General features: G+C 48.8%; 1 long non-coding RNA gene and 1 pseudogene across 1 annotated transcript; one reads left to right on the top strand and one right to left on the bottom strand.

Annotated features, from left to right (window-relative positions):
* Window positions 1-8,756: 8,756 nt before the first annotated feature.
* LOC149872236 (uncharacterized) lies at window positions 8,757-47,950 on the top strand. The gene is made up of 3 exons (XR_016440599.1): window positions 8,757-8,803; window positions 12,648-12,815; window positions 47,896-47,950. It is a non-coding gene; the product is annotated as an uncharacterized LOC149872236 (long non-coding RNA).
* Window positions 20,289-42,550, bottom strand: LOC149872237 (uncharacterized; annotated as a pseudogene).
* Window positions 47,951-62,089: the final 14,139 nt, after the last annotated feature.

The following is a 62,089-nucleotide window of genomic DNA, read 5'->3' as shown; positions in this document are numbered from 1 at the left end:
AGACCAGACAGCTGACAGCTATACTGGATGACTTGCTCTTGCTTTGATAATGCTTAAGCATGTTGAGGATGCCAAATCCTTCATTTTAAGGCACTTTTGCAGGGGTTAGTCATGTTAGCCATTCTAAGAAACATCTGATGATTATGGCCAAATGAGGAAGGACAGGAAAGTGAGATGAGCTCTGGTGCCAGATAATCATTTTGATGTAGGTTCTTGAAGTAGAAAAGAACAGGAAAGACTGTTATGCTTGTTCGTGGAGTCAGGGAAGGCTCATAAATAGCTCAAAAGACATGCAGGCTTAAAAGCTGCCTCCAGCAGTAGGCTGAGACTAAGAAAAAGCAGCAGAAAAGTTGCACTGTTGGTGCCATCTAGTGGGGCTGGAAGCAAGCAGCAGAGAGGGCCTGGCAGGAGAGGATGCAGTTATTACACTCCAGCTTTATGGTGCTGAACAGATTTCAGAATTAGATGCAACAATAAGGAGGCAAAAATGGAAAAAGCAGATGATGTAATAGCCTAAAAGTCATCATGGTAGACCAAGGTTTCCAGACCATCTTCTGTTTCACAGTGTCAGCTTTCAGCAGCGTCAGGCCCTTGAAGCTGAGCTCTCAGATGTAACTGCAGTGCTGAGTAGGCATTGGACAAAGCTGTCAAAAAAGGAAAAATCTCTGTAACAGAGGCTGGTGCTTATCTGTGCATATCAATGCAAATATCCCTTTCTCCTGTGGTTGCCTTATCTTTTCCTTCCTGCTGTTTATCAGTTTCTTTGGTGGTTAGCTGCTGTCCTGGCTCCCGATTGTGAGCTCTGTAGGCAGGGCCTGTTGTGTTGCTTGCATCTATTATGGTGTGGCCCTAATCCCTGTCCTAGAGGTTTTGGGCACTGCAGCAGTAGAAAGTGTCAGTTGCACTAACCCTTGCTTGTCTGCCTGCAGCCGGGCAATACATTTTGCTTGCTTTCTGCCACTATTCAGGCAAGCTCATTTTTTGGCAGAAAGGGTCATGAACAGCCATACAAATATGGACTCCTGCCACTGGTGCACTGTTATGGGGACAAGCAGGAAGCAATCAAAACAGTAAACAGTACAAAGGTAAACATTATTATTACTTATTGTTTGTATCATGTTGCGATGATTATAACAGTCATTGACCAGGGCATTGAATGCTGGACAGAGAAAGAACAAGAAGGCAAGAGCTGACAGTCTAAGTCAGAAGTGTCAAACTCATTTGGCCCTGAGCTTCACATAGTGAGTGACTAGGCCAGACTCTGCTGTACACAGTAGCTGTCCCAGCAGCTCCAGGATCCATGTCACAAGTGTGTGCTGTGCCCCATGTGAACATGGTCAAACCCAGGGGCAGCACTAGGGGCCGGATACCAGGGCTCCCTATGTTTATCACCCCTGGTCTAAGTGTAAGACAAGATAAATTGTTTTCAGTGAAGCGTTCTTCCTGCTCTAGTCCTGGCTAGCAGCAAACAGGTGGTGGACAGAAACATATAGGCATGTCTACACATGCTTTTATGCTGACTTAAATTTACTGTGCAGTAAATTACTGCACAGTAAGTGGGAATAGGTCAGTGCCTACACGTACAGGCATTAAAGCGCATTAATGCTGTGTGGACTGACTTGGGACTAAAGTTAATCCCAAGTCAGTCCACACACACAGTGTTACTGCACAGTAAGGCGTCTACCTGTACATTCCTGTGCAGTAACTAATTGGGTATAAATTGATACCTGCATGATGCAGGTATCAAATTTATGCTCAAGTTGGTGTAGACATGCTCAAGTAATGCTGTAGACACATGCCCATACTATGCAGTAATTTTGGTTACTGCACAATAAATGCACATGTGTAGATGTGCCCACAGTCTTGTACTTTCAAAAACCTCTGTTGCAAGCTCCTGTCCCCCAGTCATGTACTTGACAATTAATGATGGAGTAGTTAATTTCTAAGGGTGTGCAAAGTGGTCTCTATTTGATTCAGATTTGGCCCGAATCAGGAACAGTGATTCAATTCGTTGATTCAGCACACTGTCCCTGATTTGATTCAGCCAAATCCAAATCTGAAGATTTGATGCTGATTCAGAGAATCAGCAATTCGGACGCAGACACACCTTTAAAAGTTTTTTCTATATACCTCAAGGTACCAGCACGGCTTGTGAATCCTGCGATGCTGGGGCAGATGGAGCACCCCACAGGAGTGCAGGGGGTCCTCCATGTGCTTGGTGGTGAACCAGGAAGTGGATCATAAGTACTGCAGGAAGTGTGCTGGGGGCCTCCCCCCTGTATCCCGTGGCTCAGTGATTGGCTCCAGTTGCCCCCCCCGACCCAGGAGGTTCCAGTCGGGAGGTGGGGCGTGCTGGGGGAGGCCCCCTGTGCACTCCCCGGTGGACCTGGAAGTGGACCGGATGTGCTTCTGGTCCACTTCTGAGCTTCACATAGTGAGTGACTAGGGGAGCCCCCTGTGCTTCTGTGGGACACTCCATCCGCCCCAGCATCGCAGCACTCACCAACCCCTGCTACCCAGAGGTATGTAGAAAAAGATTTAAAGCTGTGTCTATGTCCGAATCTCTGAATCTTTCTGAATCGATTTGGAGGGTTCCAATTCGATTTGGAGAGATTAAAGAGTCCTCTGATTCGATTTGATTCGGATTTGGCGATTTGACCACCAAACTGGGCCAAATCTCCGCTGAATCGAATCAGGGACTGAAGCTTCGCACAGCCCTATTAATTTCCCTATAAAACAAATCCAAGTTACTACTGCTGGGCAGGGCTGTAGAAATTTTACTAACAAGATCGTAAATAATAGCGTAGCAGTTAAACTTCTACAGCAGACTCAGCCTCCAAGGACAGGCTGATAAGACTCTGCAATGACCGAATCCTATTCACTTTGAAGTCTGAAGTAAGTTTCCTCCCTATTAATTACCATTTCAAAACAAACATGTAGCCAAAAACCAGTTTTGAAATAATTAAGAGTTTTCCCACACTGACCTGATATTCACAGTGGAAAATTCCCACCTGCGCGCGCATCTTGTCTGTAAACTATAAATCACCTCTAACAGTTTTATTCGGGGCCTCTAAGTTCGCTCAGGGTGCCCAGCATGCTAAATAAATTTTGAGACAGACAGCGACTCTGTGTCTTTGAGAGTAGTTCCGCAAGAGGTCACGAACTCCTCAACAGGGCTAAGCACTAGTTCTGTTAATTCATCTGGAAAACTGTCAGCTAAGTTTGCAGCTGCATGAGCCTCAGAGCCTTTCGCTCTCCAGGTTGCAGTTTTGTGGCTATAAGGCACTCAAACCACTAAGTGTGATCCTATCCACCCTGTACAGAGGCCAGAGCGCCGCTGAGATACTTGGAGTCCTCACAGGGAACTTCCATTTGGGTCTGGAGAGATGCCCTGGCATCTAGAGCCAATCTTCTGCTCAAAAGGGATCTCAAACAGTGACCTAGATCAGTGGAGCTCAGCCTTTTAAAGCAGCAGGCCAGGTGCTTGTAACCCAACTGCACTGTGGGCCACTACTCCATTCTGGCAAGGGAGGAAGGGAGAGAGGGAGGAAAGAGATAGCTGCAAATGTTAGAGAGAGGAAGAGCCAAGGAAGGGAGGGCAGAGGAGAAGATCATCAGCACTGCACAGGACAGGAAAGGACACATTGACCTGAGCAACTTGCTGCTGATCCCCCATGGTGCAGGCCAGATCCAGTGATTTCTGTGAGGCTGGATCCAGCCCACGGGCTGTAGGTTGAGCACCACTGACTGCGACAGCTCAGTCCCACCTTAGCTCTGTTGCAGTCCAGTTCTCTCTGGGAAGTGCACAAACTTCTTGATGCTGTAGAAAGGGAAAAGCCACACTGTGAGACCAATGCTTGGGAGGAAGGAGGTGCAGGACCCATCCTCTTTGTCTACTCTGCCTAATGGCTGGGACTGCCCATGGGGAAGGAACAGATCACAGGGCTTGAGGGTATCCCCAGACGTGGCTGGGAGGCCCAATAGCTATGCCCTAGGTGGAGGAACACTTACACAGAAAGAAAGGAGGTTGTGAGGACCTGGGCTCAGTGGACTGGGTTCACTCCTGACTGGCACAGATCTCTGTGACTGTGGACAAACCACTGTATTTTTGTGGGGTTTAATCTCTCATGCCTGAACTAAAAAAAGAGGAAAAGAATTATTCTGAGTCAACCCCAAACCATTTTTTTAAATAAAAAGGGGAAAAACCACCCAGATAAACCGCATTGTATTTCAGAGCAACTGAGTCATTTTGTTTGACCAGAGACAAAATGTTTCTTTAATTGTTGAGCTATTTAATCCTTTTTTCCTTTTTTGTTTAAAGAAGGAAAACAAAACTGAAAGTTTCATTTAAATTTCCAGTTTGGAATGAAAAATCAAAATATTTCATTTTGAACATGTCAAAAATGTTAAGTTTTTTACTACTTTTCCCCCCTTTTTAGTTAAAATTCTCTACTGGATTTGATCCAAATGCAGGAATAGTTTGCATGTTTTGAAATGTCCTTTTCCCTCAAACGTAGCATTCCCCAAAAGACTTTTATCAAGCTTGGGGCATAATAACTAGTTTGATGGGCTTTTCAATGCTGACTGGGACTTCTAGTGGGCTGGGATAGGTCTTCCAGTGCGTTTGGGGAGGATCTACTCTACAGATATTAATAAAAGGACTCTAGACTCAATCAAGGAATACAACATAATCTTAAGCCTTGTTGCTGTTCCCTGGCTGTGTTGCCCTCTAGATGGAGCAGTCTGCCTCACACCCATTCATCTGTGGCTGAGGTTTACAATGTTGCTGAGGACAGGAGGATGCAAAGTTTTTCAGAGGCATCTGCCATTCTTCAGCCGAGTATCCACGCCCTCTGTTTATTACTGCCCAGATGGCTTGTTGCAAAATAGATGTCAGTTTGTGCGCAATTAAAATAACTTGACTGGATTGATAACAGCTGTTGGGAAAGCCCCTGAATTCCTGAACTTGCATTTTAGTGTCAGCATATCAATGCCCAGCAGGCTAATGACATTGTAGAATGGCTTGTTGACTCATTTATAGTTTTGTAGTTTTATTGTTTCTAGGGTCGGAACGGACCTGAGTAGATCATCTAGTCCGACCCCCTGCCATGGCAGGAAAGAGTACTGGGGTCAAACAACCTCAGCAAGGTGTCTATCTAGCCGCCTCTTAAAGGCCCCCAGGGTAGGAGCCAGCACCACCTGGCTTGGAAGTTGGTTCCAGATCCTAGCCGCCCTGACAGTGAAGTGGCGCCTCCTGATGTCTAGTCTGAATCTACCCTCTGCCAGCTTGTGGCCGTTATTCCTGGTCACTCCTGGTAGTGCTTGGGGGAACAGGGACTCCCCCAGTGCCTGCTGGTCCCCCCTGACTAGTTTGTAACAGGCCACCAGATTCCCCTCAGTCTTCTCTTGTGGAGGCTGAACAGGTTCAGGTCCCGTAGCCTCTCCTCGTAGGGCCTGCCCTGCTGTCCCCTGATCATGCGAGTGGCCTCCTCTGGACCTTCTCCATGTTGTCCGCATCCCTCCTGTCCTGAAGTGCGGTGCCCAGAACTGGATGCAGCACTCCAGTTGCAGCCTGACCAGTGCTGCATAGAGGGGGAGGATCACCTCCCTGGACCTGCTTGAGATGCATCTGTGGATGCATGACAAGATGCGGTTGGCCTTCCTGACTGCCTTCCCACACTGCCGGCCCATGCTCATCTTGGCATCAGTGATGACTCCAAGATCCTTTTCTGCCTCTGCACCGACGAGAAGGGAGTTCCCCAGCCTGTAGGTATGGTGCTGGTTCTTCCTCCCCAGGTGCATCACTTTGCACTTGTCGGTGTTGAATCCCATCCTATGCTCATCCGCCCACCCCTGTAACCTGTCTAGGTCTGATTGCAGCCTATTCCTCTCTTCTAGCATGCCCATGTCCCCCCATATCTTAGTGTCATCAGCAAATTCGAACAGGGTGCTTTTTACCCCCTCGTCCAAGTCACTGATGAAGATGTTGAACAGCGCGGGCCCGAGGACCGGGCCCTGGGGGACCCCACTGCCCACATCCCTCCAGGTCAAAAATGACCCGTTCACCACCACTCTCTGGGTGCGGCCCTCCAGCCAGTTGGCAACCCATTTGACTGTGTGGGTGTCGACACCACAGCCCCCCAGTTTCTTAATGAGAACAGGGTGAGAGACATTGTCGAAGGCCTTCTCAAAGTCCAGGAAGACTATGTCCACTGCTACCCCTCCATCTAAGGATTTGGTGACCTGGTCATAGACAGCCACCAGTTTGGTCTGACAGGACCTGCCGCTAATGAACCCATGTTGGTTGCCCCTGAGCATAATCTTCCCTACTGGCCCCTCATGGACATGTATCAGAATAATTTTCTCAAAAAGCTTGCCCAGGATCGAGGTAAGACTAACTGGCCTATAGTTTCCTGGGTCCTCCTTCCTCCCTTTTTTGAAGATGGGAACCACGTTGGCCCTCTTCCAGTTCCCTGGCACCACACCAGAGCACCACGAGTGCTTGTAAAGCTGTGCCAGGGGTCCTGCAAGGACCTCAGCCAATTCCCTCAGTACTCTAGGGTGGAGATCACCCAGACCAGCTGATTTGAATACATCCAGTCCCTCCAGAAGTTCCCTGACTAGATCCTCACTGACCCTCGGCCTAGGTGCGCCTCCCCTTTTGTTAGGAGACATTCCTGGATGCTTTGGGTGAGCCATGGGGGCTTTTGCGCCCTCCTGCCCCCTTTGATCCGTGTTGGGATTACCTCCCTTTGGGCTTGGAGGATCGTCTCCTTAAGGAGCAACCACTCTCCTTGGACACCTGGCTCCCCTCCCCTCCGGGACCTCAGTGCTTCCCCGACTATTCTCCTTAGCTTGTTGAAGTCTGCCCTCCTGAAATCTAGGGCTGTTGCCTTGCTGCAGGCCTTGGCCACCTTGTGCTGGATGGTGAATCCCAGCAGGTGATGATCACTGTCGCCCAGGTGGTCGAGCACCCTCAGCCCCCTCACCAGGTTGTTTCCCATGGCCAGGACCAGGTCCAACAAGGCGTCTCCCCTGGTGGGGCTGTGCACCTCCTGGGTTAGATGGAGGTCCTGCATTTTGGCTAGGAACTTACGTGAGCGGTCAGACCTGGCTGACTGCCCTTCCCAGGAGATATCTGGAAAGTTCAGGTCACCCATGATGACCACGTCCTTTGACCCAACTACCTCCATGAGCTGACTTAAGAATTCCTGGTTGAGCTCTTCCCCTTGGTTGGGAGGTCTGTAGTAGACCCCACTGTTAAGTCTCTTTCCCCTCAATTGCCTTGTATTCTAACTTCAGAGTGCCCCTCCTCTGATTCTTTGTTAATTAATGAGGATGTGTATTCCTCCTTAATATAGAGTGCCACGCCCCTGCCTTTCCTTCCTATCCTGTCCCTCCTGTACAGCCTATAGCCCATGACATTCACCGCCTAGTCATGCGTTGGGTCCCACCACGTTTCAGTGATCCCCACTATGTCCGGGTTGGAGTCAGCTAGCAGGAGGGTGAGCTCCTCCTGCTTGTTTCCCATACTATGAGTGTTTGTGTAGAGGCATTTGAGGCCTCCTGTGGATGTGTCCACTGGCCCCTAATCTCAGCATTGCCCTGGCCCCTGTCGCTTACCTGTGTATATGTTCTGCTCGTCAGTCTAGGCTGAGCTGTACTTGTTCGGGTTTTTGTTCAACACAAATTCCCCCGCAAATGAGGGTGAGAGTGGTTTATATCATTATGGATCCTTTGTCCTAGTCTTCTGCAATATTAAAATGAAGTTTGTCATGGAGAAGTAAGGCAGGAAGGGACCTCAAGAGATCATCTGGTCCAGCCAGGGATTGAACCTAGATCGGTGTGAGGCAGACTGATGTCATTTTGGACCCTCAGGACTTTCCAGTGTTGGCAAAGTCTACAGTTTAAGTTTACAGACACTGCTTTTACTTTCATTTTTTCAGGGGAAAAGCTAGTGAGCAATGATGTTCTCCTCTAGAATAGGGGAACTACAGATTGCATACTTAGGCTTGGTGGTATTTTTTTTCCCCTGTGAAAAATATTGTTTATCTGTTGAAACACTGAAAATCCCAAACCTGAAAAACGTTAAGCTGCAAGTTGTCAAAAGGCAAGGGACATAACTCTCCCCCCACCCCATTTTGGATTTTTTTGTTTTTAGTGTGTGTGGGGGGGGGAACTTGGAGGAAAATTTCCACTTTCCAAGACAAACTTGTATTTCTCCAAAAGCCCAATTTGCCGTCATAGAATTTTTTAAAGAGACATTTCTTTAATACCCGCCTCTGGGCTGCTGGGGCAGCTGCTCAGGTGGAGGTGATTGCTTTGGGAAAGGACAGGTGACAGCAATTCCAACACCTTCGCTTGGGGGAAGGCAAGATCTAGCAGAAACTGTGGACCCTTCTCAGTTAGTTGCACCCAATTTATAGGCCACAAAATCTGGTGCTGGGCCCCAGACTGAGAGAGATTTGCAGTCCTTGCAGACTCTGTACAAGAAACCTAGGGGCATAGAGCAGAATCCAGGGAAAAGAGTCATCTTTACACAGAAAAGACATCCCTGCTTTAAAGAAGTAGGGTTGTGTGCTACTAACCCCGCATGGGGCAAAAAAGAGTTAAGGAGTTGCTGCAGTCCTGAGCAGCCCCACTTGATCACACCTGCAAGGCATATGGGGACTGGAGGAAGAATTCAAATGAGAAGAAGCTCAGTTTGATAAGAAGCAGCTGTATAGCCTTTATGGGAGGAGAGTTGTCTGAGGATAGGACTTGCTTGCAGTGCTGTGGAGTTTCTGAACTGTCTGAGGTGAAGGTGAGCATTTCCTGATGGCTGACCAGAGGGCACTGAGTTCTTTCTAAAGGCTTGGGGGGAAAAAAAAAAAAAAAAAAAAAAAAAAAAAAAAAAAAAGGGGGGGGGGGGAGAAAAAAAAAAAAGGCTTGTGGATGGGTCACTGCTGTGTTGTCTCCCCCAGGGCTTGGTTTCAGAGCTGCTCAGCTAGAAAGTGCTAAGCTCTGCCTTTGGACTGGTGAAGTAGCAACTCTCCTGGTGGGAGTCCCTGGCCCTCACTGCAGTGATGGTGCTTGAGGAGAAAGAGACTCTTCATAAGTACCTACAGGCACTTGGAAATAGCCATGCTTTTTTTCAGACAGAAATAGCCAGAAAGTATCCTAGAGTGGAAACAATTCTTCTGAAAAAATGGCTTTGCAGCCACTGGGTATTAACTATGCCTTCTGAGTTAAGGGAAACCTTAAACCAGGGGTGGGCAATTATTTTGGGTGGAGGGCCACTTACTGAGTTTTGGCAAGCCATCAAGGGCCACATGACGGGTAGCCCAGGGCAGATTAATATTAATTTTCTAACTTTTTGAGGGGCCCTGCGGGCTGGATAGAATGGCTTGGCAGGCCACATCTAGCCCACCCCTGCCTTAAATACACATGCCTGGTCTTGGATGTGACCAATCAAGTACCTGGGTCACGTGCCAAAATTGTCATGAGTATGAAGGGCTGCATGGAGGAAGCTGCTGCAGTGCACAACAGCAAACCATCAATACTATCAAGTGCGGTGATGATGCTACATCTTTTTGAAGGCCCATCTGCTGCCATTCTCCTATCCAGTCCTTCTGGAGAACTCTTACAACAGATGCAAGTATATTAGCAGTGAGTTAGGGCAAGCTACATGGATATAACATTCCCTCTACACTGATGGATTTGAGTGTGTTTTTACAGTTATAGTGGGCAATTGGCAATATGTAGACACAGGGTTTCAGTCCCAAGAGTAAAGGTTTGCAAGATCAGATGCTAGGAACCCCGTCCTAGGTTGGGTCCCTTCTGCAGTCCCAAAGCCTTGCTGACAGAATTACTGCTATAGCAGAGGTGTTACTGGTCATCTGTCCAGACTGCCTCTCCTTCCTGGGAAGCCCAGTGCCCCGCACCACTAACAAGTGTAATGCTCCCTGAACAGCTTCTTGAGGTACTGATTTGCAGGGAACTTTGAAAGGGCGTCTGGGAGGCAGAGAGAACGCTTGCAGAAGGGGCAGAACATCATAATCCCAGAGGATGTTTAGTCTTTTTGTTTTGTGACTATTTCTCTGAGTGGAGGCCAATGTGGTTGTGACTGCTGTCAGATCAAATGCTCCAAGCAGATTGCTAGGGCTGCCTGCTCCAGTATGTAAGCTGATGGCCATGTATAACGGGGCTGTCCAACTTGTGGTTTAGTGGCTCCTGTCCAGGTGCAAATTCACTCCTTCCACCCTTGCTGCTGCTGGCTCTGGGGTCTTTAGGCTCCCTGTTCTTCCTCTGACTTGCATTTCTTGCCTTTGCCCTTGGGGCTGAAGCAGCATGGTATGGTGGGGCTCAGGGAATCTATAGCTCAGGGAAGGGACCCAGGGATGCTTGTGTGGCATGGCATGGTAGGAAGGTGCCAGTGATGCTGTTGAGGGGCCCACATGGCTTGAGACCTAGGAGGCCTGTGACCCACATGGGTATGGCCCCTGGCTGCTGCAAAGTTGAACAGCCCTCATGTATAACACATATATCCAAGTTCAATGCAGCTTATTGAAGGAAACTTATATCCTGGTAGGGACATGGGACATAATGAATTGCTGAGTCCAGTTCCCTGCCAGTGCAGACCATGTGCCATACACTCCCATTCAGAAACCTATTATGTTCCACCTTGAAAAAGTAATAGGCCTTTTTCTACCCACTGTTCCCACTGAAAGGTTGTTGCAGAACCTCCTGGCTCTGGTTTACAGCCTTCTGATTTCTCATCTGGGTTAATCATGGCCATGATTTGTAGCCGCTGCTCCTTGTGTAACCATCACTCTTAGATTTAACTAGATCGCTATGCCTGACTTTACCCCCAGTGTAGTTGTGCACAGCAGGAGTCCAGTGACAGTGGGAAGATGTGATGGGGAGGTGCCTCCTGTGCTATGGGCGGTGGTTAGTGGGTAAATGGCTTCATCCTCATGTGACCTTCTTCTTTCCACTTCACATCAACAGTAACACTACCTTTGAGGAACCCCTTAGCTAGCAAAATCAGCCCTGCTCAAGATGGATAATCCAATTAAACATGCCCTGTGTAAAGGGGGCTTTGTTGCCTTCGCCATGTCCTCCTGAGTCTGCCACCTCTGCTCATGTTTCCTTTACTGTCTCCAGAGCTATAGTCTCTGACAATCCCAATGTGGCCTCTAGATGCTGATCCAAATCCTTTGCCTCTGATTTTTCTCTGAACCATTGCCAACCTTGTGCTGTGCACTTATGGTGCTATCTGGCATGATCTGTAGGACAGCAAATGGTAGGAACTTAGTTCAGCTTTCCATAAGAGAAGCAATTTCTCCTTCCTTCCCTGGTTGGGTTATTCCATTATTCACATCTCTTGCTTTGTTCTGTTATACCATCAGACCTTTAATTCTTCCACAGCATTGAAGCAAATACTAGCCAGGTTGACCAAGCACTCTGAGCCTGTCTCATAGGCCCAGGAGGAACAGACATTATACACAAACCAGTTTAAGTGATCAGAAACTAGTTTCAATCTGTAACAGAACATAAGTTCTGTGCACATAAATCAGCTTAAAAATGGCTGAAACTGGTTTAAGATAAACCTGGTTGAATATCGTATCAGACTTAACTGATATGGGTCAAACTGGTTTATGCAATGTCTGCCCCAGAACCCTTCTTGGTTTAAGTTAAACCAGAGTCCCCCAGCACCCCAGATAGTATACCCCAGCCCACTGCTGCAAAGCATCTGCTAGAACAGAACAAGGTTGGCTCCACCCCTCTGCTTCCTAGCCAGAGCACTATCATTGCTCTGGCTGGCTGAGGGATGGCTGCAGCTGCTGAGCTTCCCTATAAACCCCCCCCCCCCCCAGTTGCTTCAGCAGGGATCCCCCCTCCTGCCCCTCTCCCACAGGAGGGACCCAAGCACAAGGATGCGGCAACTGGCTATGCACCTCCCTCCCTCCCTGCTACTGCTGAGAGGTATCTGTGTGGGTCTCCAGTTTCACTGGAACAAAGGGCAGACGGCTAGTGGCTTGCAAATGCACCCTGCAGATAAGAAGAGCTTGAAAGTAATGAGAGATGTTTTCTTTTGGCGGGCTTGATGGGCTGATAAACCTCTCTTCTGACAAGCAACCTGCTGGTTGCAAACTGTCAGTTTTCAAGAGGGGTCAGAAAAAGGTGTTAGAAATGACCTGGTTTGCAGACAGTCTGAAGAAGCAGGGAGAGGAAATTGAAAGGCTCAGTATCACCAACAAATATAGGGTCTGGCAACACTCCTGTCCCTTAAGCAGCAAGTGGGGGGGAAAATCCTGGGAATGCAGGCAGGGTGGGGGTTCACACCCCTCCCTAATCAATGTGTCCTTTTGGGGCCTGGCTGCACCCCTTCCCTCCCCCAGCTCAGCAGTGTGGAAGGGAAGGGAGGGCTGCTCTAGCGCCCCAAGGCTTCTAGCCTGAGCCACTGAGCATGTGCCTGTATTTCTGGAATGAAAAGGGAACGTCTATCCACCTCCAAATCAGTTCAAGCATTGCAGGTTAGAATAACTTACAAAGACTGCATCAATTCAGGCTCTGGCTTTTCGAATGTCTGTCCCTAACCAGGGTATTTCAAATTAGAATTAAGTTGGGACTCTCTCTCTCTCTCTCTCTCTCTCTTTTCCAAGAGTTCCTGCAACTTCACCTCAGGCCACTTGCTGGAGCACGTTAAAACTGGGCTCTTCTGGGATGTTCTCTGCAAGCAACTTGGAAGTGTCTATGTTACTGCAAGGAAGTAGAGGCTAGTGGAAGCTGTTGTCCTGAGACCAGAGGTGTGCACTTTGCTAACCGTGCAGGTAAGTGGCATCTTGAAAACCTGATTTTTTTTTTTTTTTTTTTTTCCCTTTGGGATATTTAACAGAGGAGCTGTACTGGGATGATTGCTGGACTACTTGCATGTTTACAACTCATTGCAGTGGCAGGGCACTGGTGAACCCTCATCTCCTTGGTATTTTTTTTTTTTTATGTTGTGTTCTAGGTTATTGCTGGCACTTCTGGTTTTATGCCTTACAGCTGTGTGTGAGGGTACAGAGCAGCAATTTTAGGGATTTCTTGGTAAATGGTTGCCTGAGAACATGGGGGGACTGGGCTCAGTGGCCCAGTGCTGTTGTCTACCTTGTCACTGCACCAGTAGAGTTTCCAGTGGTAAAAGGTCAGCCTACATGTGGGATGTGTTTCACAAATTTTGAGAGTCCAAACTTTCTTGTGTGAAAATAAAATCCTGTTGAAACCAATGGGAATCTTCTTTGGGAAAGACTAATGACAAATTCCCAAATATCGGGAATACTACTTTCAGGTTTATTTTGAGAGTGTAATAGAAGCCTGCACTACTAATGAATGCAACTTAGAGGTAGTGAAGCTTTTGATACTGAAGTGAACTTAAAGCCACTAGATGGGGCTGCAGAACACAGACTATATTTAAACATGGCCTAGGTGTCTCTCAGCAGGCCTCAGGTTTTCTCCCTGGCTCTAAATACTAGCTTCTCCCCTCTGCAATGGAGGGAGGAAAATGGTCCCTATTGGAAAAAGACTTTTTTAAATTTGAAAATGCAGCAGTATAATGGCATATACCACTTACTTACAGTTAGTGCAGCTCTGTTTTAATTGAATATTTTTGTAGTGTTATAGCAAATCTTGTTTTTAAAGTTGAGTAGGAAGAATATACATTTCTTTAGTATGTTCCAGCCTGAAAAGGGAATATCAGACCGTGATCAATCTATTGTGTAGGAGGGATAGAAACTACATGAAACTGGGGTCTACTGTGTCCACTTCCTTTTGTAACGATATGAAATGGGAAGAGCTGTTCACTGTACAGCCCTTGTTCAGGGTTTTACAGAGTTCAAGAATCATGCTAATAAAGGATGAAGAAATGTCAGCTCTTCCTGTCGTGCACTACAAACATATACATGTTGCATGGGCTTTTTGCATGCAACTCTCAGGGGTCACTTTTAAAGCCTGTACCTCCAGTTTAGGATACAAGTTGGATGTAGTTGCCAGGAGGGAAACTGGAAGAAACCTTCTGCTGAAAGGTTATACTACTTGGTGTGAGGTGTCTTGTCATGTCTATGCCTTCTGCAGGGGCACCAAGGGAGTGTAGTTAAGTGTCTCATTGAGAACACAGGAATATGATTTTTTTTTTTTTTTTCCCTCTTTCCTCCCTAGCAGGTTACAGGCCCACGCTGAAGAGCACCCCTGTAAACCCGGCTGCAATCAGGTACCTTATTACTCCTAGCTAGGGAAATCAAAGGCAGCAGGGTGTTCTGCTAACCATGTTGCTCTCCTCTAGGTTGCTGACTACGGCATATTGGTTTCCTTAGCCTCACTTGCTCATCATGCTCAGGTCAGAACTTTGACCTCTTATGTACCAAGATTTTTCTGGTATTTGGGTGTTTTATACAGCACTGGTAGGGCCCATTGTGTGGAAAAAGTTCCCTTAAAAGAATGGAGGAGGCTGTGCTTTTCCAAAGCAACCTGGGATCCAGGGATGGTTTATTCTCTTTTAAGTTGTGTAAGACTTCGCTCTGCATTGTGACTTTCAGTTAGAGGCTGCTACCACAGGTACGGTGACAGTAAATGAGTAGCATATATGATGGGTCAGGTTCACTCGCTGTGTTCTGAGCTTCTGCCAACAACCTCTGTGGCATGGACTTGACCCAGCCAGGGTGTGCAGGACCAGAGCACCTACTGGATGGGGGGGCTCACGCTAAACTGTAAAACTGCCCTCTGGTTGCAGGGTGGCACCATCAGAGGGCTCTAGAGATGCCGCTTTCTGTGCAGTTACTTCACTATCACATCTACACACCCATGTGTCCACAGAGGCCCATTGTCCCACTTTTTCTCAACGCAAGCCACAGGGAAGAACTCTATCTTTCCCATGACACAATGGAATGATAAATATTTTTAAATTGATTTTGATTTCTCTCTTGTTCTTTGTTTTGCGAGTCTATAAGCTATGAGGCTTGTTTTGTGCTTTCCTGGATGACTTCAATGAGTCAAATGAAAAAGCTGCAGTGAGAAGAAGCTTTTTCCTAGCATGGGATATGGGTGAGCAAACGGAAGCAGAGCTTAAATTATTTTTATGAACAAGAAATGCACTCCCAGGGTGGAGCAGTCCAGCTGCCAAACACATTCTGGAAAGGCCTGAGCTAATCTTGGGTTGGAGCTGGAAGGCATTACCTCCATGTGGATTTGCTCAATGGTCAGAGCTGCAGCAAGCTCATTATTGCTATTGAATACTGCTTTGAATATCGAGGAGCCTATGCTAAAGGCAATGTTGTCTAAAATTCAGGGCCTTGCTAGATGCGTGATGCCAGCCAGGTCTAGTTGCTCAGTCTGTTCTATGCACACAGGCAAGACGCAAATGTATGCTTCTGTTTCCCTGAATCCTGTAGAAGCAAACATGAGACGGTTTCCTTGCTTATAATTTCCAAGCCTGCTCCTCAAGGTGTTTCATCCTCTGCTCTTAAACTGACGGCTCAGCTCTGAAAACACGGAGTCGCATTCTACTGCTGAAGTGCCTTCCTTTCTTCATCCAACTCTTATGCAATGGCTTTTGAATATTGAGGAAAGTGAAGACTTCTGTGACTGTCACCACAATAAGCCTGTGCACAGGACAAGAAACAGAAGTGAAAAAGACCATTTCCTGTTCAGAGTGGAACTGAAGCTGGAATAACCACAGCTTTTGCCTGGGAGCTAGGAGGTGGAACCCCCTATGACCAGGCAGAGCAAACACCCTGTATGTAGGGGCCCCACATGGGGATTTGGGAGGATGGGATGAAGAGGGGCCCGAGGCATCTGCACCACTGGTGCATAGCTGCTGCCGTGAACTGCTGTAGTTTGGTCTATTGTGCCTCCTCACAAGGGGTGGTGACTGTGGCGTCTGCTTAGGATTGTCATGCCCGTCAGTCCAAATGTCACGAGTCGGGCCCTGGAAAATCATGAGACTTGGCTTAAAATTAGACTTCAAACAAAAACCATGGATGCCTCTTATTTTTACCTTTTTTTTGTTTCTGTGCCTTTAGGGTGTACTTGGGTCCATTCCAAGCTTTATCTCTGCAACCACCTACATTAGAAACTTGTCTGTCTGTCTTTGTCCATAAACTTTCTCCTAATGTTGTCTGAGAAGCCTCTGGAAGCACTATGCTGGTCATTAGTGTGGCGTCCAGGTCAACTGGTCATGGTCTGGGCTGACGCAATCAAGCAGGTGGGGGCTAGTGGTGAGGAGTCAGGCGGTTAATACTTGTATGGTTGCAAAAAACCCCTTTTTTACTTTTCCTTTACTTACACCACCAGGTAACAGTAGTGTAGCGCAGGTCAAGCTTGGTTACAATGACAGCTGTAAAATGAACTCGAACTAATGGATAGCTAGTAGACGGAGACCAACGAGTTGTTGGTCAGAAGAAGTTGAGGGTGGGCTATGCCGGGAGATAGCGGTGGTGGAGAGATGGTCACAAATGGCCAGCCTGTGAGGTAGCTCTGGGCTCATGCGAACCAGGTTTCTGTGAGAGCTGGTCTCCACCTTGGGTGGAAATGCGCTGGCTTAAATACTTTCCAGGTAGCCAATCGTATGGTTCTCTTTTTGGAAAGTTCTAGTCAGATTACATAATGATAGTCTGCCTAGTGCATGACTGGGCATGCGTGCTTTGCCAATTCAAATACCTCACTCAAATTACGTACTGAACACGTGTGGGGCATGTTTGGACATGTGTGCTGGCTTTAGGGGCTTTCCACTTGCATGCTCGCACTAGTTTCTTTTAACTCTGTGTTACCAGCATTCTTTTTAATTCTGGTTCAGACATGCCCCTTGCTGGTAACACAAGGGTTAAAACGCATCTTTGTCCTCTACGTTGTCTTGGTTGGACAGGCGGGTATATACAAAAACAGAAAGCGTCAGTAATTTTCATTTAAAAAATTGAAAGACACAACAAACTATGGAAATTACTACAACTAGGATGAATAAAAAGGATAACAGTGGGGTAAGCAAGTTTTTTAACAACCACGATAAGGCATCCCAACCTAACCACTTAAGCACTCTGGATAACCACCCTTGTCCAATGTCGGAGATGGCATTGACATCTTTAGCAATCTTCCGGATTTCGGTAATTTGATTTTGAAGGGAAAGGGAAACATTGGGAATGACAATACAACACGTTGCGTGACAAATTTAAATACTGACAAAGGCTTCCATGTTGGATAAGCAGGGCATCTAGGGCAAGGTGGTTTTGTATGGTCATTTGGGCAGTTGCCTGTAATTGTTGGTCTAACAAGTTTGAGGCTGGTCACAGTGCGATTGGCGAGAAGTTTGACCTGCTTGGCGAGTTGGGCAATAGCTATTCGGGTTTTGGTGATTTCCGGGGCCCCAAACGAAGAACGCTTTGAGGGCCCAACTAAGGTCTTGGGTGACTCTTTCCCCATATGTGAGTGAACTCCATGCTGGGGTGGTGCAGCGAGTGTGGCAGTGGAGGGTTAAACTTGGGGGATGGGCAGTCAGGGCTTGTAAGGGTGGACAAAAAGAAACGGAGCTTAAAAAACATTGCAAACCAGAAAGTGTGGCAGGTAAGGTGGTATACAGTCGTCCGTCTGAACATGCCCAAATGAGGCCGAATGGCGCAGGTGTGGTGAGCTCTGAACATGTGCCGGAGAACTGGAAGGCTTGCCTAGCTCGTTCGGGTGGACCAGACTGCCGAAAGAGGAAGGTAACACCGTGGCAGGCGGCGCTTAACAATGCTGCTCATAAAATAGGATGATAAAACCCGAACCAGGAGTTACTTCCGAAAGGACCTGGGCGGGCTAAGTCAATGGCTAGGGAAGTGTTCCAACAGATTAAAGGAGTGGGTTTGATGAAGGGGGGAAAAGGTGGGGTTGCGGCATGTGGTTTTGTTACTGTTGGGTGTAAGCATGAGATACCAAGGTGGAGTGATCGAGTGGGGGTCCCAGGTGAGTGACATGTCTGGGTGGGACCAGTCAATACCCTGTGGGTTGATTCCCCAGGGAATGAAGGAAAGGGGACATGGACTCCGGCCTTCCTTACAGGTAGTATCTTTGTCGTAGAACTTAAAGGTGTTAGAGAGTTTAGCAAGGGTAAAGTTGGTCCACGTATAAACAAGTGTATAAGAGGTACCGTCCTGCAGTGGTGTGGAAACATTACCTGGGTTGCCAACAATTCAAACACCGTTAAACCAATTTGAGACGTTAAATGGCGAGAGATCTGGGATAAGAACTGGGTCGTTGACGGATAGGGGGATTCGGAGATGTGCAGTTAGGCCATCTCCTGTCTTGCCATCTCCTGAGGCATTGGCCCAAAGTGATAACAAATATAGAACCGTATTGTCTGGACGACTGGGCTCGGCAACCAGTGTGGCGGACTGTGGGGTGAGGGTAAACATGACTAACATATAACACAAAGACAAAGTCACGAAAGTATTAGCCAGCATCATCTCGGTCCCCTCTCGGGCCTGCTGTTGCTTCCACTTAGAGGTGAGTAGTGTCTCCTATCGCTTCCGATGAAATCGTGACAATGGAGCGGGGTGGCACACCCTCCTTTGACTGTTGCTGGAACTGGGAGGTGACTGTCACACACTCTGGACCACTGTGACTTGGAAAACAAACAACACACAGACAACTTTTATTCTTAATTTTGGTTAATTAGTAGCTAGTGAGGATTGTCTAGCCAGCCAGTTGTGGTGGACAAGGATATTCCGTCCACTGTCCTCTGGAGTCACCATATAGGTGTTGGGGTAAGGTTCAGATGTTTGGATTGTTCCTTTTAGCACTCACGGATGCCAAGTCTTTCCAGGAACAAAGGTTTGTGGGTCCAGCGCACCTTGGAGACTGCTCGTAGGATGGCACTTTTCTTCTGCGCAGGCTTCACAGGCTTGTGTTACTCATTCCCAATCTGCACAAGATCCTTACATTGGTTTTCCCTCTGACTTTTGGTGCCATCATGAGCGGCAAGTTCAGGGGCCTGGGTGGCCCCAATTTTCATGAAGCCAGGACAGGTAGGGGTCTGTGCACACTCTGGGGTTGGTGCCCTCAACAGTAAGGACACAGTCGGTGTGGAGCGGGTCCCGATAGTTTCATGGACTGGATTGGTTGATGCGACGTGAGATCTTGTATGTCTTATAAGTGGTAGCATGGTGAAAGTGGACAGCATCTCCCATATTTCTTTCCAGGTGTCTGTGTGTTCGGTGGGTGAGGCGGTGCCTGTTGCTACTTTATAGATGACTTGGGAGTCCGCCGCCATGACGGGGACGGGTAGGGTCCCACTGTTTTTTCGAGACGGTGGCGGATCATGTTTCTGAACCTGAGGAGTTCGTTCTTTTGCATGGAGGCGCATCCTGCCCACATCTTTGCATCGTGGGGTTTACAATAATATCCAAAGCCTCCTCCATGACGAGTTGTCCTGTCTGATGCCATCCAGGCAGGGGCAGTGGTATCATACAGAATAGGGTTAGTTGGTGTGGCTTCAGTAGGGGTGAGGTTCTTGTGTTGCCAACTGTGCCAGTGGTATAAGTGGTTGAGAACTAGTGTGCTCCATGTTGTGGGCTCCCCTTGGAAGTTGGGGTCTGGCCAGTCGTGAAGCAAACGCAGCAATAGGGTCACGCCTACAGCTTGAAGCTTTCGTTTTGCGGTCGCTAGTTGTGTGGCCAGGAGGACTTTTTTTTCTACTGTGCCATAATGGTGTTTGAGCAGTTTGTATGGTGTGGTGAGCAGTATAGACTAGCTCTTCCTGTATATTGTGCGCTGTTGTAAACAAGTGCTCTTCAGTGTACCCAATCATGATGGTCATCGGTGCTGTTAGATCGATGGCACGCAGAGGGGTGTTCTTTACAGTCGGTAACAATTCTTGGAGGGCTTTAGTATCTCATGGAGTCCATGGGACTTTGAGTTTTTGTTTCAGATTTGTTTTTGGACCTGTGCAAGTACAGGTAGGTGCTTCAGCTTGGTATAATAGCAGAGCCAATTTAGGCGTCCAAGGAGGGACTGGAACTCAGTTTTTGTTGTCGGTGTTCTGTCTTCCCATGTGGTGATTGTCGAGTTGTTTGTGAGCTGCTCCGTGGCGGGTAGTCCTGGTGAAGGTCATCCGGAGAAAGATGATGCTGTCAGTGGGCTTGAGGCAAGATTTTGTTGTGTTGACTGTCCAGCTGTCATTGGTAAGGTGCTGTACTAGATCTTTGGTAACCTTCCGTACTGTTGTTTCTTCCCGTCCCATGATGGCTATGTCGTCCACATAGCTCCAAATTCTTACTTCTTTACTTTTTGGATTCTCGTTATAAAACTGTTGGAGGCTGTTTGTTTATGGCACTGGTGGCTATTGCTGGTGTGTTGTAATACACTTGTGGTCAGACTTTCTATTTAAACATTTGTCCTCCTATGCACATGTTGAGGACTCTGTCTTTGTCATTGATTGGGAGTGAGAAGAACATATCTTTAAGGTCGAGAGTAGTGCCTATCCACAAATGAGCTTGGTACTGTGCCATTTTCTTGGGTGCCTTGGAGTAGTGTGCAAGGGGTTGCCTGGGACAGGGTGGTACAGCATTTGTTTACCTCACGGTAATCTACGACCAGGCGCACTTCATTTGGTTTTCCAGGCTTTGGGATTCCCCATCCGGGTGACAGGTGTGTGCTTGCTTGGATTGGGGCGATACACTGCTGTTGGACTAGATGTGCTAGCAGGGTGCCGAGGGAGTCGCGAAGGTGTGCTTTTGTGGGGATGGGTGTATATCGCCACGTTGAGATGTTTTGCAATGTCGGCTGGTGTCGATCTTCTGCCGCTATAGTGATTGGTAGGGCTTCTAAGACCTGATGTTTTGAGGTTGAGGACTCGAATGCCAGGTATACCTAGGAGGTTGATGCCCCCTATCACTGCGTTGAGATACTTATTGTGATTTACTGACAAGGAATTTTACTTTGTTCATTGTGGTGATGGCGTTAAGGCCTTGAATCATCATGGTTTTTCCAGTTTTCTTGTGGGGTATTGATTGTTTAATGACATTTACTTGAGCCCCAGTATCAAGTAGGAATCTTACTGGTACTGTACTGTGTGGTTGGTCGGGGTTCCGTATGATGATGGTAGCGTATGAATGAGGATCGGGATCAGTGAGTTGTGGAGCGCTGCCAGTTGAGCAGCCGGCGACTACTTGGGTTTTTTTTGCCTTGCTGCTGGGTTCGATTAATCCCAAGTGTTTGGGCTAGGACTCTTTGCCCTTCATCCCCAAGTGCTCTGAGCTGGGCCTTAGTTGAGTCAGATTTGTTGAGCAGGAACCCAAACATCGCCCGTTCTGCTGGGGTGCGTTGCGGTGGTGGACCGCGGGCTTGAGGTCGCTGGTTGACCCAACTAGGGCGAGTGGGAGCGCGTTCAGCTGGGTAGGCTGATGAGGAGGTGCTCGATCCTTCATTGGTGACAAGGAGCGGTGCTTTTTGGGTTTTGGTTTTCATTGCCCCTTGGAGTCAGCCCATCTGGCCTAATACATGTGCTACAGGGCCGTTTACTGATGGGTTTAGTAGCAGTCTGGCTGTTAGGTTCTGGGTTTCCCCCATAGACTTTGGTAGCTGCTTCCACTGCTTCAAGCAGGCAGGGCATGTTTCCTGGGTTCATGGCAAAATGGTGGGGCCAGACCCCTTGCGCTTGGGCTGGTGTGAGGTTCAAAGCCTGTTGAGCCAGATTCCAGGCAGCATAAGATGTTCCGAGTATCGCGTACACTAGGGAGCTTGCATCTGAGTGGTCCGGTGAACCTTCGTGCCAGGTGTGTATCTTCTGTTGCAGGGCCTCAACCACTAAGGCTGGGAGTGGTATGGGCCCATGGTTGTTTAAGAGTACGGGAACAGGGTCTACCACTTTCCCTTTACTCCAGGCGGTATTGCGTACTAGTTGCATTGCTTCATCTTGGTCTATAGTTTCGCTTCCTGCCTCTGCGACTAAACGTCTGAGCCAGACAATCAGAGTTTCTTCAGGTTTGATACTGGTTTCTCTTGGGTCGCTTGTTTCGGCCCGTGTGCATGTGGTAACAGTGATCTGTGTCCCTTGGCCCTGCAGGCCCATCACACGCTTGCACACTGAAATAGGCAGTGCCGTTGTGAGATCGGGATACAGTTGCGGTGGTGGAGTGTCCTGCGGTGGTGCGAATGTGCCTTTTTCTGCACCTGTCCCTGCATTGCTTTCAGTTTTGCTGGCCTCTTTGGTCTCTGCCTCCTCTGGGTGTTGTCACAACCAAATTTTAAAAAGAGTGCTAGCTAACACAGTGTTAAGCAGAGACAAGCGCAGACAAGCTGTGGAAAATCCCCAGAGAGCTAGTGAGCATGGCCAGCATGTGCCCCATAATTGACCCCACGCTTGTCAATCATGATTCTGCCATGAGGTAATCTGAATTGGCAACATGTGCATGCCCAGACTTCTACCAGAACACACTAGAAACTTCCATAGGGGAAGCCATATGATTTGGATAGCTGAATCATATATAAGGCTTGTAAGTTTCCACCCACAGCAGACACCAGACCGGACCTAAGCAGAGACTGGTACCACAGAGACTACTTCAGGAGAGCCTCTTGGGCCTAGAGGCCTGGTTTGCTTCCCAGAGCTCTACTGGTCTCCCCGCCCCTGTTGTACCTCAGCGTACCCCATTATAGAAACGCTCTCGTCTCATCTCGACTATTTGTTACTGATTTATCGTTACTCATTTGCTACATTACTCGTTCATTGTTCTGATTATTCATTTGACTCATCATGTTCCGGTTATCTATGTTTCGGCATCCGTTCTATGTTTACGACTTGTTCATCTCATTCCGGTTACCTCATTCTTGTTGTTCGTCACCGCCACTGTTATTGACCTTGGCTTCGTTTCTCGATCATCGCTTCTCGTTATCATTTACTGTTCTTGTTCTGTAACCAAGTTGACCTGCCTACGCTACTCCACCATCTTGTAGCATAAGTAAACAATAAAATTTGTTCTGTCTTGAAACAGTACACCTCCCAACCGCTCTGACTCCTCACCGCTAATCCCACCTGTTCATTTGTGCTCAGCCCACTGTGACACCGGGGTGCCTGTCCCCGACAGGTGTGTCTGCCTGTATGGCTGCAGGAGGAGGCGGGCTCCAGGTGGGTGATGTTGGCGCGCTTTTTTTCTACGGGGTTTCCTGCCTCACTTGAGCTCCCTTTTTTGTCAGCGCCATCTTGAAATGGTGGTCCAGCTACATTGTCTGTGGCAGCTTGGGCAGCAGTTTCTAGCTGCACCTCTAGATCTGCGTTCTCTTTCAACAGCCTGACATATATGCACGAAACAGAACATTTAAGCATTTTTCCCCTTGTCCCATTTCGGGCCGGTCCACTTGGTGGCTGTCCGCCTGTCAGCCTCTAGGTTTTTGTGGATCTGGTTTAGTAGCTCGTGCCCCCTAGATCCTTGCGAGAGGTTCGGACAGGTAAACTTGTCCAGAGGGGTGCTTTCACCTCCCTCTTTGTGCCAGGCGCATCGGGCAAATTCTTGGGCTGGGCTGGGACATGCTGCACCCGTGGGTTTAACGCGGGCAAGGGATAGGGATCCAGACTCCTCCTGTGGACGGTAGACAACCTTGGGGTCAGTCCTGCATTACGCAGCCGAGGGTGCTAGGAATGGGCCGTCCAGCTAACTCCTTCCCGTTAGTGTCACTCCCGCAAAGGGAAATGTACCTGTTCACTGTGGGTGCGGCCGAACTGGCTGCTTGGTGGTAAACAATATGCGCCTATAGATCATCTGAGTCAGTCGTTGGACGCTCCCCACTATGCCATGGGCAGTAGCGGATCAGCTCTGACTCTGACTCTATCTCGCCTCCCCTGGATCCTGTTCGTGATGCCATGTGGCGACCAGGTCGACTGGTCACGGTCTGGGCCAACATGATCGAGCAGGTGGGGGCTAGCGGTGAGGAGTCAGGCAGTTGATACTTGTATGGTTGCAAAAAAACCCTTTTTTTATTTTTCCTTTACTTACGCCACCAATTAACAGTAGTGTAGCGGGTCAAGCTTGGTTACAGCGACCAACTGTAAAACGAACTAATCGATTAGCTAGTAGACGGAGACAAACGAGTTGTTGGTCGGAATGAAGTCAACCATGCGAGGGTGGGCTATGCCGGGAGATAGCGGTAGCGGAGAGACGGTCACAAGCAGCCAGCCTGTGAAGTAGCTCTGGGCTCATGCGAACCGGGTTTCTGCGAGAGCTGGTCTCTGCCTTGGGCAGAAATGCGCTGGCTTAAATACTTTCCAGATAGCCAATCATATGGTTCTCTTTTTGGAAAGTTCTAGATTACATAATGATTGTCTGCCTAGTGCGTGACTGGGCATGCGTGCTTTGCCAATTCAAATACCTCACTCAGATTACGTACTGACCACATGTAGGGCATGTTCGGACATGCGTGCTGGCTTTAGGGGCTTTCCACTTGCATGCTCGCACTAGTTTCTTTTAACTCTGTTATCAGCATTCTTTTTTAATTCTGGTTCAGACAATTAGGAAACTTATGGTAAAATCAGGAGGTGGGTTAGCATTGTGGTGCACAGAAGCAATCCACCTGAGCCACAGTTAGGCCCACCTTCAAATCAAGTCGGTCTCGAGGCCCCTGCGACTGTTGGGGCATTTAGATGCTGTAACAATCCTTCTAGGTTAGTTGAGTTGCTTTGGTGATTCTTTGGGCAGAGTGACCTGGTGGCGCCCATCTCCTCTCCAGGTATGGATGGCCATTAGCCTGCAGGGAGCTCATTTGCCCTTTGATGGGTCTTGTTTTTAGTTGTTGTGGTTATCCACGTATCCTCCTCACTCGGTTGGGGGTGCCAGTTTAGTAGCCAATGACCGGACGATGGAACATGTGGGTACTGGCCTGGTATCAGGCCAGGCCTCTCTTGGTCTGCTAAGGTGGCTCATCTTAGGAAGCTGCATTGTACAGCCCTTCCACGTGCCTCAGCGGAATAGAAGTGCAGTGCTCTACGGTGTTTTGGGTCTCCTGTGGACTGAATGATAAAAGGGCTCATCTGTGCAAACTGTACTTATTAAGTGCTTCCCCATATTTCAGTGGGGCTGCAGTCTTGTATTGATATGAGTCCAATGGAACAGGCCTGGCTGCTAGTTCTTATCTAAGTGGTATGTGGACCTTGGTGTTGGTTAACATGAGTTATTGCAGGATGGTATATGGCAATATCCACCCTGCTATTGGGTTGGCTTCTTCACTCATCCTGGCAATGACCATGCTCCCTTTTGCTGTTGGAGTCCTTTGGGCACAGAGCAGGTCCATGACCTGTTCTAGGCCACCAACAAAGCTGAAAATAACACTCCAGCAGGAGCAGCCAAAGCTGGGATTGCAGATTATAAGACGAGGCCTGGCCAAGACCACTCTTCTCTGCAGTATCCTCTGTAGACTCAAACCTGTGCATCGGATGTCCCCTTATGGGAAGACTTGGGCCCATGCAGTGTCTCTTCCCACCATGTGACCTTGAGGGGAGAACCAGCCAGGTACTCCACCTGCTTGGAACAGCCAAAGTGGGAACTTTCAACCATGCAGAGACCTTTCAGTGGTGCAGGCCTGATTGGTCATTTTCCCAACCACCTGCAACTTCCCTGCATGTCTACCCTTTCCCCTGCTCTTCACACCCTGCCTCTTGAAAGGATGAGCTAGTGATACCACAAATGCAACTGAACCCACCAGAAAAGATATCCTGACATTGGTGTGAGGTTTGCTGCCATCACCTTGGTCACTCTGTTCATACCTCTTCCCAAACTTGTTTGTTTGTTTGTTTGTTTGTTTGTTTGTTTGTTTGTTTGTTTGTTTGTTTGTTTGTTTGTTTGTTTGTTTGTTTGTTTGTTTGTTTGTTTGTTTGTTTGTTTGTTTGTTTGTTTGTTTGTTTGTTTGTTTGTTTGTTTGTTTGTTTGTTTGTTTGTTTGTTTGTTTGTTTGTTTGTTTGTTTGAGCTGTCTACTATTCTATGCATGTAGGTTGTCCAGGACAATGGGGTGACTGCCTGGATTGGCCCTTAAGAACTACAGCAGTAAATGTGACTGTTACTAAAGGTCCAATTCCTTCCAAGAATACACCAGAAGCAGAGAGTTTTAGTGAGCTCTGAGCATAGGCTTTCCCAGTCATCCAAACCTAGAGGCTGGAAACTTAAGCGTTCATGATTCGGATGTTTCATGAACTTTGTCTTTTCAAGTTGGCAGAAAAATCGCACGCAAGCTGATCTAAAACTGACTACGTGGGGTCATCAGAAAATTACAATAGCTTAACTTCATGAGAGACGGGGAAGAAGAAGTATTAAGGGAGAGAGAAATCATGCAAGAGAGTGAAAGAGGTACTAGGAGTACACTTTCATGTTCTTTGAGTACTGCACTGTGCAATATCGTACAATGTTTCCTTTTTTAGGCAGTTTCAGGCTGCAGTTCCAATGCATACAGTATAACAGAGAGCTCTGTACAGCATGTATGAGGAAATGTGCTTGGCCACTGTTTTCTTGGTTTTGCTAGTTAGGAAGGTTTTGCATTCTCGTGGCTTTTGCTTAGCTTGACTGCCCCCCTTCAACTTCCTCCTGAAATGAAGCCTGGGCAGGTGGGTCCCAATTTCACTTGAGTTGGCATAAATCCAGAATTGCTCAGAGTTGGTTTAGATTATTAAATAATTATTCCATCTCTAACCTCTGTGGGTATGAATTTATAGTGAGGCATCAGAGATGAGAATTTGGCCCAAGTTATGGTACAAATTAGCAAAGTGTGTACCTGCCAATTTTTTTATCGTATTGCAGTCAAAGATGAAGACACATGAATAATTAATCCCAATGCTAGCTCGTTAGACTGTGTGCTAACTTCTCTTTTGTATCCAAACCCTTAAAAAGGCACATTAAAAGAAGAAACCCAACAGTCTCAGGTGAATTTGGATCTGCATTTGAAACCAGATATGGATCTGAACTGCCGCAAAGACTGTGCATGTCTGGAACTTCAGAATTAAACTTTCTCCTAGGTCCAAGTATATTAGGCTGGAACGTATGTTATTTACTGATATATAAGGTGAGCCCCACCACCCCCAATCTGCCTGGGGACAAAAGCCTCTCGCTTTATATTCTCATGCGAAGATGAGGGGGGGACCTGTCCCTGAGCCTGGATTGGGGCCAGAGTTTGACCCACAGCACCCTCCTGGCTTTCTCCCTTCCCCTTGCCTTCCTGTCAGGTGCAGCTGGGCTTTGACTAGGGCTGGGGTTGAGCAGTGTCTGACAGTAAGGGGGAGCATGGGGGGAAGAGGCAAGGACTAGGGAGAGTTTGAGGAGGGAAGGGGCAGAGAGTATGGGAGGGGCAGAGGCTGTAGGGAGCTGGGGGGATCTGAGACCACCTTCAAACAATTGGATTCTACACCTGGAAAATTTATAACATTTGTATGGTTTTTTCACATGTAGAATCTAATTATTGGAGGGTTCTTGTATTCAAGAAACTATGGTAATGTATGAACCACTCTAAATAGGTCCTATCCTGAGCAGGAAACTTACGGGCTTTTCATTGAACCCTCAGGGTTACCAGAGTTTTACCACATTGGAAAATGATTAGTTTCGGGAAAGGAATTTTATTAGGGCATATCTAGAAAAACTTGGGGACTGTGATGTCAATGGTAGACTCTTCTTCAACTGCAAAATGAACTTGTGTTGCCCCTGAAGCAAGTCCTTTCCACATCTAAAGTCTGTTGATATGGTAGCACTTCTTCTAATTGTGCTGACTGGGAATGGATTTGAAGAATGACTTGGCCTCTTACAACACAGGTACCATTCAGCGTGTCCCCAGATCTGCCAGTGTGAGAGTCTGCTGCAGGGTACTGGTTCTCGTTCAAGCCAAGCCAATGTGAGAGGAATAACTTGAGTACAGAAAACACGAGTGCGTTCTTTAGGGAAGATGCAGGCTTGTGAGAGTGGCAGGTGCTTCCTGTCATGTCATAGATAATGTTTGATGCCCCTGAAATAGGCTTATAGTAATTGTGCAGCTTTGGTTACTGGTATTTTTATAGCTTTTTATTAGTAGTCATGTAAGCAAGATTGCCCAATCTGAAAGCTCAAAAATCATGAGTCAGATTGTGGAAGATCATGGGAGTTTACCCCAAAATCATGAGTTGTTTTTTAAATAGATTGTTTTGGGTTGGGTCTGTTCTTGGATACTTGAATTGTCTGCCCCGCCACCCTCCCCATACTTGCAATGCATACACATGTGACTATCAATATGGCCCACTTCCACATGTATGTATATCGGAGTCCAGCTCTTGTATCTGCCCACCTCCTGCCCAGCACTCAATCCATCATACCTCTGCTGCTTCTGTGTTGCCTGACAGATATATCAGGACTCCCCTTCCCTAGGCTGGGCATTGCAGAGAAAAGAAGGGGAATGAGGAGAAGCAGAGGGTCTATCCTGTGATTCAAAGGACAAGCCCTGAGCTACTTGGCTCTTCCTGCTCTGGTGGGGAGCCTGGGCACATCCACACGGGTCCTAAGGCAGTGGGGCCCAATCGTTTTGGCAGGCATGCCACAAATTACTCCTGCGTGCTCTGATCCTTTTTCCCTGCCCAATCTGTTGCTCTGCTCTCTGTTTCCTTCCCTAACTGCCACTGCTGCCTGTCCCTTCCCCAATCTGCCATGTGCCATACACAAGCTACCCATGCCACTTGTCGCATGTCTTCATCTCTTGGAACAGGTGCTGAGAAACTGGGCACAGCTGGGGGTAGACTGAACTTGACAGGCTCGTGCACAGTGAGAGACCCTGGGGAAGAAAGTGAACCTGATATTTAGGGTTTCCCAGGCTGGCAATCCATAATAGATGGCAGCGTGGGTGGTCTTTACTCTGCCAAACTGGTAGAAGATGCCGCAGGTTGCTGAGGGGGAGAAGGGAAGGTGACTGGACGTTGAGTTCAGGAAGAGAAGGGCTCAAGGCTGTTGTGAAAGCTGTGCAACTCAAGGGTGCACTCTGGGGAAACTGCATTGGTGAGCCACTTCCACGCCTCAGTTTGCCATCAGAAACTGCCACCATACACACCGCTGGACTTTCTTTGTGTTTGCTTGCTAGCACGGGATGGTTGCTTCTCATGGTTTGTCTAGCTTGCGTGGCTGCAACATAATGTAGATCTACCGAGCTAGCTTGGACACTAGCAGCTGTATAGCTGTGCAGCAGGGAGCTCAGGGTAGCCTGCAAAACACTCTTGGGAAGCAAGGTAAACTTAATCCAGGAGGAGATCTACGCTGCAGCAGGCAGTGTTATGAGGGTCTGAGCTACTTTATTTTGAAGCTAGCTTGGGCATGTCTGTTCTCATGCAGTCAGTACTGTACCTGGGGCAGACGCAGCCTTATTTTAATTTCTCCCACAAAGAGCGTCATCTGTTTTGTATCCAGTTTTGGCAAAGATGAAGACTTGCTGCAAGCATACAGGAAAAGAAGCGATTCTAGGAAATCACGTGGGCTCTGTAAGTGATGCTTTTCATTCCTAACCATGACAAGACTACTTCTCCCTCATTTGGAGGCCATCTGTCTCTGTGTTGGGCCAATGGCAAAAGAGCGGGGAAGGAGTTGAGTTGCTCGGTGGGGGAGCTGTGTTTCCCCTGAAAGAAGCATGCCTTTTGTATGGCAATAGTCCTTCCAGCACATCCCTCTATACTTTTTTTCCTGAGGAATCGGCAATGAGGGTACAGCTAATGTTTCCTTTTAAAAAGTGACGTATTGTTTGAGAAGGGAGGGAGGGAAACTAGAAAAATCGTGGTGGGCATTTTTCACTGTTTGGGTTCACTTCTCATTAGCAAAATGCTAAACATCTGTTGCCTTGACCTATGAATGAATTACAGAGAGCCCTTTTAAGCAAAAGATGACTAGTGCCATCTGTTATTTTTTTACTTCCACATATCAACAAATATTTATTGTCCCTCTCCAGAGTGGTGGATGCTGTAAGAGATTCACTGCTGGAGGAATTTCCCTTTTTAGACAAAACATTTTTCATTTTCTTTATAAACTCTTGCCCATATGTAGAGAAAATTCTGGACCAATTCCTCAGTTGGTATATATTACTTTTGCTCACTGAAATGCAGGGCTGGAAGGGACTTTGGGAGATCATCTAGTTCAACCTCCTGTCCTGCAACAGGTCTGTCCTACCTGGACCACCCCTGCCAGGGGTTTGTTTATTCCAGGCATGGAAGTCTCAATGAAGGAGGTTCCCCTGCGCAGGTAGCCTGCTCCTGTACTTTGCTACCCTTGTCATTTTAATTCTTTACATCTAACTAATGACCTTCTTTGCTGACGCACAAGGAAAAATTGTCTTGTGCTCCCCCACACCCCATAGTGGACAGGACAGGAATTGAGGTACTGTTACTTCTTTCATCTAGATTATGTCCTGTTTGTCTCTATTCAGCTGAGCAGCAGCATAAGAATGACACTATACTCCACCAGAGGCCATGACAGTTTGGGTAGAGCAAAATAAATAACTCCTGTCTCTTGCACGTGACCTTCCTGTTTAATACCCGGAATGAGACTTGCCTTCCTTGCAAGTAGTACCACCAATAGAGCGAGGCTAACTTATGTTAGCTAAGGAACAGGCTTGCCAGCATGGGCACCAGCTTTTTTTGCCGCTGGGTGCTTGCAGACATTAAAACAAACAAAAAAAGTCTCTGGTATTTCTCCCTTTTTGGATCCAAAGCTGCCCACACTGGGGTTGCTGCTTGCGACGTACACAGTTACCCTGTAAAAGAGTAAGATGTTGTGGAGAAAATGTAACGTTTGCACTCCTCTAAACATTTGTCTGTTAAGAATCGTTGATAGGTGCTCTCATTGTCTTGAAAGGGCCCTGTAGCAAAGGCTGTACTTGCAATAATTTTAAATGTATACCTGTTAGTCTTGTGGACCCAATAGCAGTGGTTTGACTCCATCCCCTGCATGTTTTCCTTGCTGTGCTCCAGCACTGTACCTAGACTCCTGGCAGCCCCAAGTGAACTTCTAGTATCGGGTCCCCCTTTGCCAGAGACAGTGATAGTAATAATTTTAAAATTACCATTTTTGGGCCACCTTTCTGTCCAGGCCCTGAGTGGCTGCCTAGTTTGTCCATGCTTATGTCTGGCCATACCCTACTCCTCCCATTTCTCATGGTAGCAGGTACAAATAGCAGCATGTTTGGGCAAAGCAGTAGTGATAAAGCAGGTTTGCCTGTAGGATTTTTTGTGTATGTCTAGCTGAAAAGCTGTTTAAGTAATTGAAATTTCTGTTGGCACAAAGTCCAGAGGCTCACAGACAGCTTGAAGGAGTTATGTATTTGCTGTTCAAGGGGCAGGCTGTAGTGGGGGGAATGAGTCCAGTTCGAGGGTAAGTTGAGATTTCGGTTCAATAGCCTGGCCTACAAAAGGAAGACCGCGATTGCATCCTGGAAGTCACAGTCTGGCTGTGAAGTGAATACTTAGTCAGGGCCTAATGAACCAGATGACTGTGAGCTGCAATGGCAGCTGGTTTTAGTAAGTCATTCCAAAGCTGTTACCCCTTAATGGAAGGCAAACCTTAGAGATGCAGCTAACAAGGAAAAGTTAGTTGAACTCATGCAAACACATTGTCCAGACAAAACCTGGTATTATTCAGTCTCTAGGACTTATCTTGGAAGCGCTGGTAAATCCATGTATAGCAGTAAGTACTGGTTGGATCAGGTTAGCAATTTCACATTGTTCAGTGTCACTTTGGATGTCAGGCCTCCACTGCAGAGTAGAACATCTCCATTGTCTACCTACTAGGTGACCTGGGTTGAAAACCAGTCTGAGTTGGCTTGTGCACGGCTTGTTGCAAGTTCACAGGAGGAAGGGTTGTTTCTCGCCTGATGGGGAGAACACACACACAAACACAGGAAGCTTCACCCAAACAGCTGCCAAGGACTATTGGCTTATTAGTCTTGCCTGCTTTACCCCGTTGCTCTGCAACAAGGTTATTTGGATGTGAACTCGGCATGGCTGAGCTGCATGTCCTCACACTGGGACTTGTGACCAAAATGGTGCTTATAAGTTTGCAGGGTTTCTGTGTGGAAAGGGCCAGTTCTTGCTAAAAGCCAGAGGCACTGGCTTGCAGAGGGACAGAAGGAGGCTCTACCTAACCTGAACCGAGCAGACCTCTGATTGTAAAAAGCCCCTTAGGAAGAGCAGGGCATGAAGGGAAGGAATTACCTATAAGTATTTAGTTTCTCCCCACTTCTCTAACCCTCCCCCATCTATCTGTAAACCTTGTGTGCTTTTTAAAAGTAGAAGAAGTTTTTACACATTTCCTTTGCTAAGCTACAAGCTCCTTGCTTTAACTGTCGTGTGGTCCCTGAAGGGTATAACAAGAGGCACCTGAGCTCACCTGGCCAGGTGGACATGGGGAAGGAATGGGTTTAATGAACCAGGAAAGGGGCTCACAAGGGCCAAGATGCTTGTTTTAAGGCAGTGTTTCCCAAACTTTTGATACCTAGGATGCACTTTTTTTTTTTTCCTGAATTAAAATTGTTGGCATGCTTCTTTCTGACACCCAAAACAGGCATGGGTATCAGTGTGAATGCCACTATACAAATTGTATACAACCTTTGGGTCCTGTGGCCCAAATGAGTGGTGTTGGGTCAGTCTACGGGCCCAATCCTGCCACATGGGGAGGGTGCACAGAGCTTGGAAATTTTAGTGGAGGGGAAGACTTACAGAGTTAGTTGTTACCACCTCCCCACTGCCAAATTTCCAGACCTATGAGGAGCCCCCCATGGCATGAGTCTTTTTGTGGGTTGACTCTGCTAAAAAAGGATAATTTTTTTCTGTGACACCCTTTGGGAATTGCTGTTCTAGGGTCTATGTGCCTTGGCTGTACGGTGCCTACTGCTTTGAGGGGTGTCGGAGATGGTCTGCTTCTGAAGGTTTGGTAATGCTGAGGCAGCTAGCCTCATAGGTACAGCTCAAATGGCAAAGAGACAAATCCCAGGCACTCACTCCTGCTCTGTATGTGCCACTTGCTTCTTGGCTGCAGTCCTTGGGTTTGTCACAGAGGTGCTATAGGCATACAATGAATGACCAGTGCAAAGGGCAATCTTAGTCCAACAGAGTTTAGCAGCCTGTGGGGTTCAGCTGTTGTATTCCTTCTTGACAGGCTGGTATCCATTTAGAGAGCGGGACTGGACCAGGTGTGATGGGTCTTTCAGATGTGTGTATTATTAGGAAGAGCAGCGGGGACCAGCAAGATGAGAAGCTGGATGGCTTCAGGAGCCTGTTTGGCTGTTGGCACTAGGACTTGCATTCTTGTATTGCGTCCTTAAAATCCAGACCCAGCAGTGACCTGTCATTGTCGGTCAAAGTAGCATTTCCCATGGAGAGGTTCTTCAAGGGGCTTGAACTTTCCCAGGACTTGTTTATTGCAGGTGACACGAAACAAAGTATGCACTTGTGGCTCGGATGTTTTCAGCCACAGAAATGTGAGAGAGTTTACCAGTTCTCCATGTGGCCAGAAGTTCTCTGGGGTGTGTGAGAACATGCAGGACTCTTCACTGACCAAAATTGTTGCAGTTAGTTTTCTTCATGAATGTTTCTTCCCCAAAATAACATCTGGGCTTTTTTTTTTTCCTTTCCAGTCTTAAGAAGAAAGTGTGGGGGGGAATTTTTTTTTTTCTTTTCAGTTTCCAGTGTGCTTGATTAATGAATGGATGGGATTGAGCTTTGGCGGAGCATGAGAGCCCTTCAATTTTCCTGGTGAAAGATTGTCAGCTGTGGCTCTGCCTCTGGGAAGTAAGTAGTTTAGTTGCCAGGATCCTTTACATCCTCTCTAATGAGGATGATGGATGTTGTTACCTTTCCCCTGTGTGATGGATGTCCTCTGCTTCATGTTCCCCACCTATAAAAATGAGAAGTCATGCCTACTGGATATAGGGCTTGTCAGCACCACTGTGTCTGTTCATCCAAGTAAAGGTAGGGTTGGGCATGCCAGGCCCCACTTGCCTGGAAGCTCACTGCTTGCCCCTAGCAGCTGCTCTTGGGCATATAACTCACTTGGGCAACTTCTGAGTTTGGGCCTCATGAGTAGGCAGGGGGGTTGGCCCTGTTTTCACTGGGACCCGTTGCCCCAGTGTGGTAGACATGCCCATGGAGTTCCAGAGCGGGCTTCAGTTTTCTCTTCCCTTCCTTTTGACACAAAGGAACTATCCTTCAAAACAGTACTGGGGAGCCCAGTGAGTGAGCTTCTCACTCTGAACTAAAAAGCAGGGCCCACATGTAGGCAAAACATCCCCAATCCCACTCCCCATCTGACTGATTCTTTTCCAAGTAGTGGTTTTCTGCTCTTGTTGGCCTGTTCTTGAAGAAGCCACCCAAAACTTGCATCTGAATGATGGGAACCTTGAGCCTGAGCAACTACTGTCTCTTTGGTGAGAAATATGGTGTAAAGAGGCAATGACTCGTCTGTCTGTCCTGTGCACTGCTTCTCTTTTCTCATTTGGCTGGCCACTTCAGTCACCCAAATGCTGGGATTTGATGAAGTTTCCCTGTTCTACTTTATGGATAGAAATGTCCCTGTGAAGGTGCCTGCCTTAGGAGCCCCAGCAAATGGAGAAGCGCCAGGTTCTCCTTGTTGACTAGGGTGCCTTTACTCATCTGTACAAATACCCCACTGTATTGGTGACTTGAGCGGGGTTTCCCAAGTCCATACTGGGTTTCCCAAGGCTGGCTTGCTTTGTTGTGTACAAGTAATCAGTAAAGGAGTAATGCAAGTATAATGTTTTGCTGTGGATGATTCCTTGTGTTGGAGTTTCCCAAACTGGGTGCTGGCCCTGATCCTGGGTTCCAGTTCTTCTAAAATGTGTCCAACCCCTTCAGCAAAAATGTCTAGAAACCAGGAAGAAGAGCCAAGGTAACTATGCCTTGGGACTATTGCTGTATAATGGGAGTAGTCATCAGAGAGGAATTTCCGGGAAGTCATTGCATCTAGGGAAGAGAAGAGGACAGGGGTGATGGGCATGTTCAGGAATGAAAGGGAAGGGAGCCAAGGCTAAGGGAGGCTCAAACAGGAACGGGAAAAGGAACACTAGGCAGAGAAGGTTATGCCAGGGGGGAGGGGGATGAAAGGTAAAAGTTAGCGGCTTTCTGTGCTTTTACTTTTCAAGAGGCCAGTGAATCAGTGATAGTAACAGCATCCACGCTGGAAAAATCTGCAACACATTTACTTTTCTATATAAACAGCTGTTTCAGTGTCCATAGAGACATTACACAGTCCTGAATATGCTGCAGATAGAACTTGTGTGACAATCTTTCTGTTTTAAGATGTGGGGCTCACACTTAGTAAGATTTAGAGTCCACTGGCTCATAGCCTGGTGTGTACAAAAGCTAGTAGTTTAATAACTGCAGGAGGGTGGGGGGATTTTTGGTAATATGGATTCTGTTGCTCGCTGACTCTTGCTTTGAACTTCAAAACTCCCGAGACCTCCTAACTAAAAACTGAGCCAAAGCAGTCAGGAGAATTCAGCCCAGACAGCAGCTGTAAAACCAGGCATGGAGCTTGCAACGCAGATCAACAATCTTGTTTATCCAACATTGCTTTTTCCCTGTCTGCCTGTCTTGCAAACTTTCCCCTCTACAAGACTCTGACATTCTTAAGATGCTGAATTATTACTGCCCCTAAGTTTGATTCACATGTCCTCATTTGGATATTGTTTATTAACAAATGAAAGTGAATAACTGGAAAGACAGTTTAGAGCGCAGTCTATATCCATATCCTTTACTACAACAGAAATTCGGATGTTCCCTGAAAGAGGCTGCTATAAAGCTCATTACGGTTTGGCTTTTTGAAGTAGAAAGGTTTTCTGAGAACGAATGGGTCTTCAGTCACTATCCCCCGCACTTGCCAACTGAAGATATACGTAGTGCCCAAGAAGCCCATTTTTTGTTGTATTTGGCGATAGTCAGTCGTACTTGAGGCCAGCCTGAAAAGATTTGTTTGGAATTGGCAGCTCTCTTGAGCTTTGAGGCTTATATGGATGGTACCCTCTGCAAAAAAAGGCTCGCAAAAAAAGGTTCACGAAAGCTTACAATAAAATAGATGCAATATTAAAATGAGGTGGTTGTCGGGGGGTGCGACCTAGGAATGGCCGTGGACTCCCTAGCGCCCCCTACCATCACCTAAGGTGTACTCGGCACCCTCTGGTTCTCGCCTGCCATGTCTTTGATGATAATTGGTTCAGATGAGAGGCTGCCTTTTTCCCTGGTGAACGGTATGAATATTACTACCCCTATTCCGTATAGGTGCCTCTGCGCACCCCTGCCTTAAGGGCTATGCGTGCCTCCTTACCTCCCCTTTAGCATGTCCCAAGCCTCGCAGTTCTTCCCGGACGTTGTCTGGTCCTTGACCTTCTGCACCCTGTCTGGCGCCCCCTTGGGCTGAGCCCGTAACCAGTACTCTATCTGGCACCCCCTGGGCTTGGCTTGCCACTAGCACCCCTCTGCTGGCACCCCTGGGCCTGGTCTAAAACCCGTACCTGCTTTTTCTGGTGCCCCTGGGCTTGGCCTGCCACTAGTGCCCTCTGGGCTCAGCCCGCCACCAGTGCCCCTTTCTCTGGGCGTCCTTGAGCCTATCCCGCAATCCGCATTGGGTATTTACTTTGGGCTCAGGCGACCCAAGCCTTGCCTGGCCCCTTCTGAATTCTGTCACTAATGTTAGTCCGTTTCTGTGAGTCTGGCTAGGCTTAGGCGGCCGGAGCCTTACCTGGCCCCTCTGGTTCCTTGGGTTCCCCCTTGCTGTGGAAGCCCTCTGGAACCCCCTTCGGTCTGCACCCGTCCTGGGTGCCTATCAAAAGTACCTGCCACCTGCCTTGGGGTGGCCTGATATACTACGCGGCCTGCCTAGGGCCTGTCACCCCTCTCTGGGGCCTTTGCCGCGCCTCTCACAGCCACGCTGAGCACCCCTGTGGCACTCGTCACAATGCGCCCCTGCGGCACTACTCACCGTGCCCCCTGCTAGGCACCGGGAACCCCCAAGCTACTGGGGAGCCCCTGTGAGGCCTCCTCACATCCCTACAGCCTCACCCAGTCCTCTGGTGTAGTCATAACAACCGTCAGCCATGCGGCGACAACACAAGCAAAAAGCCCACCGGCTTATAACGCAAACCACACAACGCTGGCTTTCTCGGGGCTCTCTCCCTCCCCTCGCATCATTGCAGCGGTCAAACTGACATTGTAGGCTCTCCGCTGCAGAGCTCCTGCTCCTGCTCCTGCAGTGGCCAGAGGGGAACTGCTCTCAGGCTCCAGCCTGAGCTGCTTATATAGGGCCCGGCCCTGCCCCCTTCCGGTCACATGGCCTACTTGGTTGCCATAGCAACTAGCACCTGGGGCTGCCCTGCTGATTGACAGCAGCCCACCTTCTTTACTTAAGGCATGGGACACCTCAGTGTCCCTGTGACAGTGGTATATACCCAAACTTTTCAAGCAAGGCCCCAACTTCATCTGGCTTGCTAAATGCCTGCTTAGGTAGGAAGATCTTGCAGCAACTCTTCTTCAATTTTTGAGGCCCTGAAAGGGGGCGGAGGGTGGAGTTCCACAGCAGAGCAGAACAACCTCCCACCTGCTCTTGTCTGGTGAAATTGGTACCAAGGTGGTAATAGCAGGAGGATGCCCCTGGCTGACTTCAGGGATTAAGATAGAACATGGTATCATTCCCACAACTTCAAATCGGCCAACAAGAACTCACACTAGTGGCTGGATGTGGTTATTAGCTAAATAAGGAGCCTAATCTTGCCAGGTATTGAGACCTTCTGTAAGGTTCTGTGTACCCAGCTCCCATTGAAATCAGCAGCTTTAAAGATGTTCAGTACTTTGACCTTTTTGTTGGTGGAAGCTCAGGGACCTTTCTTTCCATGAGAATTCTGCTCTTATTGACTGTAGTTCTCTTGTTTTTTCTCATATCACTTCAAGAGTCCCTTGTTGCTCCAGAGATATTACCCAAGAGGCCAGTTCCTTTTGAGCATGCCCTTGTACTCGGCCTTAGTGAGGCCGCAGCTGGAGTACTGCGTCCAGTTTTGGGCTCCACAATTCAAAAAGGATGTGGAGAAGCTTGAGAGAGTCCAGAGGAGAGCCATGCGCATGATCAGAGGTCAGGAAAACAGATCTTACAATGACAGGCTGAGAGCCATGGGACTCTTTAGTCTGGAAAAGCGCAGGCTCAGGGGTGATCTGATGGCTACCTACAAGTTTATTGGGGTGACCACCAGGATCTGGGGGAACATCTGTTCACCAGAGCGCCCCATGGGACGATGAGTTGAACGGTCACAAACTCCTGCAAGACCATTTCAGGCTGGACAGTAAGGAAGAATTTCTTTACTGTCCGAGCCCCCAAGGTCTGGAACAGTCTGCCAGCGGAGGTGGTTCAAGCGCCTACATTGAACACCTTCAAGAGTAAATTGGATGCTTATCTTGCTGGGATCCTATGACCCCAGCTGACTTGCTGCCCTTTGGGCAGGGGGCTGGACTCAATGATCTCCCGAGGTCCCTCCCAGCCCTAATGTCTATGAAATAATAATTACATAATTAGCCTCCCATTTCTTAGCTTTTTCACCCACCCAATCATCTTCTAGCCTCTGCTGTTGCTTTCAGTGCTACAGATCCACATGTAGGAGAAATGCTAGACCCCTTAGTGAAGATGGGGCCAGCAGAACTAGATGACATGCCAGTCACTGGAAGGACAGGCAGTCTCCCCAGTTTTGCTTCCAGTGGAGCTTCTTTTGTGGTAGCAATAATGCGATGTTTTTAGGTAGTAATCTATTGGGCAATGTCTCGGGGTAAAACTTTTCAAAAGTAATCAAGTCCCATTTTCAAAAGCAACTTGGGGACCTTGGGCCCAGATTTTTCAGGATGTAGGCATTAAATATGCGGTTACTAAAACTTGAAATCAACAGGTAGCACCTATGTCTTTGAACAGGAGGTGGATGCCTGGTCCCTTCTGGAAAGGGGTTGGAAGAGACTTCCAGGGTCCTTCTGGTTTAACACGTGCATGAATGGGGAAATGCTACTCCTAAATCATCCCTATCCAATGCTTCTCCAGCCTCTTCTTCGACTACCTCCAAAGAAGAACATGCCACAACTTTCCTGGGCTGTCTTTTGCCTACTGTTCTAACCATAAGAGTCTTTCTCTGGGACCTAATTTAAATATACTTTGCTGCAATTTCAATACCACTTGTTTGGTACCTATCTGAGTCTTTAGACACCCCCCTCAAGCCTGTCTCTTTGAAGAACAGCGAGATTTAAACTCCTAACTCCCAGATCCTGAGAGGTTTTTAAATACTTCACCCAAGGAAATCAGTGCAAGTAGTGTGTTTTTTAAAGACCTTTAGCAATCTGGTCTGAAGTGTTGCTTATGTGCATTCTGTTCAGGCAGTCCTCATGTCTGATACGAGAGGAAGTGGCAAAATTAGTCAGGAAAAACAAAACTCACTTGCAAGCCTTGTGAGGCTTATTTATTAACTTTGGTAAAGGTCAGAGACACTCGAGAAAAACAGAAGGGACTAAAATAAAATGAAATGAGCAAGGGGACAAAGAAAGGAACTGAAAAGTTTGTTTAGTGTCCCTCACAGAGGGTTAAATAACAGTGTCATGTAATGTCAGAGTGGAAATGCAAGTCATTCTGAGACTACGGAGGGGGTCGGGTATTACGAGACTTTCATACACGGTACAAATGTCAGAACAGGAACTCTGGTGGAAATGCAGCCATTTAGGAATTGAGGCAAGCACTCTTTATCAGCCCACAACTTGCACTGGATATGGGAAAACAAAAATGTTCTCACCTACTGCCCAACCCTACCATGTATGTTATAGGGGAGATTTTAGATTGGATGAATATAATTAATTCTTTGGCAGGTGACCCGCTTACCAGGATGAACTGTTTGCGCTGTGCATCAAGGACTATCAGGAGACCACTTGACGTGACTGGGCACTCCAGTTAAAGTTTGTCCTTGAGATGGCACCACCAGCTTCCCTTCATTGTCTACAGAAGAGTTATTGAGGGTGAAATGTGCAGGAATGGCAAAAGAAGGCTTTCAGCCTGATTGAAAGGGCAGGATGGTTTGGGGTTAAGGTGTCGGGCCTACTTGAGCCTGGCTGTAGTTCTCACATGTGCTACAGACTACTTGTATGACATTGGCAAGTTGCTCACCTAGATCCAATAAGGGATTGAGGTACCTAAAGCAGGGTTCAGGTGCATTTGAATCTCCATTTAGCTGCTGCCTGACTTGGAGGTACTGAAAGTCATTGGGCTTCTCTGTGTCTGGCTTTAAAGTTCTTTGTGTGCCCAGAAATGCCCCAATGTGAACAGTTTAAGGCCAGCTACTCAATTGGGAGAAGTAACATGTGGGTTCCAGTTGCTGTGCCAATGACTATTTCAATGTAAAATACCTGAACAGTCCTGGAAACCAGATCTCCCCTTTTCAACGGGGTGCTATAATACTCCCTCTCTGGTCCCACTAATCCTGCTTTCTTTGCTGTACAGTTGCTCAACCTCAAGAGAAGAAGGAAGTGAGAGAAGATGTGAGTTTGGACCCCTCAGATTTAGGAAGGAATTAAACCCAGCTCTCCCATTTTGTGCGTGAGTGCTCTAACCACTAGACTGTTTCAGAAATGGTTGAGGGGAAGGGCAGTGCTGTCACCTCTTCAGAAGCGAGAGCCTTAGGCTAACTCCATTCTCTACAAGGATGGATGTAAGGATCTTCTCTCAGGAGAGGTTGCTGGGCACTGATTTCTGGGTGGATAGAGTCTCATCCTTGCAGCTCTGATTCAGGCAGTATCTTAGCTCTGTAGAGAGGTGAGCTTTAAGATGCTGTCTTTTCTGGAGCATCTCGTATTGGCTAGCCCTAGGCAGCTCCTGTCCCAATATGTGGACTTCATTTTGAGGCACTGAAGGGGAGGCTACACACTGCAGTGGCAGTGTGCCCCAGAAACTGTGTTCTGAGCATACCCTGCCTATGCAATCTGGACAGCTTGGAAAAGTGGGCATAACAGGATAGGGTGCAGTGCAATGAAAATAAGTGCAAAGTGCTGCACTTAGGGAGAAGGAATCAGCAGCACACTTACAGGCTGGGGAAGACCCTTAGCAGCACGGCAGCGGAATGGGATCTTGGAGTCATAGCTGACTCTTAGATTAACATGAGTCCTCAATGTGACAAAGCGATCAACAAGGCTAACCACACTTTATCATGCATTGGTGCGTGCGTGACAAACGGGTCCAGGGAAGTGATACTTCCCCTCTGTGGCATTAGTCAAGCCGCAGTTGGAGTACTGCATCCAGTTTTGGGTGCCGCGCTTCAAGATGGATGTGGACAATCCTTGAGAGGGCTCATAGGAGTAATTGAATTGGGCTTCTGACCTACTTGATTAGAAAAAAACCAGACAGATCAGAAGTGCTGATACTACTTATTTCGGTTAAATATTTTGAGATGAAAAAACAAAGCATTGTAGAATTCGTTATCTATGATATATCACCCTGTGTACAGATGTTGTTTATTTTTCTTTCTGAGAAACCAGAAACTGATAACTGTTTTTATAAGCACAGCGTTTCACTTTTCTTTAAGTAAACAGAGAGTGTGTGTGTGTGTGTGTGTGTTAACAATTAGTGATTTACTGTCCGTCATCTTTTTTTTTTTTTCCCCTCTTTCGCAGTCTTAAGTATAAATATGCTTGTAAACTTAGAGTGTGAGAAATCCCTTTGAAACAGACAAAGGTGACTCCCCGTGCTGTATGGAATCCTCCCTGTGATCACAGTATGGCTCTAAATAAAGAAAAGCTGGCTCTGTCAGTTCTGATTCAACCACAAGGCAGTTCTTGATTTCTTCCACAGCTCCGAGGAGGGCTACTTGTATGATAAGGGGCCTCCAGGCAAAGCCCTACAAGGAGAGATTGGGGGATCTGGATCACTTCAGCCTCCGCAAGAGAAGGCTGAGAGGTGATCTTGTGGCTGCCTACAAATTCATCAGGCAGGGGCAGCAAGGAATAGGAGATGCTCTGTTTACCAGGGCACCCCTTCAAGTAACTAGGAACAATGGCCAGAAACGGACGGAGAGCAGATTTATGTTGGATGTCAGGAAGAACTTCTTTATGGTAAGCATTGCTAGAATCTGGAGTGGGCTTCCAAGGGAGGTGGTGCTCTCCCCTACCTTGGGGGGTCTTCAAGATGAGGTTAGTGTTATGATCACTATGTTTAAGTGGCCATGTTTGCCAGTCAGAAAAGTTACACAGAGTTATGTAACAGTTGCTAGGCAGACCATAGTTGTTTTTCTGCCAGCAATGCAAGAGAGAAGCGGTAGCTAGAACTTTCCACAAGGCGGAGTCCAGCGCCAGTCAGCCAGCGCCATGGGCCTATCGAAAGGTGCCTCACGCAATCACACCACCGCACGTCACCTAAGCTATAAAAGGAGCCTGCACCTGATCGTCAGGGTCCTTTCTGCGTCCAACGGACTCGGAACGAATCACGGCAGATTAATATGGACACAGCTCGGCCTCTGGTGTGGCCAACCTGAAACCCCAGAAACCACTCACCGGCCAGGTTCATCGGTCTCGCGCACCATTGGGGCGCGTGAGGCGTGGTGAGTTCTAGCGGCTGTGCGGCTACGTTGATATTCAGTAATAAAAGGTACCAAGCCTGTTCACTGTTCTCCCACCTATTCGTAATCTGTGGTAAGCCCGACCAGGGAAAGATCCTGTAACATGGCGTCACGAACAGGATGGTTGGCTGCAGATCACGATAGGGACGACCAGTTATGGTGTCAGGTTTGTTCTTGGGCATCTGGCCATCGGACGACCAGAAGCTCTGATGAACTGTGGGGTCATTTACAGTTTCACCAGGCCCCTAGCCATGCGGATAATGACGGCACCCAGCTGTTCTGTGTGTGGCATCAGTCCGACCCCCGCCGCCCCGGGAAGTTCGCTTAACAGGCCGAGCACTAGGGTGTGTGCTGAGGGACTCGAGTGTGTCATTCACTGTCCCGTCAAACCAAGATGTCCCTGATGCTTGTGTAGCGGTAGCCAAAGAGCTTCCCTTGGGTGACCAGCAAGATACTGATCCCTCTCAGGATTGGGACGCTTTCATGAAAAAGATAGTGGCTCTGACAGGCAAGAAGCGCTGTACAGAGGGGGTGAACCTTTCTCAGTTTGTTATCCCCGGCGGCGCAAGTCACCGGAGGTTATGGGGAGTCTTCACCGCTGTTGGGACAATAAATTTTAAGAAAAAGGGGAAGAAAGCAGAGTGCTTGCGTGTGTGTGTTTAGAGGGTTTTGCGGCCACGCTTGGGCGCCTTAACGATTATGAAATGGCGCTGATCACCATCAGCTGCGTGGTGGGAAGAAATGACCCTTCCTCTGGCGACGGCCATAAGCATAAGGTCTTTGAGCTGTTACCCGCCACAGCAACGGCACTGCCTACTACTCCACCCCCACCACCTTATCCGGAAGGGAAGGTGCCGCCTTCGGTGGTGACGCTGCTTTACCCGCCCCTCCCTGACCCAGGGGGCAGGGCCCAAGCAACGCCTCCTATGGACACCACTCCGCCAATGCCCGGCCCCTTGCTGATCCCTCCGGTCCAAGCCCAGCCTGTCAAGATAGTAAAGACTCGGCAAGATGGAGATGGGAATCTCTTTACTGAGCGGACCACCCGAGATCACGACCGCGGCGAGATGAACGAGCTTATTAACAGGAAGGCAAGACAAGAAAATGAAACCCCAGCACAGTGGCTCGGACAATTAGTGTTGGAATGTGGCCATGAGACGCTCAGCAAGCGAAAAGCCATCAGTCTTGTTACGCATGGAAGCTTTCAGTTTGGGACTCCTTCCCGGTTCGACTGGCCTGGAAACTGACAACACGCCGTGGCCTATCTCTCTCTCTCTCAGCCTTAGTTGCCGGTACAGTACATGAAAAGCCACACCAAGTCCATGAGGGAACTCAACCCATTCACGCCCCAGATTCGTAGCCATTCGTCAATGCCCTTGCAGGAGCTGTTTATCTCTCCTTACCCAAGCGGCGGATCACAGCTTCACGCGCGCCTCTCGCAACACCAGCACGTTCGAACGGCAGCACCGAGAGTTCCGATGAACTTGCCGATTCGGCAACAATGCCCACCCATGGTGGGGGACCATCCTTTCCTCGATGACTCCTTAACACATTCACTGGAACCAGCAATGATGGCGGTCCAGAAATTACGTGTCCTTCACAGACACCAGTTGTTCGTCACAACCCGTGGCCACAGAGACATTGTGAGGATCCCCTTCAACTCGAGATCCCTCCAGCAATCCTTCAAGCTACAATTGATATTTACACTGATAACACGGAGATGGTGGAGCTCCAAACCAGCTCTCTTCATAATCAACCCCTCTTGTCACTGTACCGCTTCCAGCATCGGAGACGTCAACGGTGTGGAAAACCAGAACTAGTGTGTGCAATAGAAGTCACCCCAGTCGCGACTGCTGCACATTGCAAAGAGCAAGGCCAAACGCTGAACTCTATGCAAGGAATCCCACGTCATTACCCTGAGTGTACACCTGAGGAGCGTGCCCATTTCGGATTCCTGCTAAATCAAGCAGGCATAAAAAAGGAGGTCCGCAGGAATTTAGATGATGACACCCAGAAGCAACTGGCAACTCAATTGGGATTTCAGTTCCCACGAAAACCAAAAAACCAGTAGCGGCGGACGCCGGCCATGAAAAGGAAGACGTCAACCAACGAACTGAGTTGAGAACCCTATCGTCTTCTTCGGATCAAAATTTTGGTAAAGCTTCTTGCCTACCCATTAGCACTCGACAACCAGATCCCCGCCCCTATGCTACCATTCCTGTCATCATCCCACCACAGGAGAACGAACTCCAGTGTACTTTTTGCTGGACACTGGAGTGGAAATCACCGTAATCAACTCCACTGTCCCGAACTGACCCACAAACCACATCATTTATGTAGCCGGCATCAACACCACCACTGCAGCTCCGTTGGTTAAGGTACGTCTCGGCGACCCACCCATAGTCATTGAGGCTGTCTTAGGCAACCAACGACTCCTAGGAGTGCACGAGATATTTGTCTTAAACCTGAAAAGCAAGGTTTGCAGCGTTCTCCCAGTTCGCACCTCAGCGACGGGACTACCACCCCCATACATACCTCGACTCAAGAACCCTACAGTTGCCCCATGGAAATACATTCCCATACAGACCAAGCCTCAGCTTATTCCATCACTAATCACCCTCTTAAATCACCTCACCGCCGAAGGGAAAATAGAACCAATACTTCATAGTCGCTTCGTGTCCCCCGGCTGGGGAATACCGAAACCGAAGAATCCCACCAAAGCCCGCTTGGTAGTAGATTATCGCCAAGCCAACAGGCGTTCAGACCTCATTCAACTAGTACCAGTGAAGTCACCCCCAGACATCCAAGCCAACATTCTTGCAACTATGGCTTGTGGAAGTTGGTCAGCATGTACCATTGATTTGTCTAACATGTTCTTTAGTCTCCTTCTTAATGACGAAGCTGGAATCTTATGTATGGGAGTACAAGGTCGAATTTACCGTTGGAACGTTTGCCCTTGAGGGTATTCCAACTCACCCGCCTTAGCCACGCAAGCCATGAACAGCTCGTTGCGACGCTTTAAGCACCCTGACGATGAAGGCAGTACTCAGGTATTCAACTATGTTGATGACATCTTAGTGTTGGGAAGTAAACCCATGGACGTCAAGCTCACTGCCAATCAACTAGTTGACCATTTACGCCTGGAAGGGTGGGAGGTCAACATTGCAAAGTCAAACCTCGAACCATCTGTCGCGTGCACGTTTCTTGGAACAGAACACACACAAGGAGGCCGTGTAACGTCACCCGCTTCTGTCCCAACTCCACCATGGAATATCAGCTCAGATATGTCCCCTACACCAAAACAAGCTCAGCAGTTTTTGGGGCATATCAACTGGTTCCGGCATCATATTGCACCCGAGCACTTACCTGCTTTGAGCACACTCCGGAGTCGCTTGCGTAAGAAAGTTGCCAAGCACCAGCTGTGGACACAACATGACAACCATCACATCCAAGCCCTGATTGATTCTGCTACTACTACCTCGCTAGTACCTTTTGGACCTATGACACCGCTTCAACTTACTGTTGGATGGACACCCACTCACTTGTGGATCACAGCCCACACTGCCGGCGGGAAGTCGGCAATTTTCCTCAACTGAGCCCTCCATAAAGAACAACATTGCTATGGTCACCTAGGCAAGCTATTGTTAACTCTTCGCCTCGCACAGGAACACAACCTACACCATGGGGGTGGAACACTAGCCGCTCCCAGTGTCATGTTGCTCTTCACCATCGATCCCAAGTGGACTCTGAGTGACTTCCATGGAACAGCAGCAACATGGTATACCTTAGCCACGAGTGGTCAGTACACGTGGGTAAATTGGATGTACTGCGACAGCGCAACAGTCACCCCGAACCCCGAGCAGCGTCCAGTGTTACACGGTACTTCCCTTCCCGGCAACGTCGCTAGCGACGGAACCTCCCGATTTTTGGAGGGGGGCCTGCTTGGAAGTGTACCCTCTGCGGTAAGAGCTCCATAACGTGGATTAACCCCCTTGGCCAAGCATTGGCTAATGTGCCAACACCTACCAACGCCCAGGAGATGGAGCTAAGAGGAGCCAAAGCAGCATTGTCACACATCGCCAACGTTCACGACCAGAATCTTACCCCAGTCGTTTTGGTACTCAACTCGCAATGGATTTGCAGCACGCTTATGGGCACGGCCGAACCCGAACAATACTCGGATGAATGGGACGATATCTTCACCATCATCGAGTGCATGCGATACCCACCAATGGTTCATCATACCTGGTCTCATCAAAATGATACAGACCCACTCCACACAGCGGTTGATGCAGACCTGTCTCTAGGCCCAATGCTAACAGAGGAGTTCACTAGCATTCACGCTGCTGAGCGCCAGATCGCTAGCACAGCAGGTGCAGGAACATCCAGAAAACCCGTAGGCAATAAATATCTCAAGTGGTTACACGACATGTGGGGACACCCAGGAATACGAACTGCCATAAATCGATACCACAGTATCAGAGGATGGAAATACTCCGCTCGAAATGGCCTACCAGGCCCCCGAGACTGGGAACACGTCACCAAAGCTTGTCAGCAATGCATCCGGATCAAACCCCAAAACCACAAGTTTCTCAAAGGAGCTTACAACTCCAACCAGTTCCAATCTGGAGCCTTCTGGCAGGCTGATTTTGCAGGACCTCTGCCGGGAGCCCGTCAATACCCTAAGGCACTGGTTGTCGTCGACCTCAGATCCCATATGATTGGTGTTATTCTAATGACCAAGACGGATGGACCCCGTTGTGTCCAGGCCTTCTTACAGCAGTTCTCACGGTGGCAGATACCCACAGAAGTTCAGACTGATGGAGGACCCCCACTTAACAGTCGCTGCATTCAACAGTTCTTTACCACCCACAACATCTGTCATCATATGCATTTGCCGTAACATCCTCAATCAAACGGCATTGTAGAGCGAGCGATAGGTGAGCTAAAGCGTAAACTTCTCTTAACCCTTCAACGCACTGACTTCAAGGGCTGGGACTGCATATTATCTGAAGTCCTAATCAACTTGAACACTGACAAAGCCCCTTGGGCCGTGCGTACCCTCCAACTCGAAGAGGATGGCAGCCAAACTTTAAACCCGGAGACCTTGTATGGGTTGCCTTTCTCACTCCAATGCCCACCAAATATCCACCCGTGTTCCCAGGTGAGATTGTCAAAGCTACAGCCCTAGCCCATACTTACAAGCTTCATCTGGTCGATTTTCATCCGATGACCGCAAGCACTTAGTTCATCTCAATTGGTTAAAACCGCGTAGTGATTTATTGAACTAACATCTAATTATTTTACAGATCAAGTGACCTTCCGAGATGTTTGATCGACGAGATAAAAGAGCTGACACCGAACCTCTCCTTCACCAGACCACCATGCCATTGCCACGAGACCAGCGGGTGTCACCCCTGTCATTTGCAGGATTATGGGAGAGGCTTGTGGGAAGGTCAAAAGAACAAATAGCAGCTGTACGCCTATCCTGCTGACAGTGAAAGCTTTGGCTAATTTTTCTGACTTTACCTTTCACTATCAGCAGGTATCATTTTGATGTGCATCTTACACTGCGGCATCACGGGACACACGACGTGGACTCTCATTACATCCCCATCATCCATCGCAGACAACCTGTTTCTCCGTACCTCGCGAGAGTGGATGCTGCTTACTGGGCATACATCAGGTTCAGTTTGTGGGCATACACCTACCTCCGCTGCAGACAGTCCCTTTCGCATAGCTGTCACCCCTGTTAATTACTCAGATTTATTTCTAAGTTTTGTATGTGCATCCCCTGGTAATGAAACCATTCGCTACTTAGCCTGCGACACGAGTTGTTCCATTCAATTCCTCACTTACATGTGGGAATGGAATGGCACATCCCCAATCAATTGTACTGTTCAAGGTATCCCACAGGATTGTTTCAATTACTCTCCCCATTTCTCCCACTCCCTCAAACCGTCTTACGAATGGTGAAAATTAAATTTTCCACTCCGGGCACCCCGTGCTATTGGCCAGGATGTCATGCCACTCCGTGTACTTTTGGAACCTCCATGGCGAGGAGGTCTTTTGAGGATGCTGAAGTATTTTGCCTATTCCCTGTAAAAGCATTTATAATGGTGGGCAGTCACTTTGGTCCACCTGCTCATCGTGCTGCATTCAAACTCATTACCAGACGCTTTAGCCCACATCTAAAACCGTTATTGGCCCTCTTTAACACTAGACACCCCCCACCAATAGCACTGATCCAACCTCCCCACTATACTATGTTCTGTTGTCAACAAGACGAAAACTCAACCCAAGCCGTTCTGTACAGTCACTTTCCCTATCATTTCAAAGTGTGTTTGTATTTTGGTCCAAGTCACGCTACGCCCCTATGAGTTTTCCAGTGTTACCCATTGGACTGCCCCGCTTACATTTCCCAACCATGTCCAGAGCACCCGCAATGTGATCCCCAATGAACAAATTACAGGTGTCATGGGGGAGTCGAAATTTTGGTCAAATATGACTGAAACTGAGCGCAGGAAGTTTACCACTGGGTGGACCATGTATGGCATGTTTGTTACTGGAGCCTCCGTCTCGGCATTGGCCATCCAGCAGCTGCAAACTCTGGAATTGCTAGCCAGGCTGGCCAATAGTACGGCGGATGCTTTGGAAGTATTCAACCAGCAGTTGCAGGATACTTCTAAGGTTGCCTTCCAAAACCGCCTTGTGTTGGATTTCATGTTGGCCAAAGAAGGTGGGTTCTGCGCAGTGCTTAACCTCACTGCACCAGATGAGACCTGTTGTCTCGTTATCTATAACGCCTCGGAGCCCCTTTCTAGAGCCATCAATCAAATCCGAAAGGTGGCTGAGGATACGTGTACAATTGTCCAGACCCCCTTTAATTGGCTAGCTGAAACGTTCCAATCCGCATTTAACCTCTGGCTTTCACCATGGTTGGCGAATCTCCTAACTCCCCTATTTACAGTTTTAATTGTTGTATTGATAGCATCCTGTTGTGTTGGTTTGATCGTTCATTGCATTCATTGTCAAATCGCCTAGGCTATGCAGGTTACCTACTATAAGTGCCTTCCTCAAACGAATAACAGCTGCCGAGAGACGCAAAGTATACTGTAATATTGACCTGGCAGCCTAATCGAACCTTGGTTACTTGATTGAATTTATTCACTTAACTCATTACAGTTGGTATTACGCCGCACCATTCGTTTTGTTTGTAACCTCCTTAGCAGAGATCAAACGTGTTAAGTCTGTTTTGGTATCTGTTGTAAGTTTTTGGCTCACATGGCCAGGGGGGCATGTTGTGATCACTATGTTTAAGTGGCCGTGTTCGCCAATCAGAAAAGTTACAAAGAGTTATGTAACAGTTGCTAGGCAGATCATAGTTGTTTTTCTGCCATCAATGTAAGAGATAAGCAGTAGCTAGAACTTTCCACAAGGCGGAGTCCAGCGCCAGTCAGCCAGCGCCATGGGCCTATCGAAAGGTGCCTCACACAATCACACCACTGCATGTCACCTAAGCTATAAAAGGAGCCTGCACCTGATCGTCAGGGTCCTTTCTGCGTCCAACGGACTTGGAATGATTCACGGCAGGTTAATACGGACACAGCTCGGCCTTCGGTGTGGCCAACCGAAGGAGGACGCAGAGACCCGCCTGATCCCGGTGACCTGAAACCCCAGAAACTACTCACCAGCCAGGTTCATCGGTCTCGCGCACCATTAGGGCGCGTGAGGCGTGGTGAGTTCTAGCCGCTGCGCGGCTATGTTGATGTTCAGTAATAAAAGGTACCAAGCCTGTTCACTGTTCTCCCGCTTATTCATGATCTGTGGTAAGCCCAACCAGGGAAAGATCCTGTAACAGTTAGATATAGATTCATAGATTCATAGATGCTAGGGTCGGAAGGGACCTCAATAGATCATCGAGTCCGACCCCCTGCATAAGCAGGAAAGAGTGCTGGGCCTACATTACCCCAGCTAGATACACATCCAACCTTCTCTTGAACACCCCCAGGGTAGGGGAGAGCACCACCTCCCTTGGGAGCCCGTTCCAGAGCTTGGCCACTCGAACTGTGAAGAAGTTCCTCCTAATATCTAATCTAAATCTGCTCTCCTCCAGCTTGTGGCCATTATTTCTTGTAACCCCCGGGGGCGCCTTGGTGAATAAATACTCACCAATTCCCTTCTGTGCCCCCCTGACGAACTTATAGGCAGCCACCAGGTCGCCTCTCAACCTTCTCTTGCGGAGGCTGAAAAGGTCCAGTTTCTCTAATCTCTCCTCATAGGGCTTGGCCTGCAGGCCCTTAACCATACGAGTGGCCCTTCTCTGGACCCTCTCCAGGTTATCCGCATCTTTCTTGAAGTGCGGCGCCCAGAATTGCACGCAGTACTCCAGCTGCGGTCTGACCAGCGCCCGATAGAGGGGAAGTATCACCTCCTTGGACTTATTTGTCATGCATCTGCTGATGCACGATAAAGTGCCATTGGCTTTTCTGATGGTTTCATCACACTGCCGACTCATGTTCATCTTGGAGTCTACTAGGACTCCAAGATCCCTTTCCACTTCCGTGCCACCCAGCAGGTCATTTCCTAGGCTGTAGGTGTGCTGGACATTTTTCCTCCCTAGATGCAGCACTTTGCATTTCTCCTTGTTGAACTGCATTCTGTTGTTTTCTGCCCACTTGTCTAACCTGTCCAGGTCTGCTTGCAGCTGTTCCCTGCCCTCCGGCGTGTCCACTTCGCCCCATAGCTTAGTGTCATCTACAAACTTGGACAGAGTACATTTCACCCCCTCGTCCAAGTCGCTGATGAAGACATTAAAGAGTATTGGTCCAAGCACCGAGCCCTGCGGGACCCCACTGCCCACACTCTTCCAGGTCGAAACCGACCCATCCACCACAACTCTCTGGGTGCGACCCTCCAGCCAATTCTCCACCCACCGGACTGTGCAGTCATCCAAGTCACAGCCCCTTAACTTGTTCACCAGTATGGGGTGGGATACCGTATCAAAGGCCTTCCTGAAGTCCAAGTATACAACATCCACCCCTCCTCCTGCGTCGAGGCGTTTTGTGACCTGGTCATAAAAAGAGACTAGATTGGTCAGGCACGATCTACCTGCCACGAACCCGTGCTGGTTTCCCCTCAGCATAATTTGTCCTGCTGGGCTCTTCACAAATGTGAGCCTTGATGATTTTCTCAAAGATTTTGCCAAGGATGGAGGTGAGACTGACTGGCCTATAGTTACCCGGGTCCTCCTTCCTCCCCTTCTTGAAAATGGGAACCACATTGGCCCTTTTCCAGTCCTCCGGGACTTGACCCGTGCGCCACGAGCATTCAAATATTCCCGCCAGTGGCTCTGCAATGATGTCGGCCAGTGCCTTCAGTACCCTCGGATGGAGCTCATCCGGGCCTGCCGACTTAAAGGCATCCAGTTCCTCCAAGTGACCCTGCACCACCTCAGGGTCCACGCATGGAAGTCTGGTGCCTTGCTGCTGCCTCCCTACACTCCCAGGGAGAGACTTGTCATGCCTCTCACTTAGGAACACTGAGGCGAAGAACTCGTTGAGGAGTTCAGCCTTGTCCCCTCTGTCCGTCACCAATTGTTTCTGCCCATTTAGCAGGGGTCCTATTCCTCCCTGGGCCTTCCTTTTACTCCCTATATATCTAAAAAACAATTTCTTATTGTCTTTTACTTGGGTTGCCATCCTCAGCTCCATGGTAGCTTTGGCCTGTCTAACTGCCTCCCTACAAGCACGAGCAGAAGAGGTATATTCCTCTTTGGTGATCTCTCCCTGTTTCCACTTTTTATGTGCTCCCCTTTTGGCCCTTAGTCTGCCCAGGATTTCTCTGGTCAGCCAGGGAAGCCTCCTGGCCCCTTTCCCTCTTTTACCTTGCACGGGGATCGTCTCGCTTTGTGCGAGAAGGATAGCTTCCTTAAGGCACAGCCACCCTTCTTGGGCTCCCATCGTTTCAAAACTACTACTCTGCAGTGCATCCTTCACTAATCGCCTGAGTTTGCTGAAATCAGCTTTCCTAAAGTCCAGCACGTTCACCCTACTGGTTACCTTACCCACTCGACGCCTTATGTTGAATTGTACTTTTAGGTGATCACTGTCCCCCAGATGGCTACCGATCTGTAGGTCCCCTACTATGTCATCCCCCGTTGCCAATACCAGATCCAGTAAGGCATTCCCCCTAGTGGGACCATGTACCTCCTGCGTCAGGTGGAGGTCCTGTACACAGGTTAGAAACCTGCGTGAGCGGTGGGACTTTGCTGTCTGTGTCTCCCAGCAGATGTCCGGGTAGTTTAGGTCCCCCATGACCACCGCCTCTTTAGCTTTTATGGTCTCTGAGAGTTGCCTCAGGAGCCCCAAATCTATTTCTTCCCCTTGATGTGGGGGTCTGTAGCAGACCCCTACCACCAAATCCTTTTCTCCTTGCCCCCCATGTAGCCTAACCCACAGTCCTTCTACTTCCTCATCCTTTGATTCTGTCTTGATGAGGGTTGATGTATATTGCTCCTTAACATAGAGCGCAACCCCTCCCCCCCTTTTCCCCACTCTGTCCTTTCTGTACAATCTATAGCCCTCAATATGTACCGCCCAGTCGTGGGATGGATCCCACCAGGTTTCCGTCAGCCCCACTAAGTCGTAGTCGTTTAGTGCAACCAGGAGCGCTAGTTCATCCTGCTTGTTCCCCATGCTCCTAGCATTAGTATATAGGCACTTGAGCCCTGTGACTGGTGCTTTTGCTACCCCCTCGCTCCAAGTCCTAAAGGGCTTTTTGTCCCTAACCTTCCCGTTCCTTACCTGTGCCGTATTGCTGTCCACCCCCTGCCTTTCACGTTCCCAAAGCTCTCTTTCTTCAGGCTGGGCTGTCCTTGTTGGTGCCACCTGGTTTGGTGGTCCACAGCCTCCCCCACCCTCATCTTCCCCTCCCCCCGACGAGCCTAGTTTAAAGCCCGCCGGAGGAGATCCGCCAACCTGTAAGAAAACACACGCTTACCTTTGGGGGACAGGTGAAGCCCATCCCAGCTGAGCATGTCCCTCGTTGTAATGTGTGGGTCATTGTCCAGGAAGCCGAAGCCTGCCTCGAGACACCACTGCCGAAGCCGCCAGTTGGTCTCTCGGATGCAGTTCTCATGCCGTCTTCCACGTCCGTTCACTGGTAGGATGGAAGAGAATACCACCTGTGCACCAAATTCCCTCAGCACGCTGCCGAGAGCCTGGTAGTCCGCCATCAGGTGATCGGGGGTTCTCCTGGCCGCATCATTAGTACCCACATGGACAAGGACCATGGGGTAGTAATCGGTGGGCTTGATCCTGGCCTGGATTATATGCACCTGGCTGGGGTCATCTAACCCTAGCGCTCTTTCCTGCCAGGGCAGGTAGTCAGACTCAATGATCTATTGAGGTCCCTTCTGACCCAAACATCTATGAATCTATGCACTCCCACCTGTGAGGGTACTCTGGGAGTGTCCTTGATCACTGGCTATGCCTACATGAGATGCTGACTGCACAATCACTACTGCGTAGTCATTTAGTACTTGTATATACTAAATGTACTTGTATGTACTAAATGACTGCACAGTAACCACAGTTACTGCACAGTAGTGGCACTGAATGGCTTTTATGTGATGCTGACTATGCAGTAGCTCACTATTACTGCACAACAGCATTGCATCACACTTTGTGCCATGCAATGCTACTGCGCAGTAGTAATGAGTCCCCGTCTTGTGTAGACATGGCCTTTGTCAGATATCCCTCTCAAGGTTATGTTGGAGCCTCTTTGCAGTCCTGGTTTTGGGTTTGGAGCACACCCAACCCAGCTGAGTTCAGAAACATGCCTGCTGGGACATGACCCAACTCCATGCACTGCACAGGGAGCCTGGGCACGTAATGTGGGGTTTTGGACTCATGTCTGAGGCCCTACAAATTGGGGGCTGCAAGCTTTAACATGTGGGCAGGTAAGTCATTTACTAGATTTAATCCTTAACCTGTTAATGCCTTGGCTTTGTATCTAAGTATAGCGCAGCCCTACTTCACCTGATGCTGTGAAGATAGCGTATTCATGGCTAAAGCACTTTGAGATGGTGTCCCAGCTACGCAACCCCGGGGGAAACCCCCAAAAGTAAAGGTTACTCCCTCTTTGGGGCTCTGGATGTCAGACAAGGAACACTGACAAGAGAAGCCCGTGCAGTTCATAAGCTGCGCCTATATACAGCTGGAGCCGCCAGGTGACATCACAGACTACCACCGGCTGGCCAGGATAAAAGCCAGCACCAGCTGGGAGCAGGGGAGAGTGGGAGAGGCAGCAGAGGCTGCAGATGCTCTCCATGCCGGTGGCAGGAAAACCCCACACTGGTCATGGGTAATGCCAGCGTGGGAGAAGAAACCCCGCTCTAGGAAGAGCAGGGAGAAGAACTGGAGATGACTGATACTCTCCACACTGGGCACTAACAGACCAGGTTGTGGGAGAAGAACCAACTTAGAGAAAGAAGTATAAGAAGCTCTCAGCAGGCATAGAGAGCAGAGCAGCCTTGGGGGATACAGACAGGCGCGTGCTCTAGGACAGAGCAAGTATAATAGGCAGCCCAGCCTGATTTTTTGCTTTCTGTGCCTGCCTCTTTCTTTATGCCCTTCCTTCTTATTTCCCCCCAGCCTTTTATATACTTCTCGGTTGTCTTCTGCTTTGTTTTGTCATTTTGTTGTATTTTCTGGGTAACCCTATGTTGAGGGGCCTGAGTGACAGCTGGATGACAGGGTCTGCTTGCAAGAGTTGACAGGCATCCAGCATTGATTAGGAGAGACCCGCAGGAGAGAGGACTATCTAATGGACTCCTAGTCCACTAGGAAAAGGAGACCTGATACTAGATACCATGCGGCAGATAAGGATCATCAAGACCAGAGGGCCGGCCACATCGAGATCAGGGCTGGAGGTTGGTATATGGTAGGGGCATAGGGATGATGGAGCCCCGCAAACATCCATCAGGAAGAATGACCAACCTCGAGGGACTGTCAACGGGAGACCCCACCACTGCAGAAACACTTGGTCATGGCAGGTGAGTTCTGGGGTCTTCCCCGAGGGTGATTGGGGCCTCTGTCGGAGGTTGCACAAAGCCTGCCTGAGCCCATCATCAGGCGCCCGTGCCAAGGCAGCGTGTGAATGGATACTAGAGCTGTGGTGGGCACAGATGATATCCAAATAGCTTATTTTGTGGGGGGCAGTAAAAGCTAACAGTTTTGGTGACATTCCTAGTGGTAGAAACGGGTACTATATATGTGATGGGCTCAGTTCATCCTTTGTACAATTTCACTGATTTTTGTGCAAGATTCTCCCAAGGATGAATTTGGTCTACTGAAACTTAAATTAGCTTATTAAACAGCTGCAAGGCACAGCCAGCTCTGCAAAACTGAAGCCTTTGTTGATGTCAATGGGGCTACCATTTTGTTTCCGGTTCTTTAGCATATCAATACAGCTGAATAGCAGACTGCATATTTCTTTTGATTTCTTGGTCTGTAACAAACTTAGAAACATGCTTTGCTGCAGGTGGAAGCATCATCCCACTGAAATAGCACTGTGTGGGTGCTTAAAGCGTGGGTGTGAGCCTTTTCAGGATTAGGGTCTTGCATGCTAGTTCAGTTTCTGAGCAATTGGTTTGAGCTATCTGGACTGTTTGGGTTTCAATTTCCTGGCAGGAATGGTCTTGGCTATTGTTAGACTAAATAGAATGAATCTTTGCTGAAAACCATTGCCCTATTCATAGTTTCATAGTTGGTAGGCCTGGAAGGGACCTAAGTAGATCATCAAATCCTACCCCCTGCCGTGGGCAGGAAAGAATGCTGGGGTCAAATGATCCTGGTGAGGTGTCTATCCAGCCTCCTTCTGAAGACCCCCAGGGTAGGAGCGAGTACCACTTCCCTTGGAAGTTGGTTCCAGATCCTAGCCGCCCTGACTCTCTGAAGTAGTGCCTCCTGATATCTAGCCTGAGTCTCCTCTCCATCAACTTATGGCCATTATTCATTGTTATTCCTGGCAGGGCTCGGGGGAACAGGGACTCGTAGCCTGCCGGTCCCCCCTTGGCCAGTTTGTAGACGGCCACCAATTCCTCCCCCCCTCTCCGCCGCCTTGTGGCGGCTGAACAGGTTTAGGTCCTGTAGCCTCTCCTTGTAGGGCCTGCCCTGCTGCCCCCGATCATGCGACTGGCCCTCCTCTGGACCCTCTCCATGTTGTCCACATCCCTCCTGAAATGTGGTGCCCAGAACTGGATGCAGTACTCCAGCTGTGGCCTGGCCAGTGTCGCATGGAGAGGGAGGATCACCTCCTTGGACCTGCTCGTGATGTATCTGTGGATGCACGACAAGGTGCGGTTAGCCTTCCTGACCATGTCCTCGCATTGGCGGCCCATGTTCATTTTGGAATCAATAATGACTCCAAGATCCTTTTCTGCCTCTGTGCTGACAAGAAGGGAGTTCCTCAGCCTGTAGGTATGCTGCTGTTTGTTGTATTGATGTTGCTTTGCAAGGAAGTAGAAATGGAAATGAACCCAATATTGGCAGAGCATTACCACTGGGATAGCATCAAGAACAAATAAATCCCTATCCCCTAGTTCTTTCCTATACACATACTCCTGCATTCAAAAGGAAGTTGGTGCTCTGAAAGCACACATCTGATACTGAAAGCTGTGCTCTTACTGCATTTTTGGCAAGCTACATTTTACCACTCATTGTTTAGTGCAGAGGTGTCAAACATGTCGCCTGTGAAGCCATCTGATCATGTCCATAGGTTGATGGATCAGTTTCTGGCCTGTGTGCAGCATGTGGTGTGTAGTTTGGACCTGGAGCCACATATGCTGCAGGTAGTGCAGGGGGCAGTCTGGGGTGCCACATGCAGCCTGCGTCTTGGACCTCCTGTGCCACATACAGGACTGGATCCAGCTCCTGAGGTTGGCACATGTGGTACGCAGGCAACACCTGGTTCTGTGGGTGCTCTGCAGAGTGTCGATTCCAGTATGGACCACAGACCAATGTTGAGTATGCTCTGGTGGATGAGTTTAATGCCCTTGCTTTAGTGCTTGTAGATCTTGGCATCTGAAAAACAGGTTTTGCCAGGTACTAGAAAACCTTGTATATGACTAGGCCCTTTTCCAAAGAGTTTAGAGGCTAAAAGACGAGCCATGTTGGTGGGGTAGAAACAAGTGTGCAGTGAGTAGATGAGATGGGGTAACATGTTTGTAGGATCTGCGTATGTTTCTTAACCAGTCAGCAGCTGAGCTGAGACCTGGCTGCATGGCTAGCTGTCGTCAGGCTGCATATCTGTGCAGGTTTTAGGGTGAGAGTGGTGGCGATCAGCTGTCCAAGATTTGCAGGATTCTTTGACAGAAAGTCTGCTCCACTATCCTGGCAAGGCCTGCCTATGCTTGAAGAGGAATCGGTTGAACTCCTTGATGCAAGTGCCACTTCAGTCATTTTCAGTGGAACTGCACCTGCTTATTTCATAGACATCAGGGCTGGAAGGGACCTCAGGAGATCGAGTCCAGCCCCCTGCCCAAAGGGCAGGAAGTCAGCTGGGGTCATAGGATCCCAGCAAGATAAGCATCCAATTTACTCTTGAAGGTGTTCAATGTAGGTGCTTGAACCACCTCTGCTGGCAGACTGTTCCAGACCTTGGGGGCTCGGACAGTAAAGAAATTCTTCCTTCTGTCCAGCCTGAAACGGTCTTGCAGGACTTTGTGACCATTCAACCTAGTCATCCCTTGGGGCGCTCTGGTGAACAAACGTTCCCCCAGATCCTGGTGGTCACCCCTGATAAACTTATAGGTGGCCATCAGATCACCCCTGAGCCTGCGCTTTTCCAGGCTAAAGAGTCCCATGGCTCTCAGCCTGTCATCGTAAGATCTGTTTTCCTGACCTCTGATCATGCGCGTGGCTCTCCTCTGGACTCTCTCAAGCTTCTCCACATCCTTTTTGAATTGTGGAGCCCAAAACTGGACGCAGTACTCCAGCTGCGGCCTCACCAAGGCCGAGTACAAGGGGAGAATGACGTCCCGGGATTTGCTCGAGAAGCATCTATGGATGCAAGCCAGCGTTTTGGTCGCTTTATTAGCCGCAGCATCGCATTGCAGGCTCATGTTCATCTTGTGGTCAATGATGACCCCCAAGTCTTTTTCTTCTGTAGTGCTAACCAACGTAGCACTGCCGAGCCTATAAGGGTGCTGCAGGTTTTTCCTCCCAAGGTGGAGAACCTTGCATTTTTCGGTGTTAAACACCATGAGGTTCTCGTCTGCCCATTTGCTGAGCTTGTCCAGGTCAGCCTGGATCACCCGCCTATCTTCTGGCGTGGATGCTTTGCCCCAAAGTTTGGTGCCATCGGCGAACTTGGCCAGTCCACTCCTGACTCCAATGTCCACATCATTAATGAAGATGTTGAACAGTATGGGTCCCAGGACAGAGCCTTGAGGGACCCCACTGGTCACAGGGCACCACGACGAGTGACTGCCATCAATTACAACCCTCTGAGTCCGACCACGGAGCCAATTTCCCAGCCAGCGGATCATGGTGGAGCCAAGACCACAACTGGCCAGTTTGGCCAAGAGGTGATCATGGGATACCAGATCAACAGCTTTTTTCAAGTCAAGATATAGGACATCAATCTCTTCTCCCTCATCCAGGTGATAGGTCACCTAGTCATAGAAGGGAATGAGATTGGTCAAACAAGACCTACCCGCAACAAACCCGTGCTGGCTATCCCTTAGGATGTTAGCCTGGGCCAGTCCCTCAAGGATGGCCTCCTTAATAAACTTTTCTAAGATCTTCCCCAGGATAGAAGTCAGGCTAATGGGCCTGTAGTTAGCCGGATCCACTCTCCTCCCTTTCTTGAAGATCGGCACCACATTGGCCTTCTTCCAGTCTTCGGGCACTACACCAGAGCGCCAGGAGTTTTCAAAGATCCGTGCCAGGGGCTGGGCTATGACGCTCGCCAGCTCCTTGAGTACCCTGGGGTGCAGATTGTCAGGGCCGGCTGACTTGAAGGTCTCCAGCTTCTCAAGGTGTTCCTTCACGAGGTCAGCATTGATGGAGGGTAGGGGATCCCCCTCACCCAGATTTCCCTGTCCAATAGCAGGCATGGGCATCCCATGTGACTGATGAAAGACTGACGCAAAGTACCTATTTAATAGGTTGGCTTTTTCCTGGGCGTCAGTTGTCAGTTGCCCCATCTGGTTTAGCAGGGGTTCAACGTTGCCCTTGCTTTTCCTCCGGCTCCCCACATATCTGAAAAAGGACTTTTTGTTGTCCTTGATGCTTGAAGCTAGTTGGAGTTCAGTTGCAGCCTTGGCTTTCCTGGTTTGTTCCCTGCAGGACCAGACCAGTGCAGAATAATCCTCCTTGGAGGTGAATCCCGTCCTCCATCCTTTGTAGGCTTTCCTTTTTAGCCGCAGGAGGTCCGCTAGGTCCCTGGAGAGCCAGGGGGGCTGCTGTGCCTTCTTGCTGCCTTTCCTCCGTGTTGGAATAGATTTTAGCTTGTGCATTGAGGATCGCTTCCTTGAGAAGCAACCACTCTTCTTGAACTCCCATCTCCCTGGGGTTATGGTCCCTAAGGGCCTGACCAGAAAAGCCAACTTTGACAAGCTCAAGAGGCTTGTCGAAGTCGAGGACTTCTGTGTTGCTGACCGACTTGCCAGCTTTATGGCGGATGGTGAAGGTGATCAGCTCGTGGTCGCTGTCACCTAGCTTCCCATCGATCACTAGGTCGCTGATTAGGTCATCCCCCGTAGCCAGTACCAGGTCGAGCAGCGCTTTGCCTCTCGTTGGCCCATAGACTTCTTGAGTCAGGTAGAGGTCATCCACGCATGAGAGAGAGCTTTGCGACCGCTCGGATTTTGCTGAGTGATCTTCCCACGAGATGTCCGGGTAATTGAAGTCACCCATGACAACCAAGGTCCTGGAGCAAGCGGCCTCAGTCAGTTCCCGGGTGAACTCCTGATCAAGCTCAGGACTTCGAGTGGGAGGTCTGTAGTAGACTCCCACCGTTGTGTCCCCTGTGCCGTATTCCCCACGAATTTTTACCCAGAGGGTCTCTAGCTGTCCATGCCGGTCGCCAACATCAGCTTGCAGGGACATGTAGCTTTCCTTGACATAGAGAGCTACACCCCCGCCCCTTTTGTCAACACGATCCCTCCTGTACAGGGTATAGCCCTCTATACCCGTGGTCCAGTCATGGGTGGAGTCCCACCAGGTCTCCGTTTATCCCAATGACGTCATAATTCTTTGCACTGAGCAGGAGGATGAGCTCCTCCTGCTTGTTGCCCAGGCTCCTGGCATTAGTGTACAGGCAGGCAGGCCTTGGGGGCTCTTGCCTTGCCCACAGATTGTGCCAGGGCTGGGACAGGGGTGGGCTCCCTTAAGTTCCTTGGTCTGCTGGCTTTGCAAGGGTTGCTCAGGGGGCCAGCAGTGGCAGTAGTCCCCCCATCCCCCAGCGGGCTTAATTTAAAGCCCAGTGGAGCAGGTCCGCCAGTCTGGCTGAGAAGAGCGCTTGGACATTTAATACAGGAGCCAGGTGGACTTTAGGCACCTTAGTACAAAGGTGTGTTCCCCAATCCTCCCTTATTTATTGGCTGCCTAACTCCTGTAATTCCTAAAACGTGCTAAATGTGGTTGCAGATCTGGGCTTGGATATAGATGCGAGTGCATGGGTCTGGGTATGTGGAAGGAAATGACTGCTTCAGGCTTCATTTGCTTGAGGTTGACAAATGCCTCTGTCTCAGAGCCTGCCTCTAACATGGGGAGCAGCTTCAAGATCCTGCCCCACATCTTAGAGCTACACCCTGGTTCTGGATATGCCTTGTGCTGGGCCCTCTGGAGCTCTCTCAGGTTCCAGACACTTGGTGGAGTGGTGTCTAGTCCCCAGATGGGCTCAGCATGGTAAAGATGCTCTGAGCATGTCTCATGCATCCTGACAGGACTGTATTTTATTTTTAAAATGCAGCTAGAGGAGGTGAGGTTTGCTACTATAGGGTTACCGTATTTCCAGTTTGAAAAAAAGACGCCTGTCTGGGGGCTGGGGGGGGGGGCAGTGATGTGCTAGTGCCCTGCCCATGCTGTTGCCTCTCACTCCCAACCTGCAGACCCCCTGTCCCTGCTGGCATCCTGCACTCCAGATCCAAAGTCCCTCATGCCCAGGCCATGGCATCCTAGCCCTGCTGGTGACCCTCACTCCCAACCTGCAGTCCCCTGCTCCCCCCAGCCCTGCAGTGTCTCCCAGCTGCCACACTTCTGCAACCAAGGACACCCGCCTGGTCACACAGCTCCCCACAGCCACCAAAGTGCCCTCCTACCCCCTTCCCCACTGGACAGGCAGGCACCTCCCCCCTGCCTCTCCTGTGCTGCTGCAGCCCCAGTGCCTGGACAGCTTCCTCCAGTACCAGCTGGCACTCCCTCCCGCCCACACACCCATCCCTTCCACATACCTCTGCCTCCTACCCACACTCCCCACACAGCCCCCTGGACA

The sequence above is a fragment of the Crocodylus siamensis genome, chromosome 2 (assembly GCF_052110815.1).
Source record: "Crocodylus siamensis isolate JL-2025a chromosome 2, ASM5211081v1, whole genome shotgun sequence".
NCBI lineage: Eukaryota > Metazoa > Chordata > Crocodylia > Crocodylidae > Crocodylus > Crocodylus siamensis.
This window is presented reverse-complemented; position numbering and strand designations above follow the sequence as displayed.